This window comes from Ranitomeya imitator, chromosome 8 (assembly GCF_032444005.1).
Source record: "Ranitomeya imitator isolate aRanImi1 chromosome 8, aRanImi1.pri, whole genome shotgun sequence".
NCBI classification, from domain to species: domain Eukaryota; kingdom Metazoa; phylum Chordata; class Amphibia; order Anura; family Dendrobatidae; genus Ranitomeya; species Ranitomeya imitator.
Genome location: NC_091289.1, coordinates 179,328,349 through 179,399,857, shown reverse-complemented (window position 1 = coordinate 179,399,857; position 71,509 = coordinate 179,328,349). Strand labels below are relative to the sequence as shown.

At 46.5% G+C, this 71,509-nt stretch overlaps 3 protein-coding genes across 6 annotated transcripts in view; 2 read left to right on the top strand and 1 right to left on the bottom strand.

The window, feature by feature from the left end:
- The window catches only part of TESK2 (testis associated actin remodelling kinase 2), a 52,707-nt gene extending 18,400 nt beyond the window's left edge, over nucleotides 1–34,307 (top strand). The window contains exons 3-11 of the mRNA XM_069738008.1: nucleotides 172–293; nucleotides 12,501–12,549; nucleotides 20,696–20,842; nucleotides 23,562–23,644; nucleotides 26,575–26,659; nucleotides 28,343–28,426; nucleotides 29,332–29,418; nucleotides 29,514–29,655; nucleotides 30,967–34,307. Of these exons, the coding sequence (XP_069594109.1) occupies nucleotides 172–293; nucleotides 12,501–12,549; nucleotides 20,696–20,842; nucleotides 23,562–23,644; nucleotides 26,575–26,659; nucleotides 28,343–28,426; nucleotides 29,332–29,418; nucleotides 29,514–29,655; nucleotides 30,967–31,889 (1,722 nt within the window). The 3' untranslated portion in view covers nucleotides 31,890–34,307. The remainder of the gene's footprint in view (nucleotides 1–171; nucleotides 294–12,500; nucleotides 12,550–20,695; nucleotides 20,843–23,561; nucleotides 23,645–26,574; nucleotides 26,660–28,342; nucleotides 28,427–29,331; nucleotides 29,419–29,513; nucleotides 29,656–30,966) is intronic.
- Nucleotides 34,308–41,864: 7,557 nt separating this feature from the next.
- On the bottom strand, nucleotides 41,865–56,609 carry TOE1 (target of EGR1, exonuclease). Of its 2 annotated transcripts, none has more exons than XM_069738006.1 (8): nucleotides 56,559–56,609; nucleotides 56,250–56,366; nucleotides 54,675–54,715; nucleotides 54,117–54,213; nucleotides 53,240–53,398; nucleotides 51,376–51,635; nucleotides 50,607–50,778; nucleotides 41,865–43,366 (listed from the first exon to the last, which is right to left on the bottom strand). In XM_069738006.1, exons 2-8 carry the CDS (start codon nucleotides 56,358–56,360, stop codon nucleotides 42,683–42,685), a joined length of 1,524 nt encoding a protein of 507 aa, XP_069594107.1. In that variant the 5' UTR covers nucleotides 56,361–56,366; nucleotides 56,559–56,609; the 3' UTR covers nucleotides 41,865–42,682. The 2 variants fall into 2 exon arrangements, with proteins under 2 accessions (XP_069594107.1, XP_069594108.1); XM_069738007.1 differs by having other exon boundaries at nucleotides 56,544–56,605.
- Nucleotides 56,610–56,746: 137 nt separating this feature from the next.
- MUTYH (mutY DNA glycosylase) lies at nucleotides 56,747–71,138 on the top strand. Of its 3 annotated transcripts, XR_011315096.1 has the most exons (17): nucleotides 56,747–56,884; nucleotides 57,300–57,370; nucleotides 57,446–57,564; nucleotides 60,348–60,387; nucleotides 60,785–60,858; nucleotides 60,946–60,987; nucleotides 61,389–61,460; nucleotides 61,552–61,665; nucleotides 61,760–61,857; nucleotides 62,069–62,213; nucleotides 62,794–62,884; nucleotides 68,332–68,517; nucleotides 68,586–68,731; nucleotides 68,872–69,024; nucleotides 69,804–69,845; nucleotides 70,059–70,109; nucleotides 70,218–70,303. XR_011315096.1 is itself a non-coding variant. In XM_069738005.1 (16 exons), exons 1-16 carry the CDS (start codon nucleotides 56,871–56,873, stop codon nucleotides 70,329–70,331), a joined length of 1,527 nt encoding a protein of 508 aa, XP_069594106.1. In that variant the 5' UTR covers nucleotides 56,747–56,870; the 3' UTR covers nucleotides 70,332–71,138. The 3 variants fall into 3 exon arrangements, 2 of the variants coding, with proteins under 2 accessions (XP_069594106.1, XP_069594105.1); XM_069738005.1 differs by lacking the exon at nucleotides 69,804–69,845 and having other exon boundaries at nucleotides 68,335–68,517; nucleotides 70,218–71,138; XM_069738004.1 differs by lacking the exon at nucleotides 69,804–69,845 and having other exon boundaries at nucleotides 70,218–71,138.
- The last annotated feature ends 371 nt before the right edge of the window (nucleotides 71,139–71,509 follow it).

Here is a 71,509-nt window from a genome sequence, read left to right as displayed (position 1 = left end):
TATCAGACCTTACATCTCCTAGGTAAAATATGTACACATTTAAAGGCCAGGTTGGATCTAGCGGTAATGTTAAAACAGCCGTTAGCCTGATGGGGTCGGTTAAGAGGGTCGGTTAACTTCTGTTATAAGCTCCGTCCTTCTCATTTGCCTTTCGTTTTTTTTATTTTGCAGGTTCGTCACCGAACGTCCGACCAAGTTATGGCGCTGAAGATGAACAAACTGAGTAGTAACCGAGCCAACATGCTGAAGGAAGTCCAGCTGATGAACCGCCTGTCGCACCCCAATATACTGAGGTACCGTCAGTCAGGGTCTGTGCTGATCGCTGCTCTAGTCCTCTTGCTGCATCCATGGATCTGTGACCACATGAGATCCTTTACCGTAGTGTGAGCAGATTGCAACCCTAAAAGCTCAGCGGACGCTCCATGATGTATTGTGTAGGTGCTAGAACTTATTTCTTTTTTTTTTTTTTGTATAGCTTTTGTAGCGTGTTTGTTGTAAAGGCTCCATCTTCCACAATGCAGCACATGATCCCTGCATAGGATGGGTGGCAGGATACCGGCATTTACAAGTGTATGGCCAGCCGTGCAGCATTGAAGCCCATGTCCCAGGGTTAGAAGTGAACGGGAGCCTGAGAGCCGCTATTCGAGGTCTTACTGCAACTGTTGTGAAAAATCGAATTTAAAAAGCCTAACTTACAGATCAGAGATGGAAAAAGATTCTATACAAGATTTCTGCTCAGAAAGCAAAACGTTCTGTATCCGAGCGCTAGTCTGTAATCGTGATGGTCTAGGCTGCAATCATAGAGGTGCTAATCCGGACTACTGATCAATGTGTGGTCAGTATATGTAGAGGTGCTAATCCGGACTACTGATCAATGTGTGGTCAGTACAGTCATGGCCAGAAGTTTTGAGAATGACACCAAAATTATATTTTCACATGATCTGCTGCCCTCTGGTTTTTATTAGTGTTTGTCTGATGTTTATATCACATACAGAAATATAATTGCAATCATATTATGAGTACCAATAGGTTATATTGACAGTTAGAATAAGTTAATGCAGCAAGTCAATATTTGCAGTGTTGACCCTTCTTCTTCAAGACCTCTGCAATTCTCCCTGGTATGCTCTCAATCAACTTCTGGACCAAATCCTGACTGATAGCCGTCCATTCTTGCATAATCAATGCTTGCATTTTGCCAGAATTTGTTGGTTTTTGTTTGTCCACCCGTCTCTTGATGATTGACCACAAGTTCTCAATGGGATTAAGATCTGGGGAGTTTCCAGGCCATGGACCCAAAATCTCTGTTTTGTTCCATAAACCATTTAGTTATCACCTTTGCTTTATGGCAAGGTGCTCCATCATGCTGGAAAAGACATTGTTGGGCGCCAAACTGCTCTTGGACGGTTGGGAGAAGTTGCTCTTGGAGGACATTCTGGTACCATTCTTTATTCATGGCTGTGGTTTTAGGCCGATTCCCTTGGCTGAGAAGCAACCCCACACATAAATGGTTTCAGGATTCTTTACAGTTGGCATGAGACAAGACTGGTGGTAGCGCTCACCTCTTCTTCTCCGAATAAGCTGTTTTCCAGATGTCCCAAACTATCGAAAAGGGGATTCATCAGAGAAAATGACTTTGCCCCAGTCCTCAGCAGTCCACTCCCTGTACCTTTTGCAGAATATCAGTCGGTCCCTGATGTTTTTTCTGGAGAGAAGTGGCTTCTTTGCTGCCCTCCTTGAAACCAGGCCTTGCTCAAAGAGTCTCCGCCTCACAGTGCGTGCAGAAGCACTCACACCAGCCTGCTGCCATTCCTGAGCAAGCTCGGCACTGCTGGTAGTCCGATCCCGCAGCTGAAACAGTTTTAAGATACGGTCCTGGCGCTTGCTGGTCTTTCTTGGGCGCCATGGAGCCTTTTTGACAACAATGGAATCTCTCTCCTTGAAGTTCTTGATGATGTGATAGATTGTTGACTGAGGTGCAATCTTTGTAGCTGCGATACTCTTCCCTGTTAGGCCATTTTTGTGTAGAGCAATGATGGCTGCACATGTTTCTTTAGAGATAACCATGGTTAACTGAAGAGAAACAATGATACCAAGCACCAGCCTCCTTTTAAAGTGTCCAGTGATGTCATTCTTACTTAATCATCACTGATTGATCGCCAGCCCTGTCCTCATCAACACCCACACCTGTGTTCATGGATCAATCACTAAAACGATGTTAGCTGCTCCTTTTAAGGCAGGACTGCAATGATGTTGAAATGTGTTTTGGGGGTTAAAGTTCATTTTCTGGGCAAATATTGACTTTGCAAGTACAGTAATTGCTGTTAAGCTGATCACTCTGACATTCAGGAGTATACGCAAGGTGCCATTAGAAAAAATGAAGCAGTAGACTTTGGAAAAATTAATATTTGTCTCATTCTCAAAACATTTGGCCATGACTGTATATGTAGAGGTGCTAATCCGGACTACTGATTAATGTGTGGTCAGCATATGTAGAGGTGCTAATCCGGACTACTGATAACTGTGTCAGTATATGTAGAGGTTCAAATCCGGACTACTGATCAATGTGTGGTCAGTATATGTAGAGGTTCAAATCCGGACTACTGATCAATGTGTGGTCAGTATATGTAGAGGTGCTAATCCGGACTACTGATCAATGTGTGGTCAGTATATGTAGAGGTTCAAATCCGGACTACTGATCAATGTGTGGTCAGTATATGTAGAGGTTCAAATCCGGACTACTGATCAATGTGTGGTCAGTATATGTAGAGGTGCTAATCCGGACTACTGATCAGTGTGTGGTCAGTATATGTAGAGGTTCAAATCCGGACTACTGATCAATGTGTGGTCAGTATATGTAGAGGTGCTAATCCGGACTACTGATCAATGTGTGGTCAGTATATGTAGAGGTTCAAATCCGGACTACTGATCAATGTGTGGTCAGTATATGTAGAGGTTCAAATCCGGACTACTGATCAATGTGTGGTCAGTATATGTAGAGGTGCTAATCCGGACTACTGATCAGTGTGTGGTCAGTATATGTAGAGGTGCTAATCCGGACTACTGATCAATGTGTGGTCAGTATATGTAGAGGTTCAAATCCGGACTACTGATCAATGTGTGGTCAGTATATGTAGAGGTGCTAATCCGGACTACTGATCAGTGTGTGGTCAGTATATGTAGAGGTGCTAATCCGGACTACTGATCAGTGTGTGGTCAGTATATGTAGAGGTGCTAATCCGGACTACTGATCAATGTGTGGTCAGTATATGTAGAGGTGCTAATCCGGACTACTGATCAATGTGTGGTCAGTATATGTAGATGTGATAATCCGGACTACTGATCAATGTGTGGTCAGTATATGTAGAGGTGCTAATCCGGACTACTGATCAGTGTGTGGTCAGTATATGTAGAGGTGCTAATCCGGACTACTGATCAATGTGTGGTCAGTATATGTAGAGGTGCTTATCCGGACTACTGATCAATGTGTGGTCAGTATATGGGGAGGTGCTAATCTGGACTACTGATCAATGTGTGGTCAGTATATGTAGAGGTGCTAATACTGACTACTGATCAATGTGTGGTCAGTATATGGGGAGGTGCTAATCTGGACTACTGATCAATGTGTGGTCAGTATATGTAGAGGTGCTAATACTGACTGCTGATCAATGTGTGGTCAGTATATGTAGAGGTGCTAATACTGACTGCTGATCAATGTGTGGTCAGTATATGTAGAGGTGCTAATCTGGACTACTGATCAATGTGTGGTCAGTATATGTAGAGGTGCTAATACTGACTGCTGATCAATGTGTGGTCAGTATATGTAGAGGTGCTAATACTGACTGCTGATCAATGTGTGGTCAGTATATGTAGAGGTGCTAATACTGACTGCTGATCAATGTGTGGTCAGTATATGTAGAGGTGCTAATACTGACTGCTGATCAATGTGTGGTCAGTATATGTAGATGTGATAATCCGGACTACTGATCAATGTGTGGTCAGTATATGTAGAGGTGCTAATACTGACTACTGATCAATGTGTGGTCAGTATATGTAGAGGTGCTAATACTGACTGCTGATCAATGTGTGGTCAGTATATGTAGAGGTGCTAATACTGACTGCTGATCAATGTGTGGTCAGTATATGTAGAGGTGCTAATACTGACTACTGATCAATGTGTGGTCAGTATATGGGGAGGTGCTAATCTGGACTACTGATCAATGTGTGGTCAGTATATGTAGAGGTGCTAATACTGACTGCTGATCAATGTGTGGTCAGTATATGTAGAGGTGCTAATACTGACTACTGATCAATGTGTGGTCAGTATATGTAGAGGTGCTAATACTGACTACTGATCAATGTGTGGTCAGTATATGGGGAGGTGCTAATACTGACTGCTGATCAATGTGTGGTCAGTATATGTAGAGGTGCTAATACTGACTACTGATCAATGTGTGGTCAGTATATGGGGAGGTGCTAATACTGACTACTGATCAATGTGTGGTCAGTATATGGGGAGGTGCTAATACTGACTACTGATCAATGTGTGGTCAGTATATGGGGAGGTGCTAATACTGACTACTGATCAATGTGTGGTCAGTATATGTAGAGGTGCTAATCTGGACTACTGATCAATGTGTGGTCAGTATATGGGGAGGTGCTAATACTGACTGCTGATCAATGTGTGGTCAGTATATGTAGAGGTGCTAATCCGGACTACTGATCAGTGTGTGGTCAGTATATGTAGATGTGATAATCCGGACTACTGATCAATGTGTGGTCAGTATATGTAGAGGTGCTAATACTGACTGCTGATCAATGTGTGGTCAGTATATGTAGAGGTGCTAATACTGACTACTGATCAATGTGTGGTCAGTATATGGGGAGGTGCTAATACTGACTACTGATCAATGTGTGGTCAGTATATGGGGAGGTGCTAATCTGGACTACTGATCAATGTGTGGTCAGTATATGTAGAGGTGCTAATACTGACTACTGATCAATGTGTGGTCAGTATATGTAGAGGTGCTAATACTGACTACTGATCAATGTGTGGTCAGTATATGTAGAGGTGCTAATCTGGACTACTGATCAATGTGTGGTCAGTATATGTAGAGGTGCTAATCTGGACTACTGATCAATGTGTGGTCAGTATATGTAGAGGTGCTAATACTGACTACTGATCAATGTGTGGTCAGTATATGTAGAGGTGCTAATACTGACTACTGATCAATGTGTGGTCAGTATATGGGGAGGTGCTAATCTGGACTACTGATCAATGTGTGGTCAGTATATGTAGAGGTGCTAATACTGACTGCTGATCAATGTGTGGTCAGTATATGTAGAGGTGCTAATCTGGACTACTGATCAATGTGTGGTCAGTATATGTAGAGGTGCTAATCTGGACTACTGATCAATGTGTGGTCAGTATATGTAGAGGTGCTAATCTGGACTACTGATCAATGTGTGGTCAGTATATGTAGAGGTGCTAATCTGGACTACTGATCAATGTGTGGTCTGGTTATAGAACAGACTGCTGGTCAATACATAGAGTGATTTTAGACCGGACTGCTCGCGATCACACACCGTGTGCAGAATTATTAGGCAATTTGTGGTTTTGATGATTAGTTGTATTATTGCAGCAGTGCTGTTGGTCAGTCCAAAAGGTTAATAAACCTGAATACTTAAAGTAAAATTGAGGTTCTGTCTTTCTTAGGAGGATATATCTGTATGCAGAATTATGCAACTGAGGGAAAAACAGAATTTTTTCCCCATCTCAATTGTTTATTTTCATCTGTTACAGTGAGAACGGGCGCCAAACCGCTCAGTGTACAAAATACATTTCTGACATTTTCATAATAAATCCCAGTGACCAATCTAGTATTATAGTCGTCCTTCTTTTCAATAACTGTCATAGACCCAAATCCATGGAGGCGCTCGGTTTCTTCATCTATAGATGATCGGCGGCACCAAGCACAGCCCCAGACACTGATCGGAGAGGCGACCGTTCTCCTTCACCGGAAATCTCCCATCTGAGAAGGGTCACAAAGTTCTCAGTAACGTTTAGGTCCGGTGAGGAAGGAGCCGGAATACAAGCTCCTAATAATAATGGAAAGGTTCTGTCTGTAAATCGAGGGCTTTTGGGCTGCCCGTCAGTAATGGAGGAGCTTGGGTGCCATTTTGGGGTTCACCTGTCGGGGCACATTGTCGGGGGCGCTGCTACTCTTGCACTTGAGACATTTCTCTTTCTCTTGGTGTAACTGGATCTTCTTGGGATGTAGCAGAATAAACAACACAAGGAAATCTGTTGGCTCAGTACAAACGAACAAAAGGCGCAAACCAATTTAGCAACTGTAACGGGCGAACTGCGGCCACAGGTGTGAGTCTGGGCGTGAGCCCGCCGGGGAGAAGCCTCTGTTAACCCCTTCCCGGCCATAGCCACAGGTATGATTCTGGGCATGAGCCCGCCGGGGAGAAGCCTGTTAACCCCTTCCCGGCCACAGGTGTGATTCTGGGCGTGAGCCAACCGGAGAGAAGCCTCTGTTAACCCCTTCCCGGCCATAGCCACAGGTATGATTCTGGGCATGAGCCCGCCGGGGAGAAACCTCTGTTAACCCCTTCCTGGCCATATGCACAGGTGTGATTCTGGGCGTGAGCCCGCCAGGGAGGAGCCTCTGTTAACCCCTTCCCGGCCATAGCCACAGGTATGATTCTGGGCATGAGCCCGCCGGGGAGAAGCCTGTTAACCCCTTCCCGGCCACAGGTGTGATTCTGGGCGTGAGCCAACCGGAGAGAAGCCTCTGTTAACCCCTTCCTGGCCATATGCACAGGTGTGATTCTGGGCGTGAGCCGGCCAGGGAGAAGCCTGTTAACCCCTTCCTGGCCACAGGTGTGATTCTGGGCGTGAGCCAACCGGAGAGAAGCCTCTGTTAACCCCTTCCTGGCCATATGCACAGGTATGATTCTGGTTGTGAGTCCGCTGGAGAGAAGCCTCTGTTAACCCCTTCCCAGCTGTGGCCACATGTGTGATTCTGGGCGTGAGCCCGCCGGGGAGAAATAATAAACCTACAAAGAGGGCACCGGAGGTAAATGCTCCGCCATAATACATATAATAGACACTCAAGCATGCCAAGATCACACCCATCCTCAAAAAGCCCTCCCTCGACCCATCCTCTGTGTCTAGCTATCGCCCAATATCTCTTCTCCCTTATGCCTCCAAATTGCTGGAGCAACATGTCCATCTTGAACTGTCCTCCCACTTCTCCTCCTGCTCCCTCTTTGATCGGTTACAATCAGGCTTCCGTTCCCATCACTCAACTGAAACTGCCCTAACTAAAGTCACCAATGACCTACTAACTGCCAGGAGCAAGCGACACTACTCTGTCCTCCTTCTCCTGGACTTGTCTTCTGCCTTTGACACTGTTGACCACTCCCTTTTGCTACAAATCCTCTCATCCCTTGGCATCACAGACTTGGCCCTTTCCTGGATCTCGTCATATCTGACAGACCGAACATTCAGTGTCTCCCTCCCCCACACCACCTCCTCACTTTGCCCCTTGTCAGTCGGTGTTCCTCAAGGCTCTGTTCTAGGACCTCTACTCTTCTCCATCTACACTTTCGGCCTGGGACAGCTCATAGAATCCCACGGTATGCAGTACCATCTCTACGCTGACGACACGCAGATCTACCTCTCCGGACCTGACCTCTCCTCCTTGCTTACCAAAATCCCGCACTGTCTGTCTGCCATTTCAGCCTTCTTTTCTGCTCGCTTTCTACAACTGAACATGGACAAAACAGAATTCATCATCTTTCCCCCATCTCACTCTACCCCTCCACCACATCTATCCATCAATGTCAATGGCTGCTCACTTTCCCCAGTCCCACACGCCCGGTGTCTCGGGGTGATCCTCGACTCTGCCCTCTCTTTCAAGCCACATATCCAAGCCCTTGCCTCCTCCTGTCGTCTCAAACTCAAAAATATTTCCCGGATCCGTGCTTTCCTTGACCGCAACACTGCAAAAACGCTAGTGCATGCCCTTATCTCCCGCCTCGACTACTGCAACCTCCTACTCTCTGGACTCCCCTCTAGCACTCTGGCACCACTCCAATCCATCCTACACTCTGCTGCCCGACTAATCCACCTGTCCCCCCGCTATTCCCCAGCCTCTCCCCTGTGTCAAGCCCTTCACTGGCTTCCTATCGCCCAGAGACTCCAGTTCAAAACCCTCACACTGACATACAAAGCCATCCACAACCTGTCTCCTCCAGACATCTGTGACATGGTCTCCCGGTACCTACCTACACGCGACCTCCGATCCTCCCAAGACCTCCTTCTCTACTCCCCTCTCATCTCTTCTTCCCATAACCGCATCCAAGACTTCTTCCGTGCTTCCCCCATACTCTGGAACTCTCTACCCCAACACATCAGACTTGCGCCTACCATTGAAACCTTCAAAAAGAACCTGAAGACTCATCTCTTCCGACAAGCCTACAGCCTGCAGTGATCCTCAACCTACTGAACAGCCGCACAGCCAGCTCTTCCCTCTCCTAGTGTATCCTCACCCACCCCCTGCAGACTGTGAGCCCTCGCGGGCAGGGTCCTCCCTCCTTATGTACTCGTGTGCCTTGTTATCTGCTCATGTTTAATGTATTTGTCTATATTTGCCCCGTATTCACATGTAAAGCGCCATGGAATAAATGGCGCTATAAAAATGTATAATAATAATAATAATAATAATAATAAAAAAGAGAAATGGACACTAGAGCTTAAAATTAAACAATTTTATTAAAGAACCATATGAAAAAATACAAATAATGCAAATAGAAACCAAGTAAAAAAATGCAATGAAAAAATGAAAAGGCGACACTAGTGCCACACACGGACGTGATGCTGCACTGAAGAGCAAAAACAGTCAATTGTACTAATACCACGAGTATAAATATGCACATGAGTAGCATACATCAGTCAATAGGGTAATACATAGTCCGTTGTGCAAACAATAAGAACCATACTGATGTATTATAAATGAATGGCCGAACAAGTGGTAACAATAGACAATAAATATATAATAAATGCTCACAGGTAAAGTACTAATGCAGGGAGATACAAAGTATACAGGAGAGTATCAAGTAAAGTGCCTGGTGCAATAATATGTATACTGAAAGGTACCAATAAAGTGCCTAGTGCAAACTTGATGTAGCAGGGTATACCATATAGCTTATGCTTGCCCCCCGAGGAAGCAGCATCTGCGAAACGCGCATCGGGGCTCCTCTCTCCACACACGGCTGCAGGTTGGTACTCCTTGTACGTGCCTTCTTATCAGTGGTATGCAGGCTTGTATTAGGTTCCACCTATTTAACTATATGGGACTTTCCCTTTAATGATTGATCCATGCCCATGGTCTTGGCAAGCATAAGCTATATGGTATACCCTGCTACATCAAGTTTGCACTAGGCACTTTATTGGTACCTTTCAGTATACATATTATTGCACCAGGCACTTTACTTGATACTCGCCTGTATACTTTGTATCTCCCTGCATTAGTACTTTACCTGTGAGCATTTATTATATATTTATTGTCTATTGTCACCACTTGTTCGGCCATTCATTTATAATACATCAGTATGGTTCCTATTGTTTGCACAACGCACTATGTATTACCCTATTGACTGATGAATGCTACTCATGTGCATATTTATACTCGTGGTATTAGTACAATTGACTGTTTTTGCTCTTCAGTGCAGCATCACGTCCGTGTGTGGCACTAGTGTCGCCTTTTCATTTTTTCATTGCGTTTTTTTACTTGGTTTCTACTTGCATTATTTCTATTTTTTCATATGGTTCTTTAATAAAATTGTTTAATTTTAAGCTCTAGTGTCCATTTCTCTTTTGGGTGTCTGCCGGAGAGAAGCCTCTGTTAACCCCTTCCTGGCCATGGCCACAGGTATGATTCTGGGCGTGAGCCCGCTGGAGAGAAGCCTCTGTTAACCCCTTCCTGGCTACAGGTGTGATTCTGGGCGTGAGCCTGCTGGAAAGAAGCCTCTGTTAACCCCTTCCTGGCTGTGGCCACAGGTATGGTTCTGGGCGTGAGCCTGCCGGAGAGAAGCCTCTGTTAACCCCTTCCTGGCCACAGGTGTGATTCTGGGCTTGAGCCCACCGGAGAGAAGCCTCTGTTAACCCCTCCCCAGCCGTGTCCACAGGTATGATTCTGGGCGTGAGCCCGCTGGAGAGAAGCCTCTGTTAACCCCTTCCCGGCCACAGGTATGATTCTGGGCGTGAGCCTGCCGGAGAGAAGCCTCTGTTAACCCCTTCCTGGCCATGGCCACAGGTATGATTCTGGGCGTGAGCCTGCTGGAGAGAAGCCTCTGTTAACCCCTTCCTGGCAACACGTGTGATTCTAGGCGTGAGCCTGCTGGAAAGAAGCCTCTGTTAACCTCTTCCTGGCCACAGGTATGATTCTGGGCGTAAGCCTGCCGGAGAGAAGCCTCTGTTAACCCCTTCCCAGCCACAGGTATGATTCTGGGCATGAGCCCACCGGAGAGAAGCCTCTGTTAACCCCTCCCCAGCCGTGTCCACAGGTATGATTCTGGGCGTGAGCCCGCCGGAGAGAAGCCTCTGTTAACCCCTTCCCGGCCACAGGTATGATTCTGGGCGTGAGCCCGCCGGAGAGAAGCCTCTGTTAACCCCTTCCTGGCCCTGCAAGACTCCGCTCAGGACGGGTTATTGGTGTTGGCGTCCTGCCCCTTTGGCTCGGTCACGTGAGTTTTTGGCAGCTTTCAGCCATTTCTATTTATGCTGCGAGATCTCCTCGTATTTGATGAGTCTCTCTCCGGCTTGTGTTGCAGTTTCGCCGTGCGGCTTTTTTACGAGGTATTTTTAGCAAGTAAAATGTTTGCCGAGTGAGCTCATACTCCAGAGATCGAACAGCGGCTCCTGCTCCGGTGGTGGTTTTATGCCAAAAAATAATAATTCTCATCAAAGCTCGATACTGTTACACGGTTGTTTCCATGTTCACTCAAAGTAACATTAAAACTGCAAATGGATCCTCGGAGTGTAAACGGTAATTGTGCAGCGTCCACGGTCGGCAGATTGGCCATTACTGGATATACAGGGTGATGGTTCTCCATCCGATGAGAAGGGTTTATTGACCGTAATATTGGATGCGGCAGCAGATTAATCGGTCTATTGACAAGTGCTGAAAGCAATTATGTAGATTTACGGCTTCATCTCCAGACACTTTAAGATGAGCTCCCTTCATCAGTGCATACGTGTTTCTGGAAACGCAGGATCGTATATATCTGGGGTGTAAAAAGTATGGGAATGCTGGGGGTGACAACCACATTGGCTACTTTTATAGCTGTCACCCAGTTTCCTCTACAATCCTGAGTGGCAAATCTGCGTATTTGCACCCACGGCTCCTTTGTGATGACTACTGTTTATTAACGTTTCCTTAGATCTGTGGGTGCTGGCATAGTCTTACTATATCCCCCAATCTCTGGGGGTCACATTCAGTCACCCGTCATGATATTAGGTTAATCGGGGCCTGACCCCGCCATCTGACACGGAGCGCTGCGCAGAGCGTAACATTAGAATGTCAGCCCTTTTAATGATTGGCAGCTGTCCAGCGGCGCAGCGCGGAGGATCCGGTTTCCGTTTAGTGCATTTGGAGATAAATGTTTGATTTCCCTGAAATCCTGATCATACAGATGATGGACTCCCTCCTTTTAACCACCCCTCATATATCAAATTTTAACCCTTCATTTCTCAGTGGCCTTTAGGACCTCGTTCATTGTGTGACTTTCAGACTGTGGTTGATGTAGCACATGAATAATAATAAAAATTGAAAAGTTTAGTAATTTTCTAATATACTTTAATGTCTTCACCAGTTTTACAAGGAACCTGTTGCATCCAAAAACGCTATTTACCTGCAGATATAGGGGGTGATATGCAGGTAAAAAGCATTTACATCTTGACTAGCTGCCTTACTGGACCAGCAGCTACAGGGAGAAAATGAATAAATATATCCTCCCTGCAACCGCTCGCTTCCTGTCATCGGCGGTAGAGGGAGCGGTTACAGTCACCGCTCACTATTACAGTATAATTAGCAGTGACTGTAATCACTCCCTGCACCATCCTGATGACTGGAAGCGAGCGGCTGCAGGGAGAATATATTTATTCATTTTCTTTCTGTAGCTGCTGCTCCAATAAACAAAGGTCGACCAACACTGACTTGCAAAAATGGACACGGATCATTAAAAATTGGTGCATTGACAAGTCTGAATACATGTTCCATCTATGAGGATTTGTTACAATGTATCAGAGCACACAATCCCATCCAATGCAACAAGCTGTCAGTTATATGACGCAGCTGATCTCTCGTCTGTAGCTGTTGCCGATAACATTAAAGGAAAGCGAATAACACAGTGATGGAGGATACAGTGTAGTGACGGTGGTCTCTGTGTCATCGCTGCTTTAATACTCTTCTTTTTATCTCTTCCTGCAGGTTTATGGGGGTCTGCGTCCACCAAGGGCAGTTACACGCACTGACGGAGGTAAGACTCGGGGGCATCTTTCACTTTATTTAAGGTAGAAAAAAATGTTGCAGTAATGTCAATCATTCCCGATACTGCAGTGACCTGTGAAATATACCAGGGTTACACTAAATAACACTCCTGCGATTAACCCCTTCAGAACTGTATTAATGGAACCTCCAGTATATTCTGATACAATGTGTTATGGGATTATTGTCCTGTCCCACCAAAATGTCAGCATGTCCTTGTCCTGTATACTCTCGAGTGTCAGTCTTGTTCTGTCCCGGTCAGCCATTGTCACCATCTCCTGGTCCTGTTCCTCCTCCCCAACTATCCAGTCTTGTGCTAAAATTCTACCGTCGTATGGTGGCGTCTCATGCTCCAGTCTACCCTCAAGTGGTGGCATCTCCTCCTCCAGTCCATCTTCAACTGGCAGCGTCTCGTGGTCCTGTCCACCCTCGACTGGTGGCATCTCGTGATCCTGTCCACCCTTGACTGGCAGCGTCTCGTGATCCTGTCCACCCTTGACTGGCAGCGTCTCGTGGTCCTGTCCACCCTCGACTGTTGGCGTCTCGTGATCCTGTCCACCCTCGACTGTTGGCGTCTCGTGATCCTGTCCACCCTCGACTGTTGGCGTCTCGTGATCCTGTCCACCCTCGACTGTTGGCGTCTCGTGATCCTGTCCACCCTCGACTGTTGGCGTCTCGTGATCCTGTCCACCCTCGACTGTTGGCGTCTCGTGATCCTGTCCACCCTCGACTGTTGGCGTCTCGTGATCCTGTCCACCCTCGACTGTTGGCGTCTCGTGATCCTGTCCACCCTCGACTGTTGGCGTCTCGTGGTCCTGTCGACCCTCGACTGTTGGCGTCTCGTGGTCCTGTCGACCCTCGACTGTTGGCGTCTCGTGGTCCTGTCCACCCTCGACTGTTGGCGTCTCGTGATCCTGTCCACCCTCGACTGTTGGCGTCTCGTGGTCCTGTCCACCCTTGACTGGCGGCGTCTTGTGGTCCTGTCCACCCTCGACTGTTGGCGTCTCGTGATCCTGTCCACCCTCGACTGTTGGCGTCTCGTGGTCCTGTCCACCCTCGACTGTTGGCGTCGCGTGGTCCTGTCCACCCTCGACTGTTGGCGTCTCGTGGTCCTGTCCACCATCGACTGTTGGCGTCTCGTGATCCTGTCCACCCTCGACTGTTGGCGTCTCGTGATCCTGTCCACCCTCGACTGTTGGCGTCTCGTGATCCTGTCCACCCTCGACTGTTGGCGTCTCGTGATCCTGTCCACCCTCGACTGTTGGCGTCTCGTGATCCTGTCCACCCTCGACTGTTGGCGTCTCGTGGTCCTGTCCACCCTCGACTGTTGGCGTCTCGTTGTTCATCTTGCTACTCTTCTGGTTTTCCCCTCTCTGAGTCCTCACACCTTTGTTGTGAATCAGCGTATGATTTATCCTGCACCCAGCCCCTTAGACTCTTGTGGCCCCATCCGTGCGGTTACTCTTGTTTTGCTCTGTGGTCTTGGCTGATAGCCAGGTTCAGTCTTGCATTATATCCGAACAGTTATTGATGCAATGAATTGTGAATTTGCAGCAATGTTATTGCAGAACACATCATGTCAGCCTTATCCGACCAGAGCCCGTGTCTGCTGCGTCCCTGCAATCACCAGCAGGGAGAGAGTTTTTGACTGTTGGTGTAAGACCCTCCTCCTCTGTCTGTGAAAGAAATCTGTCACCAAGTTTTTGCCACTTAATATGAGAGCAGCATAATGTAAAGACAGAGACACTGATTCCAGCAATGTCACTCACTGGGCTGCCTGCTGTTGTGTTTATAAAATCACTATTTTATCAGCAGGAGATTATCACTAGAGGACTAGTAAACCTGCTGCCATGTAGTCCAACCCCGCCCCTACCACTGATTGGCAGTTTTCTGCCTATGCACAGTGTGCACATAAAGCTGCCAATCGATGGTATGGGAGGGGGTCATACAAAGCTCAGCATTCAGAGAATTGTAAGGTTCTACAGCAGAAAAAAACTTTTTATGAAAACTGCAGTAAGCAGCCCAGTAAGTGATACATCGCTGGAATCGGGGTATCTGCCCCATTATTATGCTGCTTTAAGATGCGGTAACAAAAACCTGCTGACAGATTCCCTTTAAGTTACAGGGAATTATTCCGCCTGTCTGGATCTGAGGTGATGGGGCAGGGCAGATTGTTATTATCTGCCGCACCAGGAACATTCCTCTAGCGGATGATTGATTGTTGCGCTTCCTCCATCAGGTGCCCCCCACCTCTTCCTTTGTTGGGGTCAGGTGACTGCTCCGTGAAGCATTAATTTGTAAGACAAGACTCCTCTCATGAACAAAGGAGCCCATGGAGCGTCCTCTGCTCTATTATCATGAAATAATATCCGTCCACCGCCAGATTTCTACAATCTGCCGTCTTTGTATTCACTTGTTCCAGAACACTAGTGTTTATGGGTTGGTGTGGATGATGTCAGATACGTCATGTGTTATAGATGCTCCGCTCATCAGCGACGGTTACAATCTTACACTCGGCCAGTTTATTACATGGTGAACCTCTAATAAAAGTGATTGCTTGGCGGGCTGCACATTTGGCGGGCCGCATACTGGACAGGCCGCATGCTAAGCGGAATGCATGCCGGGCCGGCTGCACACTAGGCAGGATTCATGCTGGGCGAGATGCATGCAGGGCCGGCTTTACGCTGCTGGGCCGGCTTTACGCTGCTGGGCCAGCTTTACGCTGCTGGGCCAGCTTTACGCTGCTGGGCCGGCTTTACGCTGCTGGGCCAGCTTTCGCTGCTGGGCCGGCTTTCGCTGCTGGGCCAGCTTTCGCTGCTTGGCCGGCTTTCGCTGCTGGGCCGGCTTTCGCTTCTGGGCCGCCTTTCGTTATCTGGGCCGGCTTTACGCTGCTGGGCCGGCTGCACGCTGCTGGGCCGGCTGCACGCTGCTGGGCCGGCTGCACGCTGCTGGGCCGGCTGCACGCTGCTGGGCCGGCTGCACGCTGCTGGGCCGGTTGCACGCTGGGTGGGCTGCACACTTGTCTTGTATATGTATATAGAGGGTACACAGGGGTGGGACGTAGCATGTAAAGTCGTGCTGGTTGGCTGGAGAATCCACCCTCCATTGGTTTTAGTTGTTTGCTCCGTCGTATCGGTCGTATTGGCGTCTTCCCGTTCCCCAGGGCAGATGAATCCCTTGCACCTTAATTCACCACTAAAGACAACAGATGGGGCGGTAAATCTGTGGCTGGTGCGTCCTTCACAATCCGCCATTGTTCACGCTCGGTGTAGATTCTTCTATATACACAGGGAGCAGGTTTTTGTGCCAAATTAAACAGCCCTGATCTCATAAAAATTCCATTGTTGTGATTCGGGAAGCCTGGAGATGATATTCGTGTTTTATGTCAGGATGGAGCGTGCGATGGGGCACGGTGAGATCGCTCATCGGCCCCACAGCTTCCTGCATTTGTGAAGCCAGGCCGGCCTAATGTGTCCAGTGAGATTTCCAGGTACCTGGCCGGCACTCACCAGGCGGCCATTGTCCTTCTCATCCTGCAAAAAAATAGATCTATCTCATGAAGGTTTGAGCTCCGCAAAACCTCTGAAGATCATCATCCCTATCGAAGCTACCGCCTCACCAACACCGGAGCTACCGCCTCACCAACACTGGAGCTCCTGCAACCCTCAACCTACTGTCTCCTTCCCCATAATCCTGTAGAATGTAAGCCCGCAAGGGCAGGGTCCTCGCCCCTCTGTACCAGTCTGTCATTGTTAGTTTGTTTACTGTATGTGATATTTGTAACTTGTATGTAACCCCTTCTCATCCATGGAATCAATGGTGCTATATAAATAAATAATAATAATAATAATAATAAAAGATGTGCTGTGGAACTTGGCACTAAGAATTTAGCAGCAGATCCAATTTTTGCAGCAATCAGAGAGCATTATTCTGCCGAAAAAAGGCACTGCTTCATAAAGGAGTGCAGCCATGAAGGGGTTACTTGGTCTAAACCTGAATGCCAGATCAACGGTTTCCAGGAAAGCATTGCATGCAGCGGCACACTGCCTCCTGCCAGTAGAGCGGCACGCTGCCTCCGCCAGTAGAGCGGCACGCTGCCTCCGCCAGTAGAGCGGCACGCTGCCTCCGCCAGTAGAGCGGCACGCTGCCTCCGCCAGTAGAGCGGCACGCTGCCTCCGCCAGGAGAGCGGCACGCTGCCTCCGCCAGGAGAGCGGCACGCTGCCTCCGCCAGGAGAGCGGCACGCTGCCTCCGCCAGGAGAGCGGCACGCTGCCTCCGCCAGGAGAGCGGCACGCTGCCTCCGCCAGGAGAGCGGCACGCTGCCTCCGCCAGGAGAGCGGCACGCTGCCTCCGCCAGCAGAGCGGCACGCTGCCTCCGCCAGCAGAGCGGCACGCTGCCTCCGCCAGCAGAGCGGCACGCTGCCTCCGCCAGCAGAGCGGCACGCTGCCTCCGCCAGCAGAGCGGCACGCTGCCTCCGCCAGCAGAGCGGCACGCTGCCTCCGCCAGCAGAGCGGCACGCTGCCTCCGCCAGCAGAGCGGCACGCTGCCTCCGCCAGCAGAGCGGCACGCTGCCTCCGCCAGCAGAGCGGCACGCTGCCTCCGCCAGCAGAGCGGCACGCTGCCTCCGCCAGCAGAGCATTCTGGTGCCGTTCCTGCTCCTCACAGATGATGCTCACAGTCCGCCATTCACATGTGATTCATCATCAGGCCATCTTTGTCTTTGCTCAGTGGTTCAGGTTTGCTGATCATATTGGTAATCTTCGTGCTGCTCTGGAAACTGCTTATATATTCTATCTTTTGGCTTCCATAGCCCTGTCACCAGTTGTCGTTCCTTGAGGTATTAACCACGACATACCAGGGACATACCGTGTCTGATCCAGTCGTCTAGACATCCCACCCCATCACAAGCCCCAGTGTTAGTCACTTACCCTGTGGTTATAATGGTGTATATGTATAATATACCTGATATCTGGGGAGCGGCGATGTCTCCCCCTGTATAATATACCTGATATCTGGGGAGCGGCGATGTCTCCTCCTGTATAATATACCCGATATCTGGGGAGCGGCGATGTCTCCTCCTGTATAATATACCTGATATCTGGGGAGCGGCGATGTCTCCTCCTGTATAATATACCTGATATCTGGAGAGCGGCGATGTCTCCTCCTGTATAATATACCTGATATCTGGGGAGCGGCGATGTCTCCCCCTGTATAATATACCTGATATCTGGGGAGCGGCGATGTCTCCTCCTGTATAATATACCCGATATCTGGGGAGCGGCGATGTCTCCCCCTGTATAATATACCTGATATCTGGGGAGCGGCGATGTCTCCTCCTGTATAATATACCTGATATCTGGAGAGCGGCGATGTCTCCTCCTGTATAATATACCTGATATCTGGGGAGCGGCGATGTCTCCCCCTGTATAATATACCTGATATCTGGGGAGCGGCGATGTCTCCTCCTGTATAATATACCTGATATCTGGGGAGCGGCGATGTCTCCTCCTGTATAATATACCCGATATCTGGGGAGCGGCGATGTCTCCTCCTGTATAATATACCCGATATCTGGGGAGCGGCGATGTCTCCTCCTGTATAATATACCCGATATCTGGGGAGCGGCGATGTCTCCTCCTGTATAATATACCTGATATCGGGGGAGCGGCGATGTCTCCTCCTGTGTAATATACCCGATATCTGGGGAGCGGCGATGTCTCCTCCTGTGTAATATACCTGATATCTGGGGAGCGGCGATGTCTCCTCCTGTATAATATACCTGATATCTGGGGAGCGGCGATGTCTCCCCCTGTATAATATACCTGATATCTGGGGAGCGGCGATGTCTCCTCCTGTATAATATACCTGATATCTGGGGAGCGGCGATGTCTCCCCCTGTATAATATACCTGATATCTGGGGAGCGGCGATGTCTCCTCCTGTATAATATACCTGATATCTGGGGAGCGGCGATGTCTCCTCCTGTATAATATACCCGATATCTGGGGAGCGGCGATGTCTCCTCCTGTATAATATACCCGATATCTGGGGAGCGGCGATGTCTCCTCCTGTATAATATACCCGATATCTGGGGAGCGGCGATGTCTCCTCCTGTATAATATACCCGATATCTGGGGAGCGGCGATGTCCCCTCCTGTATAATATACCTGATATCTGGGGAGCGGCGATGTCCCCTCCTGTATAATATACCTGATATCTGGGGAGCGGCGATGTCTCCTCCTGTATAATATACCTGATATCTGGGGAGCGGCGATGTCTCCTCCTGTATAATATACCTGATATCTGGGGAGCGGCGATGTCTCCTCCTGTATAATATACCTGATATCTGGGGAGCGGCGATGTCCCCTCCTGTATAATATACCTGATATCTGGGGAGCGGCGATGTCCCCTCCTGTATAATATACCTGATATCTGGGGAGCGGCGATGTCTCCTCCTGTGTAATATACCTGATATCTGGGGAGCGGCGATGTCCCCTCCTGTGTAATATACCTGATATCTGGGGAGCGGCGATGTCTCCTTCTGTGTAATATACCTGATATCTGGGGAGCGGCGATGTCTCCTCCTGTATAATATACCTGATATCGGGGGAGCGGCGATGTCTCCTCCTGTATAATATACCTGATATCTGGGGAGCGGCGATGTCTCCTCCTGTATAATATACCTGATATCTGGGGAGCGGCGATGTCTCCTCCTGTATAATATACCTGATATCTGGGGAGCGGCGATGTCTCCTCCTGTATAATATACCTGATATCTGGGGAGCGGCGATGTCTCCTCCTGTATAATATACCTGATATCGGGGGAGCGGCGATGTCTCCTCCTGTATAATATACCTGATATCTGGGGAGCGCCGATGTCTCCCCCTATATAATATACCTGATATCTGGGGAGCGCCGATGTCTCCTTCTGTATAATATTCCTGATGTCCCCTTGTTATAAGTATATCCTATTGGTTACGCAGGTTCCTTCTTTTTCTTCTTCGTTCTGTAGGATCTCCATATAACCCGGCTACACAGCGGCGGCCGCACTTCATCAGCCGCTCCAGACATTACTGTGCACGGAGGAATGAATTGTGCCGCTTTTGCTCCTTCTTTTATGTGCAGTCCGGGGTTTTCTTTGGCAGCGTCGGTCGTGTTTTCTCAGCTGAGCGTCTGGCTCTGCACCTCCTGATCGCTGCCACCTGCCTCCGTGCAGCAATTGTCACCAGAGCCTCCTGCACATGTGTGAATTATTACATGGCGGTAACAGACTCCGTGCACATTGGGGGCCACCCCGGACAAAGCAACTGGAACTGACTACAGCTGATATCCAGGGCTTTGTTTTTTTTCATCCATCTTTGATTGATTGCACTTCTATCAGACTAAGTTCACACCATTGCATTTATTGCTGCTATTAAAGCTTCTTCTAGTTGCCCAAGTGCAGACGCCATAGACAGGGGTGCAACACTTACCATGGGACCAAAACTCGTATTAACCCCCACTCCATAATGTCCACCTTCAGGCTTGTCCTGACACTGGAGTAGATGTTTCTTTGTGATATAATGCATCTGATATAATGCATCTGATATAATGCATCTGATATAATACATCTGATATAATGCATCTAATATAATGCATCTGATATAATGCATCTGATTATAATGTATCTGATATAATGCATCTGATATAATGCATCTGATATAATGCATCTGATATAATGCATCTGATATAATGCATCTGATATAATGCATCTGATATAATGCATCTGATATAATGCATCTGATATAATGCATCTGATATAATGCATCTGATATAATGCATCTGATATAATGCATCTGATTATAATGTATCTGATATAATGCATCTCATATAATGTATCTGATATAATGCATCTGATATAATGCATCTGATATAATGCATCTGATATAATGCATCTGATATAATGCATCTGATATAATGCATCTGATATAATGCATCTGATTATAATGTATCTGATATAATGCATCTGATATAATGTATCTGATATAATGCATCTGATATAATGCATCTGATATAATGCATCTGATATAATGCATCTGATATAATGCATCTGATATAATGCATCTGATATAATGTATCCGTCGCGCCTTGTTTTGCAGTATATTAACAGCGGGAATCTGGAGCAGCTTCTGGACAGTAACCAGCACTTATCATGGACGGTACGGGTGAAGCTGGCGCTGGATGTCGCCCTGGGTTTGGCTTATCTGCACTCCAAGGGAATCTTCCATCGAGACCTCACATCCAAGGTAGGCGATCCTGGGGATCCTCAAGGACCTTATTCATGGTTGTGTATGGTGCTAAGGACCTGGATGTCACTGACTAGTCCTGACCTAACCCTCGGCATATGTAGGAAGCTTGCACCGATTCATTAAGCGCATCATGCTCCCGCTAATGTCACATTACGTGTGGCATGGAAATGTCAGTGTCAGTAATCCCCCCAGATTCTGGTGATGGGCCCCTGATGCTGCATGATAGTTGGAGATTTCCTTTCTGAGATCTGTAGTTCTACAGCTGCTCGAGTGCCACCATGTCCCATCTACTGATAATCCATCATGAACTGGCCCGGGGAGTTTTAGGAGTGATACACTGGGGGCTCCACTTGTGTTGGGGGGAGCCCGGCCCACTGACATTGCTGTTGTTTTTTTATTGTCAGCCATTAAACGGAATGTTTCACAATCGGGGCAATCACCAGGGAGAGGCCGGAGATGTGATTGTAGCTGTAAATGGACTGCAGATTGCAAAGCAAGATAGTGAAAGAACCTCGGGCTGTGATCACAGATCCTACGGAGCCAGCTCGCCCCTGCACCGGCCGTAAGAGAGGCGCTGCTGGACATAGGAAAGGGACAGTGCTCAATTCCTCACTGTCACAGATGCACATTGTAGGATAATCCGATCCATTGGAAGCCAAATGCTGCCCCGCAACTTCTGCTCTCCAGAGAGGATATTCAGGACGCGACAGCACCCCTCTCCAGATAGAATTGTACTGGGTCCACCTGGTAATGGAGAGAGCGATCTGTTACACCGAGCAGCAGACAGTGCTTCCTCTACACTCCGGACACTCTGGCGGTAGAGACTTTTGTACTTGTAGTCATGGGTCGCTGCTGCGGATGTTTGGCTTCAGTTCCTTCTTTTACTGTTTATTCCTGAGATGCAAACACTTCCTCATCCCTGACCACTAATTCTTCATTTGTCACGTTCCCCTTGTTCTAGAGACAATGTGATAATGTTACAGTATAATCCTTCAGCTACAGGGTGAGCATTGTAGCTACAGATATACATTTACATCCACACACGTGAGGACTATAGTCAGGTATTTTCCATTCACTGCACAGTGTACCTCCATTTTTATCTCTTAAATCTCTATTTCGTATTGATCCTGACTTATAGACTGCAGTACAGTGCAGAGCTGCACTCACTATTCTGCTGGTGCAGTCACTGTGTACATACATTACATTACTGATCCTGAGTTACATCCTGTATTATACTCCAGAGCTGCACTCACTATTCTGCTGGTGCAGTCACTTTGTACATACATTACATTACTGATCCGGAGTTACATCCTGTATTATACTCTGGAGCAGCACTCCGGATCAGTGCTGTATCAGTTCTGTATTGTCCGTTGCTGTGGCTCTCCCATGTGCCCCTGTCCTCACGGTTCGGGGGTGTCTCGCTCCCATTCAGTGTACTCAGCAGTTTAATAGCAGATGTTCCATACTTTGGCAGATTTGTGCGCTGTCTGGCGGTGAACGGCAGATGTTTTCAGGCCGTGTCCTATATAAGGGCCTCTGTGTTTCTGCGCTGAGCAGAACCTCACACTCTTCCGCGCCGCACAAAGAGCACATTAATCCCGGTTTATGTTTTACAGTTATTATTTTATCTGTGAATGGTTAGCCGCCATCTTTCTTTGTGAAGTGGATAAATAGCGCCACTCAGTGGTTGAATTGTCAGATCTGCAGCAATATCTGTGTGGGTGAGGAGACCCCAAGAAGACCTCAGGGGACCATCAGTAATGTCCTGCATTATTCGCCCGTAGAGGTCATCGCCTGCTTTCCTCAAACCCTGGAATTAGTAGAGATCGCCATGAATATGTGCTGGATTTTCCCCGCTCTCCTGCTGCATTTTCTCATTTTCAGACTGGATTGCAATTTTATTTCTGAATCAGGAGGCCCAGGATGAGCAGGAGGTTTCCGTATACAATGAGTGACATTGCTGGGCTGACTTCTAAGAGATCTGGGGATGGATCTGTACTAATAATACAAAGCTCCACATCCCCTGTGTTCCCTCTACGTGGCCAATCAGCTAGTAGACTGGCTTTGTTCTCGGGCGGTGGCTCCGCTGGATTCATCATACTATTGGGATCACTGGATCTACTGGCTGATCCGGCACGTAGAGAAACGCTGGATGCAATAAAGACGCTGACGAGTGAGAACAAGGCCAAATATGATAAAATCCTGGCTCCCTGCAGCCACCACTAGGGGGAGCCCACCGTATACAGAGTTGCACAGCTCTTCCTAATGGTGTCAGCACTAGCACAGTGTAACGAGCTCATCAGCAGCGAGCAGGAATGGCCTTGTGCAGCTTTTGAATGTAACAAATGATTAGTTTTATTCACTGACAGCAAACTGCACACTTTGTAAAAACACACAGTGCATCAGAAGTACAATCCAGGACCGGGGTCCTGCTCTGTCTCCCCAGAAGCCCCTGGATTTCCTGCTATGTGCGCACACTTGCTGTTAGTACTCTGATGTCTGTCCATTAAGGAGACCCCCGGGGTGGTGGGTGGTCCGTCTTGTGCTCGCATCCAGGGCAGATCCGTGGGTGTTGCAGCCTCAGCTTCTTTTCAGGGATTGTGCTCATTGCATTAGTTTAATGTTAAGCCGCAGGCAGCTCCGGCCTCGTTAACCCCGTGGTGGTCAGGCAGCGTCTCCGTATCTTTCATGGTTGTCTCCCATCTTCTCTTTACAGAACTGTCTCATCAAGAGTGACGAGGGCGGTTACTCGGCCGTGGTGGCCGATTTTGGCCTGGCAGAAAAGATTCCAGATTACAGGTAAAAGCGCCGCTGTGCCCGGATGAACCTGCCCCCATCTATAAACCTGGCAATCACTGTAATAACCAGGTCTTGAATGGAGGGGGATTAACATAGCGGAGCTTTCCTGCGCTCACATGACGTCTGGGCTGAACGGACGCTCTACACTTGAGCCACTTACTATAAGTCTCCATATAATGTTACATTACATAACCTCGTAGACTTCATTCTCTAGTCACATCCAGAGCTGCAGTCACAGCTCTGCTTGTTCCTTTTTTACATTATTAGAGCCAGCATTTCAGCAAATAACCTAGCAGAATTATGAATGCAGCTCTGGGTGTGTAGATATGGTAAAAAATAAGAAACAAACCTCAAGCATTTACTTCCAAGCTCCCATCATTCATTGTCGTTTTAGGATTAGAGCGCTAATCTCCGCTGATTGTCGTGTACTGGCGGATTATCAGCGTTTAGCGCTGTGTCTATGGCCGGATTACTATGTCAATCAGTGCGGCATAAAGCGGCGCCATTTCCAAGGTATTTTCCAATGGCGCTGGACCTCACTGGGTTATTTTTTTTAGAACCTTCAGTCTCATTCAGACTCATTAAAAAAAAAAATGCTTACACGAATACTTGGATATTGCACCTTTAGTTAAATTGGAGCCGCAGAAGGAAAGTAAAATGTTTTCCAAATGCGCAGAGGTTTTATGTCATTTCTTTATTCAGGGTAGTAGGGTTGTACTTCATTACACATATTGCCCATAGTCCACACATGCCCCCCAGCCCCCCATCAGTGTCCAGGAATCCAATCCCTGAACTGCACCAATGCATGCACCAAACTGACAACCGTGGATCATCTGACTATAACAGCAAAACCTCACCTGTAAAAATGAACGCTGAAATGGCAGATAACTGAGAGCAATAGATTATTCACTTGCAGAGTAAATGGAGAGTAGATGGGCTTCAGGGGTAGCGTCTCTTTTTAATGCAGTGTTATTAGTTTTAATTGACAGATTGTGGTTGACAGGAAGCTGTGGTTGATTGAGCAACATAACTGGAGATATCCGGAGTTTATAGTAGACGTTAGTCCGCAAAAGACATGAAGTCCGGCCTCACTGCAAAGAAACTCACTGCCCAATGTATGTCTACATGTACATACATTACTGCTCCTGTACTGATCCGGAGTTACATCCTGTATAGAGCTGCACTCACTATTCTGCTGGTGCAGTCACTGTGTACATACATTACATTACTGATCCTGAGTTACATCCTGTATTATACCCCAGAGCTGCACTCACTATTCTGCTGGTGCAGTCACTGTGTACATACATTACATTACTGATCCTGAGTTACATCCTGTATTATACCTCAGAGCTGCACTCACTATTCTGCTGGTGCAGGCACTGTGTACATACATTACATTACTGATCCTGAGTTACATCCTGTATTATTCCCCAGAGCTGCGCTCACTATTCTGCTGGTGCAGGCACTGTGTACATACATTACATTACTGATCCTGAGTTACATCCTGTATTATACCTCAGAGCTGCACTCACTATTCTGCTGGTGCAGACACTGTGTACATACATTACATTACTGATCCTGAGTTACATCCTGTATTATTCCCCAGAGCTGCGCTCACTATTCTGCTGGTGCAGGCACTGTGTACATACATTACATTACTGATCCTGAGTTACATCCTGTATTATACCTCAGAGCTGCACTCACTATTCTGCTGGTGCAGACACTGTGTACATACATTACATTACTGATCCTGAGTTACATCCTGTATTATTCCCCAGAGCTGCGCTCACTATTCTGCTGGTGCAGGCACTGTGTACATACATTACATTACTGATCCTGAGTTACATCCTGTATTATTCCCCAGAGCTGCACTCACTATTCTGCTGGTGCAGTCACTGTGTACATACATTACATTACTGATCCTGAGTTACATCCTGTATTATACCCAAGAGCTGCACTCACTATTCTGCTGGTGCAGTCACTGTGTACATACATTACATTACTGATCCTGAGTTACATCCTGTATTATTCTCCAGAGCTGCACTCACTATTCTGCTGGTGCAGTCACTGTGTACATACACTGCATTACTGATCCTGAGTTACATCCTGTATTATACTCCAGAGCTGCACTCACTATTCTGCTGGTGCAGTCACTGTGTACATACATTACATTACTGCTCCTGAGTTACATCCTGTATTATACTCCAGAGCTGCACTCACTATTTTGAAGCTTTAGAGCTGATCTCTCAGCATTTTCTTCTTCTTGAGTATCTACTGAGAACTTGTGAGAGAACGTAACTACTCACTTGTATTCTATTCTGACCACAATCTTGTTGACTGTTTCTGATAAGAACTAGTAAAGCAGTAAGGCTACTTTCACACTAGCGTTTTTTGCCAGACGTCGCAATGCCCCATAGATTAACATTAGCGACGCATTGCGACGCTTTGCCACACGTCGCAACCGTCGTGCGACGATTGCGCCATGTTGTGGCGGACCGCCGGGAGCAAAAAACGTTAAATGTAACGTTTTTTGCTCCTGACGGACCGCTTTTTCCGACCGCGCATGCGCGGCCGGAACTCCGCCCCCACCTCGCCGCACCTCACAATGGGGCAGCGGATGCGCCGGAGAAATGCATCCGCTGCCTCCGTTGTGCAGTACGTCAAATGCTAGCGTCGGAATCTCTGCCCGACGCATTGCGACGGGGAGATTCCGACGCTAGTGTGAAAGTAGCGTAAGTGCAGCTCTGGGGCTGCAGTAGTGGCCATCTTGTGGGCTATTCTATGCATAGTCACTCCCGCCCACATACGGACAGGGTAACTCTGTGTTGGAGTTTCCTGATATTGCCGTCTTTTCTTCTTTCTCATTCTTCTGAATAAAAGAGTAGCTGAGTGGTTCACTGCTAACCCCTTTATTTTTGTTTTCCTTGTAGCGGGGGTAGTGAGAAGCTGGCGGTCGTGGGTTCTCCATATTGGATGGCTCCGGAGGTTCTGCGTGATGAGCCGTACAATGAAAAGGTGAGTGAGTCGCACTGTTCTGCCATAGTGTCACGGAATTACTGTGACAGTGTGGAGCTAAAAGAACACCGCATCTGATTGCTCCGGCACTAAGAGAAGCAGTTTTCCTTCATTTTAATGATGTTTATTTCTTCTGGCAGAACGGGTTAATCGGCCATCTTGTTAATCTCTGTGCTCGCAGCTGAGCTCAGTTAGCCACTCCTTTCCCCTTCATAATCTGGGCTCTGTTACAAATCTTTGCCAGAGCTAGCATTTGCTGCATGGCTAATGGAGGGAGAGGAGTTCATATGAGGAGAGTTGGAGGAGTTATCTGTGACTGTTGCTTGGTTTGTGTGCGTGGTAATTCCCTATCTTTTTCTGTTTTGGTTTATTTCCTATCTTTCTCTGTTTTGGTTTATTCCCTACCTTCACACCCCGGTGCTTTCCTCTGTTACTTGTGAGTGAATATTTTGTATGGCTGGAGTTTTCTGTTAACCCTTTTTTGTGTTGCGGTGTTTTCCGGGTTGGTGTGTTACGGTGCACGGTAGCGCCCCTCTTCCTTCGGTGGGGAGGAGAACAGATGGAGGGCTAACTCAGGAGAGAAGGCAAAGGTGGAGGCCCCGGCATCTTCACCTTCAGAAGTATCCTGGGTAGCAGGGCGAGCTAGGACGCCCCCTAGTGTTAGGGACAGGGAAGGAGCCCCCGGGTCACTTAACAGCTGTGTCTTGACACATAGATCCGTGTGCACATCAGGTCATTGATCTGCGAGTACGATGCTACAAATAATATCTTGGATGTACCAAAAATGTCTTTCTCCATTCAGTGTAAGGAGCCCCCAGAGGGTAAATCTAATATATCTCACAGCTGAGGGTTTGTTTTAGTGCATCAGTGAAGGGATGAATAGCTAGAATGTCACACGTAGTTGTAAGCTGATGGGCGAGGACAGAGTCTCCCCAATTTATAGGATCACCCTCGTCCGCCCAGTCTCCAGGTCATTCGGTTACCTACCTCTCACCTACATAGGATGTGCGACCAGTGGAAACGTACACAGAAGTCGCCATGGTAACTGGGATTGATCCAAAGTGTCAATATTTCTCAGCGCTGTCAGAGAAATACATGGAATTCCTCCAGGGGAGAATAAACCTGCGCCCTGATCCGGACGCCCCGTCACCGGTGGTAGAAGATTAACCAGCTTCTTATCTCCTGACTCGTACAAAGAGGAGCAACTTCTCTCTGCAAATATCGCCCGCTGCACGCCCCGTTATCGGCTCCAAGATCAATCCCAGTGATCAGAAGACGCAGCCGGTCACGTCACACTGACACCGCCGTGCCTCCTTACAAGACACAGTGTAACAAGGCACACAATTCTTTCTTGCTTTTCCTCCCATGTGACGATCATGAAGTTACTTATTCTTGCTTCATTAAGTTTGTTTGTTTGTTTTTATTGTGATTGTTACACTGTTGTCAAGAAATGTCACCGGTTTCCATCTACGGGGGTCCTGGTGTGAGAATCCCACCATTCTTTAAAATGAGGGAACAGAAGCAAACGCCGCTCGGTGACGACGCTTAGACTTTCTTTTGAGGCTTCAGTTCATTTCTTTTAGCGATTAGTTGGGGTCTCGGTATCCGGACCCTCATTGATTAAAAACCATTATTATGATATTTTGAAAGTTACACTGTAAAATGAATTACTCCTTCTCCCAGGCTGATGTCTTCTCCTATGGGATCATCCTGTGCGAGATCATCGCCCGGATACAGGCGGACCCGGATTACCTGCCCCGCACAGAGGTAAATGATGCAGTGCGGTCTCACATCCACCTGCTCCGCCATGTTTATTACCGCATTGGTACGGTTATATTTGTACCGTCCCATTACACCGGATGTTTGTAGTTTGTGCCAAGTACAGATCTGTAAAATTGTCCAAATCCGGAACCCCCAATGTATCAGTAGCTGCCGCTCACCAGCCCCCGTCCCCCGAATGCTAAGAGGGGGTTATCATCAGGAGATAGAAGCGTAGAGTCGCTCGGCTCCAGCCGGGTTCACACTGTGCCTATTTGTGTTTATAGCCGCCCAATAAATGTGACGAATGTTCAGAATCGTTATCATGATATGCATGGTAATAAAATACTGATCAATAGGGACTTTCAGGAATTATTACCAGTGCAAAGACTGAAGAGATGCCAATAAATACCTGAACCATGGTGGAAAGCAATATTAAAGGGATAGTGCATATATATGCTTTATACCAGAGTGCCACCTACAGGGCGCAAGTGGAACTAATGGAAGCAGAGATCTGGGATATGACCACTTTTTTTCACCTGGACCATTAGCAGTGACCACTAGGATGCTAATATAGAAATGTTGTTTTCCCCGATTCACCCCACAAAAGGGAATGTTCCTTTTCCAATGTCTGCTGTCCACAGCCATATTCTCTCCTCCACCCATCCACAGAATTCAAGTTCTCTGAAATGGCTCACAATTGCCCACATTGCTCCTGCATGTACCGGAAGCAATGCGAGTAATAGACGAGCAGTAGGGAACTGAGCACAGTGCACCAGTTAACCCGCGCAGAAGAGGATTTGTCATTATTGGCCCTGTCGCGTTGGATCCTGGTGGGCCGGTGATGTTGAGTTTTGCCGCTGTGATATCATGTGACACCAGGTGAACCCGTCCTGTTTCTTTCTCATGTCTAGAACTTCGGTTTGGACTATGATGGTTTCCAGCACATGGTGGGTGACTGCCCCCAGGACTTCCTCCAGCTGACCTTCAACTGCTGCAACGTGAGTGCCCCACATAATAGCCAGACCCCCACTCAGCAGCGCCAACATTTTGTCCTTTAAAGTTCCTGATCTTTTGTTTTTTGCCTTTTTGGCAGATGGATCCGAAGCTCCGTCCTTCCTTCACGGACATCGTCAAGCAGTTGGAGGAAATGTTACTTCGTTTAAGAAAAGAAGAGGCTGAAAATGAGCGACGGTCCAATAACCCCGAGATCAACGAGACAAAACCTCTCACTAAGGGTAAGAGTCCTCATATCTGCTGCCACAGTGGTCCTCACCATGCACTTGCTGTATAGTGAGTAGTTATTATTATTATTATTTATTGTTATAGCGCCATTTATTCCATGGCGCTTTACATGTGAGAAGGGGTATACATAATGAAAACAAGTACAATAATTTTAAACAATACAAGTCATAACTGGTACAGTAGGAGAGAGGACCCTGCCCGCGAGGGCTCACAATCTACAAGGGATGGGTGAGAATACAGTAGGTGAGGGTAGAGATGGTCATGCAGCGGTTTGGTCGATCGGTGGTAGCTGCAGGTTGTAGGCTTGTCTGAAGAGGTAGGTCTTCAGGTTCTTTTTGAAGGTTTCGATGGTAGGCGAGAGTCTGATGTGTTGTGGTAGAGGGTTCCAGAGTAGGGGTGATACGCGAGAGAAATCTTGTATACAATTGTGGGAAGAGGAGATAAGAGGGGAGTAGAGAAGGAGATCTTGTGAGGATCGGAGGTTGCGGGTAGGTAAGTACCGGGAGACGAGGTCACAGATGTATGGAGGAGACAGGTTGTGGATGGCTTTGTACGTCATGGTTAGGGTTTTGTAGTGGAGTCTCTGGGTAATGGGGAGCCAGTGAAGGGATTGACAGAGGGGAGAGGCCGGGGAATAGCGGGGGGACAGGTGGATTAGTCGGGCAGCAGTAGTTCTGCTACTTTGTCAATTACTTCCCATTTTTAAGATCTCTGCTGGCTGCAAGTCAACAAACATGTCGCCACTCACTGGCAGACAATCCTGTTGCATAAATCCCTTTCCAGTCCTGATAGATTGATGCAGCACTACACCTCTACTGAGCTTCAGACTGCTCAGCTCAGAGCAAAGGGAGCTCTTATAAATGGTCAGTGCTGTCCCCTGACCACGGCGGCTCGGTGCTGTCCCCCTGCCTTGGCGGCTCAGTGCAGTCCCCACGCCCACGGCGGCTCGGTGCTGTCCCCCTGCCTTGGTGCTGTTCCCACGCCCACGGCAGCTCGGGGCTGTCCCCCCGCCCGTGGCGGCTCGGTGCTGTCCCCACGGCAGCTCGGTGCTGTTCCCCCGCCCGTGGTGGCTCGGTGCTGTTCCCCTGCCTTGGCGGCTCGGTGCTGTCCCCTGCCCGTGGCGGCTCCGTGCTGTCACCCGCCCGTGGCGGCTCGGTGCTGTCCCCTGCCCGTGGCGGCTAGGTGCTGTCCCCTGCCTGTGGAGGCTTGGATGCATCTTACCAGGATTTATTTTCTTTATTGTGTGTTTGATTGGAAACGTGGCATTGATGTTGAGAACTTTTTTGGTTTTTCTCTCTCCCCAGCATCCAGTGAGAAAAGTCAAGGGGTGAAGCGTCTCATCACAATCCCACAAGATGACAAAATCCCACAGAAGTCACCACGTCCCCGGCGGAACATCACTCTCTCCCGGAGTCAGTCTGATGTTTTTGCCCGGAAACCTCAGCGCAAGATAAATGTACAGGACCCTTTCTATACCCCCAGCAAGGGGCTGCTGCGCAAGGTTAACCCCTTCAATGCCAGAGAGGACTTAAAGGGAGGGAAAATTAAGTTCTTCGACATGCCCAGCAAATCTGTCATTTCCCATGTCTTTGACCTCCATTCCCCCAAAATAGATGGGAGTCAGACCTCAGGTCTGGTGCGGCAGCCATACAGCCAGGACACTGTGGACTATTGCTACATACCCAAGAGGCGCTGCAGGTCTCTGCCTGTCTCTCCTGAGCTTGTGAAAAAAGACTGCACCCCTTTGCCGGCCCTGTCCTCCACCGTGGGGAGGTGTGACCCCGCGCAGCTCAGCAATGATGTAAGGGCGAAGCTCCTCTGTAATATCAAATACGGTGTATCAGAAATCCCCCCCTACAAACTCAGGTCCGTGTTCCCTGACGGCGCACAGACCGAGGACATGGACTGTACTGATGGGATTGGAGTGATGGAAGGAAGCCGGGAGAACCAGGATGAGTACTGTAACCGGCTGCTGGTCAGCAATAGGAAACCCGCTCGGTGTTCCCAGCCCCCCACCCACTGCCCCCCTGAGGACGAGCTCTCACAGGGCTTCAGCTCCGAGGCCATGGAAATAGAGGACGAACTGAACGACAACCAGCTGAGCTGCAGCCCCCCGGAGCATTGTGGAGGGCTGTCCTTACTGCCAGTGGACAATCCGGAGAGCAGGGACTGCCTGTGTGACTCTGTGTCCGGCTGCCGCATCCGCCAGGGAGTGGTGAAAATGTGATGTGTGTAGGGTTTACATGACCTCAGATCCTAGGATGGGAGATTCCTGACCAGCCGGATTATCCCGTGGCTTCTTCCGTCAGTGATCCGACCTGTCCATATTGTCTGGGCTCTGCCGCGATTCGCTGCTGACCATGGATCACACTGTGAGCGCCGCTCCGGGGTCCTAACGATGCACATAGGAAAGTGTCTGCTGGGGGAGGGAAGCAATGAAAAAAAAAAAAAGTTGACAATGCAAACAAGCGTCTGTGTTCCGGTGCGTTCCCCACGCGACTTCACCTTGTTTAGTAGCATGTGACCAAGAGTAACCCCATATTAACCCCTTCACCGGTCATAGTCTGTGATGACAACTTATTGGGAGCTTCTTGTCAATGGAAGATGCCTTAACCCACTCAGTGCCACCGCGACAGCGTTTATACCTTTGCGAGGCATCCGATCATCCGGCACTACGTGATCAATATCCAGGCTCACGTGAAGCGTGCGACAGGCCCCCTGCATACCCGTGTGCGATCCTGGGGGCCGCATGCAAGTTTTAATGTGACTTTTAGCTCCAGGTCCGGTTCCTGGGTTGGTGTGGATTTTTTTTTTTTCTTTTGCCCCTGCCCGACCTTATGTTGTCTGCAGGTGCTGTGAGCATGACTGTAGACTATCTGTTTATCAAGTGCAGGTGATATCAGAAGCCCAAGAATTAGCTTCACAGATTTTTTTTTTTTTTTTTCATTCCCCTTTTCAAAACTTACTGACCTGGTGTTTATGCACAGTGTGGATTGTCCACCTCTCTCAGATTAGACTGCATTAATAACCTGTCTGACGCAGGCGCCAGCTGTGACCTCCATTCATTGGAAAATATTGGGGTGATTGATGTAGTATTGAGGCTGCCCTCTAGTGGTGGACTGCACTTACAACGCCTCTGATAAGTTTCGTTAATCATTTAAACTTTTTTTAGTTTTTGTTGATCGTTCTGCTGTTGTATTGGGCAGCGACATTTTTGTTGCTCGCAGCACCAGTCCTTACCAGTGGTACAAAAAAGCTGAGTAGCGCCCCTTCTGGCCAAAATATCTATCACACAGCAATGAGTTTGATATATAACTATAGACTACATCATTTACCAGAAATGTCTGACTTTTTTTTTAATTCCATGGGAACAATGGGTCTGACAGTGGTCTGAACAGTTTTTGAAAATAAGTTCACCAACATCATCAGGTCTAAAATCTCTTTTAAAGAGGATTTATCACCAGATTTTTACCATACCAGCTGCAAATATTATTAATCACAGGAGTCTTAGCTTCTTAAAGAAATTTTTTTTTTCTTCTTCTTCCTCCTCCTTCCATGTCACTACTGATCGACGTGTTTAAATATAGTAGGAATCTCCAAAGCAAGCAGGGTCCATGTGTAAATGCAATGCATGGCTTCTCCTGCGTTACACCCTTCATTATACTCCAGAGCTGTACTCACTGTTCTGCTCGTCCAGTATATATACACATTAGGCTGCTCTTGTGCCTTCCCCAGCAACATGGTAAATGCAGCACTGGAGTATAATGCAAGATAAGCAATGTATGTACGCACTGACTGCCCCAGCAGAATAGTGAGTGCAGCTCTGAAGTAGAATACAGAATATACCTCCGGACTCTGCTGTATGTGTAGATCCATCCTATATATAGTGTCCATAGTTTTCCCCCAGTTGTCTGATTTGTACATTATAATGGATTTGTAGCTGATTATTCGCTTTGCTGAGCCCCATTCACCCAGAGCACAACCTGATTTGCGAAAGTGGTAAAAAACAAAACTTGAATGATCAATTGATAAGATTTTCGTACATTTTCTCTTTTGAACTGTAGAAAATTATTATTTTTTTGCTTCATTAAACACTATAACGACCTGCAGCTGTTGCAAAACTACAATTCCCAGCATGCCCTGACAGCCTGCAGCCTCTGGAGCTCTTTGCTTTTAGCCTGACTCTTCCTGGTCTTTGGCCGCCATTGCTGCAGTCGCCCTTTTGGCATAAGCTATATGGACTGGTGTCCGGTGGGGCCGTCCCGGGCGGAGGAGATTCTCCCACACAAGATGGTTTTATAGACACTTGAATCCTGTTTTATTTTTTGTTTTTTTGCACTTAAGATGATATTTTGCTGTCGATACATTTCTATGCAATCGTTGTTTTCCCTGCTCCGGTTTCTGTTCCTATTTATGAAGGTGTTTTATTAAAGTCTTATGTTGGCGCTCATGACACTGCCGCCGCCGGAGGCGAGGTTTCCTCCATGTGTAATTTATACGCCGTGGTTCTGCCGTCAGTGCGCTCTGTATATACGATGTCTGTAACGAGGAACCAAAGAGGAAAAGAAATTAATCCATTGACGTTTTATTTGTTTTGTAGATGTAATTTTCTCATTTATCTTCAGATTAAACCATCTGTAGCAGCCGTGTGCGAGTCTGTGCGGCGTCATTTACAGCGCTGAGAAGTGCGCTGTAGCTTTCAATGGGTGGCGAGGTCCACTGTTGGGGACTTTAAGCATGTTTTTTGTTTTTTTTACTAAATTCATGGATCTGAGGCTAAAAGTCACTTTTATAATTGGATTTCATTAAAAATGTTGCTCTGTTTGACTTTTACAAGCATTTGGTTTCTCAAATGTGGTTTATTGTCGTAAATCAGCTGAGAAGAGCTCAGTAAAGGATATAAGAAATACAGTCTCCCTGCCAGAGGTCACAGCAAACTCACTGATGGATTCTCAGTTAACTCATTCTGCAATCACCAATAGACAATGCAACACGGAGGCTATAGAAAGCAAACGGTGCAAAATGTTTAACGGAACCCAATGGCAAAAATGATTTTTAGCCCAAATTACAGGCATATAAGTTTTAAAAAATAAATTGTCCTAAAAAGGTGGACAAGCTGTTGCTTGAGCTACTTGCTTAAGAAACCGACCACCTCTGATAAGACTGCAGAGGTAATTAATAACATATGCAGCGAGCAGTAAATTTAGGCTATGTGCACACGTAGAATGGACCACTGCGGATTTTTCCGCAGCAGATTTGATAAATCCGCAGTGGAAAACCGTTGCCGTTTTTACTACGGAGTTATTGCGGATTCCGCTGCGGTTTTCCATCTGCAGTTTTCTATTGGAGCAGATGGAAAACTGCTGCGGATTCCGCACAAAGAATTGACATGCTGCGGAAAATAATCCGCTGCGTTTCCGCACGGCTTTTTCTGCAGCATGGGCACAGCGTTTTTGGTTTCCCATAGGTTTATATTGTACTGTAAACTCATGGGAAACTGCTGCGGATCTGCAGCAAAATCCGCATCGTGTGCACATAGCCTTAAAGTACCGTATTTTCTCTGTCACCTCTCATTGGGGGACACAGGAACCATGGGTGTATGCTGCTGCCACTAGGAGGCTGACACTATGCACAGAAAGTTAGCTCCTCCTCGGCAGTGTACACCCCACTGACTGGCATTATACTCTTCAGTTTAGCTTCATGTCAGTAGGAGGTGGACACGGGTCTTTTATTAGACCCTTATCTACCTCAATGTGCGTCGTTTTTCTTTTAGGTTCTCCAGAGGGATACAGGATGAACAGTCACACCTGTAGTCCCACAAGGTGGACTATGAGTACGGCGTGTACTGCCACCCCGTATCCTCATAGATCCCTCAGCAGGACCATGATCCTAGCACACAAGCGTGCTCAGAAGTCCGGTCCTGGCTCCGTCCCCCACCCACTCGCCCACCAGAGCCTGTCGGTTGGAGGAGACGAGGACGTCCATCAGCCCCTGGACGTCTCATTCCCCTCAGGTTGGTAACTGCGTGGGATGTTTAGGTGAGTATTTTCCCCTCCCATTTCCAGATCACGCGCAGTGTGGGGGAGTAGGGTCTCTTAGGAAATGCACGAATTTTACCTCATTTTTTATTAGGGATCCCTAGGGCAGCCACACGGGCAGAATCTTCGTGCGGCGGCCTTTCAGGCCGCGCTCCATCCTAGCTGTGGAAGTCTGGAGGGATGCTGGATCTGCCCCCTTCTTCGGCAGCCGCACTGCTCGGCGGCCGCGGCGTCTTCACTTACATCGTGACAGGCTGCCGCGCCGCTTCCCCCTGCAGCCGCACTGCTCGGCAGCCGCAATGCGTCCTGTGTCTGTGCGGCGGCCTTTGCCGCTTAGTACCTGCAGCGCACTGTTCACAGGTCAGTCCTCTCCACTCTGTCAGGCCTGCAGCAACCCGATTGTTCCCACCGCCAGGATCCCCCGGTCGATCCACCCGAGAGTGATACCCCCACCCCAGGCTGGGCTTCCGCTCTGTCACAATCGGTGGCCGATCTAACACGGGTGTCTCAAACCCTGGTGTCCGTGCTGGTTCATTTACCTCTGCAGACCTCCGCAGTAGCCAGTGGGTCGCAGGAGCCAGTGGGTCGCAGGAGCCTCCGTCCGAGCCCTCCATTATAAGCCACAAAAGGTCCAGACAGGAACGCCGGTCTGAGTCCTCTTCCCGCTCCATCTTGCCACACGGTCCTTCCCTGCGGGCGGCTTCCTCCCGGTCCTCCTCCCGAGTCAGGCGAGGCGTTCTCTGATACGCCCTCGGAGAATATGGTTCAGAATCTCATTGAAGCGATAAATCAGACCTGTGGCATCAAGGATACCTCTACGGAACCCGCAGATCAGGCGGTTTAGTTTAGATGGTCTAAACCACCTGCCAAGTTTTTCGCTCCACATCCTGAATTCGAGGAGATAATGACCAGAGAAAGAGAGAACCCGACCAGACGTTTTCAGGGAGGAAAGCGCCTTGGTGTTTTATATACTTTTTCTCCAGATCTTACCGCAAATTGGACTGTCTCTCCCTCGGTGGTTCCTCCAGTCTCTAGGCTGTCCACCAACACGGTCCTCCCACTGTCCCATTCTAACGATAGGGTTATAGAATCCTTCGAAATCAGCCTTTGAAGCGGCTGCAGCTACTCTATGCCCAGCTTTTGCCTCCACTTGGGTTTCAAAATCCATATCCAAATGGTTCAAACAGCTCCGTCGGGGCATCCTGGAAGGGCTCCTCCCGGACAGCTGGCGCAGCTTGCCGACCAGATTTCTCATGGGAGTGAATACCTGGCCTCCGCCTCCCTGGACGCCGTGTCTCAGGCGTTCAGCAATGCTGTTGCCATCCGTTGGACCGTCTGGCTCAAGGCCTGGCAGGCGGATTTTTCTTCTAAAAAGTCCCTTACCAGCCTGCCTTTTCAGGATTCACGACTTATTGGTTCTAAGCTATACCAAATCATTAAGGACGCCACCGGGGGCACAAGTTCTCTTCTTCCCCAGTCCAAACCTCGTCGCCCCCCTCCTAGACGACAATTTCGGTCCTTTCGACCTTTTCGTCGCTTTGCGGCGTCCAACTCCTTTTACCAACAGCAACAGAAGCCACAGGCACGTCAGGAGAAGTCTGTGTCCTTTAGACCCATTCCTTCCTGGCGTCCCCGCTACTCCTAGGGTAGATCTTCCAGGACCGGAAGATCCACCTCCACATGACTCGCGACAAGACCCCAGTCCTCTACCCAGGCTGGGCATCCGTCTCCTCTTTTTCATGGATGTTTGGATCTCCTCAGTAGAGAACGCGTGGGTCAGGGAAGTCGTATCCTCGGGATACAAAATAGAGTTTGTTTCATGACCTTGGGATCATTTCTTCGAATCCCGACCTCCAAGAGATCCCGCTCTAATTCCCGGTTTCTTCACAGCCATAGCTTCTCTCCTCAAAGCCGGGGTGATCGTTCCCATCCCAGAAAAAGAATGAGTCACAGGCTTCTATTCAAACCTTTTTGTTGTGCCGAAAAAAGATGGCAAGGTTCGTCCCATTCTGGATCTCAAATTGCTGAACAGGAGAGTTCGTCTGAATCACTTCAGGATGAAATCCCTTCGTTTAGTAATTGCTTCCATGGAGGCTCAGGAATTTCTGTGTTCCATAGATATTCAGGACGCCTACCTCCATGTTCCGATATTCCCGGTACATCACTGATTCCTGCGCTTTGCGGTGCTCCAGGAACACGTTCAGTTTGTCGCCCTGCCGTTCGGTCTCGCAACTGCTCCCAGGGTTTTCACGAAGATCATGGTGGCACTGATAGCCATCTTGAGAGTCAGAGGCCTGGTCCTGTTTCCGTACCTCGACAACATCCTCATCAGAGCTCAGTCCTTTTCTCAGGCTCACGAAAGTCTGTCCATCATCCTCGACACCCTAGCCCGTTTCGGGTGGCTGGTCAACTGGAAGAAGTCCTGCCTTATTCCTTCCCAGCTCCTCATTTTTCTGGGCATGCTCTTCAACACTCGTCAGACCAAAGTCTTCCTTCCCGAAGACAAGAGATCCATCCTTCGTTGGGACATACGCTTGCTCCAGGGTCCTCGGCCTTCCGATCGGCCATGAAGGTTCTGGGGAGGATGGTAACAACATTGGAAGTGATTCCCTTCGTCGAATTTCATTTTCGACCTTTTCAGCAAGCCAATCTGTCTCAGTGGGACAGGTCTGTCTTCTCCCTGAATCGTCCAATCCGACTCTCTCTCTCCAGGTCAAACAGTCTCTCAACTGGTGGAGGTCCTTCCTTCCAGTTCACTGGCAAGTAGTGACGACTGACGCAAGCCTGCTCGGCTGGGGTGCGGTGTTTCGCCACCTGACTGTTCAGGGTCGTTGGTCGGCGCAGGAGTCAACTCTGCCGATCAATGTTCTCGAGATTCGGGCCATTTTCCTGTCCCTTCGTCACTGGGAAAGGATTCTCAGGGGCCTTCCAATCTGAATCCAGACGGACAATGCCACGGCTGTGGCTTATGTCAACCATCAGGGCTGGACTCAGAGTTCCCTGGCCCTGGCCGAGGTATCCAAGGTTCTCCTCTGGGCAGAGGCAACGGTTCCAGTGATAGCCGCGTTGCATATCCCCGGCGTGGACAATTGAACCACCAACTTCCTCAGCCACGAGGGTCTCGCGGCAGGGGAATGGTCCTTGCAGCGGGAGGTCTTCCATCAGATTTGCCTTCGATGGGGGACTCCGGATGTGGACCTCATGGCATCCCGAATGAACAGGAAGGTTCCTCGGTTCGTCTCCAGATCATGCGACCCTCTCGCAGTGGGCGTCGACGCTCTGGCCATTCCTTGGTCGCAGTTTGTACTGCCCTATCTGTTCCCACCTCTTCCCTTGCTTCCCAAGCTGTTGAAAAAGATCAAAGCGGAAGGGGTGCCGGTCATTCTGATCGCCCCGGATTGGCCCAGGAGAGCTTGGTTTGCGGACATTGTCAACCTTCTCGCGGACGCCCCCTGGCGCCTTCCAGACAGGCTCGACCTGCTGTCTCAGGGTCCGATCTGCCACCCGAATTCTCGGTCGCTCAGTTTAACGGCGTGGCTGTTGAGACCGCAGTTCTAAGAGCGTCCGGCCTTTCGGACCGGGTGATTCACACCATGATCCAGGCTCGGAAGCCTTCGTCTTCCAGGATCTACTATCATACCTGGAAGGCTTACTTCTGTTGGTGTGAGTCCAACCGTGTCTCACCCATGTCTTTTTCCCTGCCTTCCTTTAGGCAGGGCTGGATTCGGGTCTCGCTCTCAGTTCCCTAAAGGGCCAGGTTTCTGCGCTCTCTGTCCTTTTTCAGAAGACGATATCTTCTCGGCCACAGGTTAAGACTTTTCTTCAAGTAGTTCACGCTGTCCCTCCGTACAGGGCCCCGGTGGATTCATGGGATTTAAATCTTGTGCTGGACATTGAGGGGTGCTCCCTTTGAACCTCTCAGGGAGGTTTCCCTGTCACTTCTTTTTTGGAAGGTGGCTTTTCTTGTGGCCATCACTTCTATCCGCCACGTCTCCGAGTTGGCGGCCCTTTCTTGCCGACCTGCTTTCTTGGTCATCCACCAGGACAAGGTGGTCTTTAGGCCTCCGCCTTCCTTCCTAAGGTGGTTTCCACCTTAACGAGGACATCGTTCTACCTTCCTTTTCCCCAGCTCCGACTCATCCTCTGGGGCGATCGTTGAACAGGCTGGACCTCGTCAGGGCAGTGAGGATCCACCTGGATAGAACGGCTGCTTTCCAGAAGACGGATTCTCTTTTCGTCATTGCTGATGGCACGAGTAGAGGCCTGCTTGCTTCCAAGGCGACTATTGCTCGCTGGATCAGAACGGCAATTTTGGAGGCTTACCGGGTTAAGAACAGAGTGCCCCCTCCTGGGATCAAGGCCCACTCTACCCGGGCAGTCGGCGCCTCCTGGGCGGTACACCACAGGGCTTCCGCCCTACAGCTTTGCAAAGCGGCAACTTGGTCTTCCATCCACACGTTCGCCAAGTTTTACAAGGTCCATACCTACGCTTCGGCAGACGCCAGTCTAGGCAGAAGGATCTTGCAGGTGGCAGTGGTGAGTCCTCTGACCTGACGGAAGTCTGTTTTTCCCACCCCAGGGACTCCTTTTGGACGTCCCATGGTTCCTGTGTCCCCCAATGGAAGGCGATAAAGAAAACAGGATTTTGGTTGCTTACCGTAAAATCTGTTTCTCGGAGCCTCCATTGGGGGACACAGCTCCCTCCCATGTTAGTTTTCGCTGTTCTGTGACGGTTCTCATGTTTACAGTTCTCATGTTTATGGTTATGTTTCAACTTTACTGTTTTTCTCCTACTGCTTTCTCACTAACTGAAGAGTGTAATGCCAGTTGGTGGGGTGTACACTGCAGAGGAGGAGCTAACTTTTTTTGTGCATAGTGGCAGCAGCATACACCCATGGTTCCTGTGTCCCCCAATGGAGGCTCCGAGAAACAGATTTTACGGTAAGCAACCAAAAATCCATTTTTTTTTTAATAAGGTAAATTACAAAGTTCCCGAGTTTTTGCTATGTTAATCCTTTAACTAGTTCAGACTACCTATTTAAAACTCTGCTTGCCATCGGTGAATGAAAAGTATTAAAAACCTGTGGAATTTTTAAAAATACAATGCAAATGATGATGCGATCTGTTTAATATCTTCTAAAAAAAAAAAAAAAGTGATTGCTGAAACCTAAGTATTAGATCATTGCATTTATGATCACTGCAGAATGTGTGTCCTCTCATAAATACCTGACCGTAAAACATCTGGTCCCTTTAAATCAGAGGTCCCCAACCTTTCTGACCTTGAAAGCCACATTCAGCTCAGAGAGGGTCGCGAGCCACAACCAGTTCCTTCCCCACTCACAGTAGTGACACAGAGAGCCTCCATTACTGGTATAATGACAACCAAAGCTTTTCCACTGAAATCACACCAAGGCAGTATGTCAAGCCTCCATTCAGATCTACTCTTCTGTACAGGGCTACACACAAAAGTCACCATTTAGAGATCTGCTCTTAACAGTTATTTACAACTGGTGCTAATGCACCAAACTGGCAAGCAGCCGCGAGCCACACATCACGGGCCTGCGAGCCACATGTGGCTCCAGAACTACAGGTTGGGGATCTCTGCTTTAAATCATAGTGTGAAAGTAGTATTGAAGCATCGCAATACTGCAATCTATAAAGGAATATTTCAGATATTTCACATTTCAATATTTACAGGTTTTATTTTTTTAATAAAATAAATGACTTTACAAATCCATTTGAAATGCCAAATGAGAACCGCAGCTGCAGGCAGCCGTGTTGTCTGAGCCAAAATAAAGACCCTAAGGGCGCAGACAGACGGCCCTGTATCTTGTGCGAGGATCACATCGTAGTGCTCGGACTGGCCGGCACCTCCTAACCTGAGCCTGACGGCTGCATAGAAATACATCTGTCACTGAGGTCAGGAGAGGTGCAGGGCCAGTCCGTGCACTGCGATGCCATCCTGCGTCTGTCTGCGCCCTTATACGTTACCTCCATAGAGAGAAGACGCTCATCAGGTGATACATAGCAGCTTTTCACCTTTAAGTCAACACATAAAACTAAAAAACAAAAAGCCAGTGATCTTAAGTTTCATGGTCAAAGTTGCAGTGTAGCCCTAACCTTCAAGAGAGTGAGTGAAGGCTGAGTGATGCCAGTGACATCACTTAAGGAACACTAACGTTTATTTAAAAAAAAAAAAAAAAAAAATCCTAATTATATACTTTGTCTCTATTCTGCATCCTGCAGTGTAAAGAATGGAAGTTTATCTGTATATGCAAATCCACGTTCTCCAATCTATACTAGCTATATTTATATAACTACATCATAGACAGTTTATCAAAGTAATATATTATGTTAAAAAAAAAAAAAAATCCGGGAAACACATGCTTGACATACAGTGGCATGTAAAAGTTTGTGCACCCCTAGTCAAAATTACTGTTATCGTGAACAGTTAAGGAAGTTGCAGATGAAATGATCTCTAAAAGGGCTAAAGCTACAGATAACACATTTCCTTTGTATTTTAGGCAAAGAAGTGTGTGTGTGTGTACATATGTATGCTTAACTGTTCACAATAACTGGAATTATGACCAGGGGTGCCACATTTTTACAAGCCAATGTATCCATGATAGAAAATAAAATCTCAATTCTTTACTCTGAAAGCTTTATCCAGAAACCTGGAATGTGTTGCAAAATCTAAACAATTTATCTTACAAATCGTCAGCTTCTGCAGTTTCCTGCACTGTAGATGCAAGTGCGACACCTTTACGTCTGCCAGTCAGGAGCCTTATAAAGTGGGATGATGAGCTCCTCCGAGTTCTGATGGTCGAGCTTGTAATTGGGCAACTGGTAAATCTAATCTCTGCGAGAAGAAATGGTGACCAGTGACGTTTGCTGGATCACCCCTACACGGGTACAATGGCTCTAATGTTAGGGTTGTGTCTGCCCATCCCTTCTGCATATGTGTGACCCCCTGATCTATAACTCAGGAGTCTCCGCTTGAGATCAGCCTCATCTTCTGCACGTGAGCTCGGGATGACTTGGAGAAGACGCTCTTGACGATCTGCAGGGGAACGTTTTTCCCACTTAGATAAATTTTATTAAGACAGTTTGGGAGAGAACAGGAAGCCGAGGAGTCCGAGCCCTTCTCCTTCTTCAGCATCCACACATAGGCCATGATGTAACCAGTCATGAAAGCATCAAACCCGGCTCTGTGAGTTCCTGACTCAGATGATGGCAGCTGCAACTTGGTGACGGCTCCATGGTTGTTGGTGGAGTCCTGCAATAATGGGGCAGCCTCGTCTCCCAGAGGTTGTGTGGTCTTCTCAGGACCTTCTGGCTGTTGGCACAAGTCTGAGGGCACACTCGCCTGGATGATCTTGGCACCATCTTGGTCTTCATCCATTTGACCATCCACATTATTAGTCACGGTAGATTCTGAAGCCCCCATCTCCCCCTGCTCTGTATCACTGGCTTTATGAAAGACCTCTGGACTTTGCTTACTGGGGGGCTCACTTTCCATCTCCATAGGTGCCACCACTGCAGCCGCTTTCTTTCTCTTACGTCGTCTTCTCTTTTTTTCCTCTTTACATTTCTCATCCTCCTCGATGATCAGGTCGATATTGTGGGACTGTGGGCACTTTATCCCATTGGGACACCAGCCGTACGCCTTGGGGAAAAAAAAATAAATCAATCAGACATGGCATTGTAGTGGCAGGAGCAGTGCACCCCCAAAAAATATATATAAACCCTCTAGTGGTGTTCCTAATGCCAAACTTGTGGGCATCCTAAAGTCCACTAAAACGTGGACAGTTAGATGAATACAATTTACACTTGTCTTCTGGGGTCCTGGGTGCTAACCCCACCAAGGATAACGCCTGCAAGGAGTCTATGTTCTCGTGGGTTTCCTCCGGTTTCTCCGGTTTCCTCCCACTCCCCAAAGACAAACTGATAGGGAATGTAGATTGTGAGCCCCAATGGGAACAGTGATGATAAAGCGCTGTGGAATATGTTGGCGCTATATAAGTGAGTAAATTAATTCAAGAGTGTAAAGAATTAGCAGATTGGTTCACAGAAAAGACTCCTGACATGGCTGAAGACCAGGGATAAAGGCACCTTCAGATGTGGCACATTAGAGGAAGGTCTATAATTGCGTTTTGCTAGCTGTCGTACTGCAGGAGATGCCGGCCCCTCTGGCTCTACTGGCAAAACCAAACAAGAGCTTAAGAGGAAGGTGGTGAACCGGATCGGTGACGTTATCAATGCACGCGATCCCCATCTCCAGGCATGTCAGGGAGAAACATGGGGGTAGTTTGGAGGGTTCTGAAGTAGTTGCACCATCAGTGAGAGGTGGTTGGGACTGGAAGATTCTACAAAAAGCAGCAAAATGGATTTATAGGATGAATAGTGTCACACCAATGGGTTTATTTAACTACCAACATGAATTTGGGCGCTTTCTATGACCGTCATTCTGCTGCACCCCTACATTTTTGCAACCCCTCTGCCGCTCCCTTCCAACATGACAGTTTTCCTACAATCCTTCTCTCCTTTAGGATCTGTGCAGTCATCTATCCACTGCTTAGTACTGGTCTTATTTGATCTGTCCATCAATGATCCCACTGACCCGGATGGCTGATGGCAAACGTGGCAACTTGTGCTTTATCATTATCTAAACCATCATGGGGTGCATTAAAAGAGGTCTGGATACACATGATGAGAGCATTATACTGCCTCTGTACAAATCCCTAGTTAGACCGCACATGGAGTACTGTGTCCAGTTTTGGGCACCGGTGCTCAGGAAGGATATAATGGAACTAGAGAGAGTACAAAGGAGGGCAACAAAATTAATAAAGGGGATGGGAGAACTACAATACCCAGATAGATTAGCGAAATTAGGATTATTTAGTCTAGAAAAAAGATGACTGAGGGGCGATCTAATAACCATGTATAAGTATATAAGGGGACAATACAAATATCTCGCTGAGGATCTGTTTATACCAAGGAAGGTGACGGGCACAAGGGGGCATTCTTTGCGTCTGGAGGAGAGAAGGTTTTTCCACCAACATAGAAGAGGATTCTTTACTGTTAGGGCAGTGAGAATCTGGAATTGCTTGTCTGAGGAGGTGGTGATGGCGAACTCAGTCGAGGGGTTCAAGAGAGGCCTGGATGTCTTCCTGGAGCAGAACAATATTGTATCATACAATTAGGTTCTGTAGAAGGACGTAGATCTGGGGATTTATTATGATGGAATATAGGCTGAACTGGATGGACAAATGTCTTTTTTCGGCCTTACTAACTATGTTAAAATAAGTATCTGATACACTGCCGATTTTGCAAGGTCCCACCTACAAAGAATGGAGAGGTCTGTAATTTTTATCATAGGTACACTTCACCTGTGAGAGACAGAATCTAAAAATAAGAACTAGAAAATCACATTGTATGATTGTTACTTTATTTCATGCAATTTAATTTTGTATTTGATCACCTACCAACCAGCAAGAATTCAGGCTCTCATAGACCTGTTAGTATTTCTTTAAGAAGCCTTCTCCTCTGCACTCATTACCTGTAGTAATTGCTCCTGTTTCAACTAGTTACCTGTATAAAAGGCACCTGTCCACACACAATCACACTGCAACCTCTCCACCATGGCCAACACCAAAGAGCTGTCTAAGGACACCAGGGACAAAATTGTAGACCTGCACAAAGCTGGGATGGTCTACAGGACAATAGGCAAGCAGCTTGGTGAGAAGGCAACAACTGTTGGAGCAATTATTAGAAAATGGAAGAAACACAAGATGACTGTCAATCTTCCTCGGACTGGGACTCCATGCAAGATCTCGCTTCGTGAGGTAAGGATGATTCTGAGAAAGGTCAGGAATTAGCCCAGAACTACACTGGAGAACCTGGTCAATGACCTGAAGGGAGCTGGGACCATAGTCTCAAACATTACTGTTAGTAACACAATACGCCGTCATGGATTAAAATCCCGCAAGACACGCAAGGTCCCCCTGTTCACACCAGAACATGTCCAGGTCAGGTTGACGTGTGCCAATTGCCATCCAGAGGAGGTGTGGGAGAAGGTCATGTTGTCAGATGAGACCAAAACAGAACTTTTTGGCATCAACCCCACTTGTGTTTAGAGGAAGAAGAAGGATAAAGTACCACCTCAAGAACACAATCCCAACTGTGAAGCATGGAGGGGGAAATACCATACTTTTGGGGTGCTTTTCTGCAAAGGGGACAGGATGATTGCACCATATTGAAGGGAGGATGGATGAGTCATGTATCGTGAGATTTTGCCAACAACCGTCAGAGCATTGAAGATGGGTTGTAGCTGGGTCTGCCAGCATGACAATGACCAGAAACACACAGCGCAGCTAAGTAGTGACTCACTAAGAAACATTTCACAGTCCTGGAGTGGCCTAGCCAGTCTCCAGACCTGAACCCTGCAGAAAATCTTTGGAGGGAGCCAAAACCTAAAAGATCTATATAAGATCTGTATGGAGGAGTGGGCCAAAATCCCTGCTGCAGTGTGTGCAAATCTGGTCAAGAGCTACAGGAAACGTCTGACCTCTGTAATTGGAAACAAAGGTTTCTGCACCAAATATTAAGTTCTGTTTTGCTACTGTATCAAACACTTATTTCATCTAATAAAATGCTAATTATGTAAAAAAAAATCATACAATGTGATTTTCTGGATTTTTTTTTTCTCTCACAGGTGAAGTGTTCCTATGATAAAAATTACAGATCTCTCCATTCTTTGTATGTGGGAAAACTTGCAAAAATCAACAAATACTTATTTTCCCCACTGTATATCAGCATGCTCCAGCATACTGTTCATACCGGCTCACATGGGAGCGCCGTGTTTTCAGCTCTGGCAAATTGTATAGATTATATTATACTAGAGTATTATATTTAGACTGGAAGGAAGGTCTTTCTCATCGACTGTGCATGCGCCACTGGCTGGAGCACATATGCGCTCCACGGGCCAGTGCCAAACTCCAGCCACGCAGAATTACATCACTGTAGATGAATGTGCAGGACAGTTGGAACGCAAGTGAGTCCCAACATCACGTCTGGCCAGCGTCATTTCACAAGAGAGTGGCGCAACATTTCCTACATAATTCACCTGGAGAGCAAACGCATTGCAGCAGCAAGTCACTACCACTCCTGCACCAATGCTGCATGGCGGGCACTATCCTGACATACAGTACAGACCAAAAGTTTGGACACCTTCTCATTTATAGATTTTTCTGTATTTTCATGACTATGAAAATTGTACATTCACACTGAAGGCATCAAAACTATGAATTAACACATGTGGAATTATATGCTTAACAAAAAAGTATGAAACAACTGAAAATATGTCTTATATTCTAGGTTCTTCAAAGTAGCCACCTTTTGCTTTGATGACTGCTTTGCACACTCTTGGCATTCTCTTGATGAGCTTCAAGATGTAGTCACCGGGCATGGTCTTCCAACAATCTTGAAGCAGTTCCCAGAGATGCTTAGCACTTGTTGGCCCTTTTGCCTTCACTCTGCGGTCCAGCTCACCCCAAACCATCTCGATTGGGTTCAGGTCTGGTGACTGTGGAGGCCAGGTCATCTGACGTAGCACCCCATCACTTTCCTTCTTGGTCAAATAGCCCTTACACAGCCTGGAGGTGTGTTTGGGGTCATTGTCATGTTGAAAATAAATGATGGTCCAACTAAACGCAAACCGGATGGAATAGCATGCCACTGCAAGATGCTGTGGTAGCCTTGCTGGTTCAGTATGCCTTCAATTTTGAATAAATCCCCAACAGTGTCAGCAGCAAAGCCCCCCCAGAACATCACACCTCCTCCTCCATGCTTCACGGTGGGAACCAGGCATGTAGAGTCCATCCGTTCACCTTTTCTGCGTCGCACAAAGATACGGTGGTTGGAACCAAAGATCTCAAATTTGGACTCATCAGACCAAAGCACAGATTTCCACTGGTCTAATGAACACAAGGAATGGACTTGAGCCCAAACAAGTCTCTTCTGCTTGTTGCCTGTCCTTAGCAGTGGTTTCCTAGCAGCTATTTTACCATGAAGGCCTGCTGCACAAAGTCTCCTCTTAACAGTTGTTGTAGAGATGTGTCTGCTGCTAGAACTCTGTGGCATTGACCTGGTCTCTAATCTGAGCTGCTGTTAACCTGCGATTTCTGAGGCTGGTGACTCGGAAAAACTTATCCTCAGAAGCAGAGGTGACTCTTGGTCTTCCTTTCCTGGGGCGGTCCTCATGTGAGCCAGTTTCTTTGTAGCGCTTGATGGTTTTTACAACTGCACTTGGGGACACTTTCAAAGTTTTCCCAATTTTTTGGACTGACTGACCTTAATTTCTTAATGTAATGATGGCCACTCGTTTTTCTTTACTTAGCTGCTTTTTTCTTGCCATAATACAAATTCTAACAGTCTATTCAGTAGGACTATCAGCTGTGTATCCACCAGACTTCTGCACAACACAACTGATGGTCCCAACACCATTTATAAGGCAAGAAATCCCACTTATTAAACCTGACAGGGCACACCTGTGAAGTGAAAACCATTCCTGATGACTACCTCTTCAAGCACATCAAGAGAATGCCAAGAGTGTGCAAAGCAGTCATCAAAGCAAAAGGTGGCTACTTTGAAGAACCCAGAATATAAGACATAATTTCAGTTGTTTCACACTTTTTTGTTAAGTATATAATTCCACATGTGTTAATTCATAGTTTTGATGCCTTCAGTGTGAATTTACAATTTTCATAGTCATGAAAATACAGAAAAATCTTTAAATGAGGAGGTGTGTCCAAACTTTTGGTCTGTACTGTATGTAGCCTGACGCCATATTCACCTCTAGTGACCTTCTGGACACCATGTCCGCACATACACTGGAGCACCTCATCACTGTATAGGAGCAGCCATGATCACATCTAAAAGCGAAGATTCCGTATTTAGTGTTATAGGATACTGCTCAGAATGATGGCAAACTGAATATTATCGGGTCTGTAATGAGACACTTCCGGCCTAGGAGTAAAAGCTTTTATGTGGCACCCTGCATATGTGGGCAATTTTTTGGTCCACTTTATTGCTGCACCTGGAGCCTTCAATAGGGTGGTTTTTGGCCCATACAGTGGCACGTAATAGATTGGGCACCCCTGGTCAATATTACTGTTATTGTGAACTGTTAAGCAAGTTGAAGATTAAATTATCTCTATAAGGCCTTAAGTTAAAGATGACATTTCCTTTGCGTTTTAGGCAAAAATAATAAAATATATTTATATTACTTCATATTTTACATTTTAAAAGGCAAATGGACTGATGCAAAACTTTGGGCACCCTGCGTGGTTAGTACCTAGTAGCACCTCCTGTTGCAACTATCACCGCTTGTCAACGTTTTTTGTAGCAAGACAAGAGTCTTTCATTTCTTGTTTGATGGATTTTCATCCATTCTTCCTTGTAAAATGCTTCCAATTCTGTGAGATTCCTGGGTCGTCTTGCATCCTCTGCTATTTTGAGGTCTAGCCACAGATTTGCAATGATGTTCAGATCAGGGGACTGTGAGGGCCATTGTAAAACCTGCAGCTTGCGCCTTTTGAGGTCGTCTATTGTAGATTTTGTCCTCTGTTTAGAATGATTATCCATTTGATAAGCCATTAACCTTTCAGCTTTTTACAGACGGTGTTATGTTTCCTTGAAGAATGTGATGAAATTTTATTGAATCCATTCTTCCCTCTACCCGTGAAATGTTCTCTGTGCCATAGGCTGCAACACAACCGCAAAGCATGATTAATCCACCCCCATGCCTAATGGTTGGTGAGATGTTCTGTTCCTGAAATTCTTTTTTCTCCACACATACCTTTGATTATTGTGGCCAAAGAGTTGTAGTTTATCCTCATCGGTCCACAGAACTTGTTTCCAAAATGCATGAGGCTTATTTAAATGTTCTTTTGCACACTAAATAATTTTGACTAGGGGTGCCCAAACTTTTACATGCAAGTGTATATAGCAATTTGTGCATTGAGCAATGGTATATTATCTGTAGTAACTAGTGGTTATCGATTGCATATATATATATATATATATATATATATATATATATATATATATATATATATATATATATATATTTTTTTTTTTTTATTTTTTTTTTCATATAGGGCGAGTCTACGTTGAGCAGAGGCGCCATTTGCACTTTGCAGGGTCCCAACAAGCAGCAGTATTTTTCACTCTACCAGGTATTTTTCACCAATTTGAGCACCAATCAACTATATTATTTCTACTATTTTTTCTTCTATTTTTCTAGTTTAGTAATGTTTTATGTAGTGTAATAAGCGCATAAACTACATAAACTGTCGGCAGAACCAGTCAATATCGGCAGATTTCACCAGTCATTTTGGCTCCTAGCCTAAAATGACTGATAAATAAAATCCATGACAACAAACAATGGAGCATGTACAAAAGATAACTTCATAAATGAGCAGTGGCGTTGTACTTGTAAATATAAGTAATTTTGCAATTTACGGCTTATTACAATTTTCAGGTTTTATTGAGATAAACATTATTTTGTTTACAGCTTGTAGCCTTGGAGACCGACCACTGCTGCTAAACAGTAGAAACTGCACAGTTCTCACGAGCTCTGCTGTTTTGAGCTTGTAAAGAACTGGTTTTGAAGCTGGCCACTGGAATACGCCTAACCCCGGACAGTTTCACAAGCTAGACAGCAGTGGTAGTCGGTCTCCTAGACGAGACATTAACAGTTTTCTTTTGTTTACAACTCAAGAACGGCTGCTACTTTTAGTAAGCAGTAAATTGTAAAAGTGCTTGTTTTTACAAGGATAACCTGACGACATCCATTTAGGAAGACTAAAATGGCTCTTTAGGTTCGCTGCTATTAATGCACTTACGGAAAACCTATCACAGACGTGAGGAGTGTCGATGCCAGAATCTGACGCTACTGGATCCGGGAGGGAGCACACACGGTAATCTACATACGAAGACATGGCATCCGAGTAGTGACAGAACTCTACGTCCAAGTGTCCGCTGCTGGCGTCCATCAGTCTGCCATTCTCACGTTTACTGGAAGGGAAACGAACACTGAATGACTTCATTCACAGGACATGTAAGAAGCCGTATAGGACTCGCTGCGCTGCCCCAGAGGGGCGACTATCAGCCCAGCGGGTGTATGGAAAGCGTAATCGCGCCAGACCCCAAAAACTTCAAGAATGGATTGATGTGGTTCTCTGCAAAGTGGCAAAAAATAGTCATCACTCTAACATGGTCCTAGACCTGCTCTTGCTGCTGAGGGTTTTGTAACAATGTATCAGTGTAAACGATCCTGTCGGCTAAAACACAGCTGGACTTCAGCTTTTACCTGCACTGATACATTGTAACAAACCCTCATATCAGTGAGCAGACCATCAGAACAGGCTATCAGCACCAGTTTATTCATTCATCAATGTTTCAATTCACTGACCGCAAGTAGGAACCTTGAAACTAGAGTAACTGACTGTTACTAACATTATATTCTATTTATAAAATATTACTAAAATCAGAAACAGAAAGACACATATATATCTTCTAAAAATAAATTATTATAGCGTTAAAATTCCCTGTTAGCCGACAGAACATCCGGACCATCAGAATTCTGGATTACATGATTAACCCTGCACTCACCATTTTTTATAAGCGTATTCCAGATAAGAAGCCGTAAAGCGAGTCTCAAACTCCGAGGCGTATTTGGTGTCATAGACTCCGGCCGGGAACATTTCCGACAGGTCTGCGATAAAGTTCATCATTTTGTCGGGGAGATGAGCGTAGAAGCACTGATACAGGAAAGCCAAGTCTATGAGGCCGTTGTGCAGGACGAGCGGCTTCCGAGCCTGGAGAAGCTCAAGGAAAAGAGTGCGGACGCTTTGGAGATGATAATCATCATCCTAACAGAGAGGAAACGACTCAAAATGTTTATATACATCACATGGATGACGACATTGGAAAGCAAGTACCCTGTTATCAATGTTTTTATACATATATAGTGCGCTAAAGTCACCTACATCTTATCTGTAAATCCATAATTCTATATGCCAGCACAATATATCATTCTATCTTGTAGCTCTGTCTGCCTCTAGCGACCACTAAGGGGGAGCTCCCTGTATACAGCAATACATAAGATCCTGTCTGCAGCCACCACTAGGGGGAGCTCCCTGTATACAGCGACACATGATAAGATCCTGTCTGCAGCCACCACTAGGGGGAGCTCCCTGTATACAGCGACACATGATAAGATCCTGTCTGCAGCCACCACTAGGGGGAGCTCCCTGTATACAGAGATACATGATAAGATCCTGTCTGCAGTCACCACTAGGGGGAGCTCCCTGTGTACAGAGATACATGATAAGATCCTGTCTGCAGCCACCACTAGGGGGAGCTCCCTGTATACAAAGATACATGATAAGATCCTGTCTGCAGTCACCACTAGGGGGAGCTCCCTGTATACAGAGATACATGATAAGATCCTGTCTGCAGCCACCACTAGGGGGAGATCCCTGTATACAGCGACACATGATAAGATCCTGTCTGCAGCCACCACTAGGGGGAGCTCCCTGTATACAGCGACACATGATAAGATCCTGTCTGCAGCCACCACTAGGGGGAGCTCCCTGTATACAGCGACACATGATAAGATCCTGTCTGCAGCCACCACTAGGGGGAGCTCCCTGTATACAGCGACACATGATAAGATCCTGTCTGCAGCCACCACTAGGGGGAGCTCCCTGTATACAGCGACACATGATAAGATCCTGTCTGCAGCCACCACTAGGGGGAGATCCCTGTATACAGAGATACATGATAAGATCCTGTCTGCAGTCACCACTAGGGGGAGCTCCCTGTATACAGAGATACATGAGAAGATCCTGTCTGCAGACACCACTAGGGGGAGATCCCTGTATACAGAGATACATGATAAGATCCTGTCTGCAGCCACCACTAGGGGGAGCTCCCTGTATACAGCGACACATGATAAGATTCTGTCTGCAGCCACCACTAGGGGGAGCTCCCTGTATACAGAGATACATGATAAGATCCTGTCTGCAGACACCACTAGGGGGAGTTCCCTGTATACAGCGACACATGATAAGATCCTGTCTGCAGCCACCACTAGAGGGAGATCCCTGTATACAGAGATACATGATAAGATTCTGCCTGTATCCATCACTAGGAGGCGCTCCCTATATATACAGATTTACATACTTCCTATTGAACTCAATCTGACTGTACCACGTAGCTCCTTCTAGTGATGGCTACAGACAGAATCTAATGTAGCTCTGTATACAGGGAGCTCCCCCTAGAGGTGGCTGCAGGGTATATTATGTTACACCTGTCTATTCAGGGCATTTGAAGTTCTGTATCGAAAAATATAAACTCCAATTCCTATGAAGATTAAATTTATCAGCACAGAAATGTTAGAATAACTTTAAAAAAAAGCGACCCATCTGTAGTCTGTATTCTAATGTAGAAGGACAATGATATGAAGTGTTACCCTGTCGTTGCCCTTGTAGTAAGGGATCCCCTGGGAGTATTGCTTATTGAAGTCAAAGCCGTGCTGGACAAGGAACTGGACAGACTGAGGTTCTATCGTGTAATCCTCCATACACAGCAGGGTCAGGTTGTAGGTCTGAGACAGGTAGGTGTTCTCCCCCTGTATAGTACAGAAATGGTGTCAACATGCAGAACAACAACTGCACCACAATCTTACATAATAGCTGAAATCCTCTGTGCTGCTTCCTCTTCCACTAAGTGACTTTCAGTCGGTGACTGCTCAGAAGCTCACAACACTTCTCTTTAGAAATACTTTGTGCTACTGGGCATTCACATCCCTATATTATACAAATTAAGACCCAATAATTAAAGAGTAACTTTCGACCAGTCCCCTCGGTAGACTGTTAGGCCACATTGAGTATGTGGTCAGTATTTGACATCAGTATTTGTAGCCAAAACCAGGAGTGGAACAATTAGAGGAAAAGTATAACAGAAACATATGCACCACTTCTGCATTTATCACCCACTCCTGGTTTTGGCTTACAAATACTGATGTAAAATACTGACCAAATACTGATAGTGTGAATGTGACCTTAAGCTGTAATTCAGGCCCCAAAATATAAACTGTGGTGCACTTCATGATCTTCAGTGCTCATTTATATGAAATGGTAAAACATCAGCACACTGCTCTCCTAAAATACTCTGTGCTGCTGGTGATCCTGTTCTTAGTTTTTTCCTCAGCCTGTAAACTGCCACAAGATCAGCATACTTCTTCCCTGAAACTCTCTGTGCTGCAGAGAACCCTGCTCCTTCCACTAACTCTCACAAGACCTGCCCACTCCTCTCCTATAAACCTCTGTCCTGCTGGGAGGATTTACCTTTTCTGGGAGAATTTTGAAGCAGGCAATCCCCAGGGACAGTATCGATCGTGTTCGTGCTGCCAGGCATATTGCTTTGTATCGCTCCTCCACACATCTACAAGAAATCAACACCAAGTTATGTTTGTCAGATGTGAGATTATATATATATATATATATATATATATATATATATATATATATATATGTGTGTGTGTATGTATGTATGTATGTATGTATGTATGTATGTATGTATGTATGTATGTATGTATATATATATATATATATATATATATACATACATACATACATACACACATACATATACATATATATATATATACACATACATATATACACATACACACACATATATATACACTGTACATCTATATATACATAAGAGTTTATTTAGCCGCAGGGACTAGTCTTGCACAGAGGTATCAACAATTTGAAGGCTGGATAAAGAGAACAATCCCTTACATCTAATATGGAGCAGTCTGATATTTACTGGAGATTTTTCTGCATTTTAGAGAACATCACCTCTCATAGGCTAAATGTCCAAGACACGTCACTTACTGGTTCAGTAAACTTCTCCGGGATCCCAGGCCACTCAGTTCCTGCAAGAAAGGAAGACAAACACATTGGTGCATACCAGGAAAATTTGAGTTTCAATTTTATTTTATTTTTAGGAACTCTGCTTGCTGTTAGTAAATAAGAACATTCTGGTTTCCTTCCAAAATATGACAATGTGCCTTGATCTAAAGCTCTTCAGCTGGGCATACAGTAATCATATCCCCCACTTGGAAAGATAGGAAACAACAAGAATTGAGGCATTTTTTCTTACCCTAAGCCATTGCCCTAACAGCAAGCAGTTCTTCATATGTATCTACACAAGAATACTGTTTTTTTACTAAAGACCCTTGGTGTTCCCACATAAGCACACTATGGTGCCACCGCTCTCATACTGGTTCCGTCTCCAATATCTGGACTCCTGATATCTGGGTATATTTATCCTTTGATTCTGGCATGCTTTTTTTTTTGCCGTCTCCATCTGCTTTCCTATCGTTCATTGTGCATTGCATTTTCCTTGCAAGGGTGTTATTTAACATCTTTTTGCACCCATACGATACTGTGACATTGGTTTAGGCAATTGGTTTATATATTTTCCATCTGCACATTGTGTCTGGATATACAGTATGCATATTGAGACCTGTATGGTTCATTATTTAGGAGCCAGTCTTTGTATTTTCCACATATTTTGCATGTTTGCATTTTTTGCATAGTTTTTTGTGTGAAAAATAAGCGGGGGAAGGGAACTCTAGTTGCTAGTCATCATTGCCCCTATACTAGGATAAGGTTTCTTGTATAGGTATCTGTTTGTATTTTAGTGTTTTTAAACTGTTGTTTGTGCTCTGTATTCCTACCAATTAAGTTTTTTTTTACTTTTATATAATCTGAGGTGTTACCAATATATGGGCATGATCTTTTTCCTATGTGTTGCCACCGCTCTCATATGCCATACACCCAGCACAATGATAACTCGTCAGTAAATCCACCCTCACAAGCTCCATTTTGCCCTTCGCCTTCTCAGCTGTGGTTCTCTGCTGGAACTTAGTTACCCATGGTTAGGACCACTGATGTAGTGACAGTTAATTAGCTAGTTGTCGTAACCATGGATACCTAAGGCCCTGCAATGCCTGCACATGAGGAAAGAGACAGAGTGAATCAGATAGACTATACTACATTTATAATTGGAGATATTTGCGATTATTACAATTACAACATATTGGGATAGGACTTTGGAGATGCGAATACCCCTTTAATCATGCTTGTTTGTTACAGCCAGATTTCTAGAGCGACTGCAGACTTGTTGTTTTCGACAGAGCAAACCCTTTAACCGTGTACTGTGTGTCTGGGAAAGCATCGGGCTGCTGGAATGTGTCCGATTCTATAGTTCTCCGTTGAGATAATGTCTGGCAGCTGCTCCCTCTCCTCTCCCTATTCAGGGAACACGCACGCTCATCTGCGCGGCTCGTGCACGCGTCATCGGTGGCTTTCTGTGCATTCAGACGACTTTATCCTCAGCCACAGCCTAATTTCACCACCGTAACTATAACGACGGTGCTGCCTGTGGGCGGACGCGTCACTTACGGTGTCCACCGCGATAAACGTGGACGTCTTCAGCGCCAGTAACAAGGACGGCCAGAGCTCGCCAAAATTATCATTGTGAACGTCGATCACCGGGATCTTCAGAGTCGTCATCTTCACCTGAGAAATACAGAAAATCAGTACAAGTAATCACAGAGTCCGCGCACTGCTGCCACCCAGAGACCTACACACAGGGGGCGGAATAGTGAGGTCTGGGCGGCAGAGCGACTCACAGCTGCGCGTTTGTATGCAAAATATATTCATAAAGTCATAATCAATGTCTGGAGGAAAACACACCACCATAAAACCCACATGAAACTGCAGCTTCCCGACCGCTACAGCTTCACTTCCGGCGCATGCTAATGACGTAGGATCACGTGCTTCGTGATGGTAGACCAAAGGCGTCTTGTTATTGGCTGGGTAAACACATCAGTCATAACTAAGCTCCGCCCTCTGTCTTGGCTAGAGCCAATCAAAGATAAAGGAATGGCAGAAAGGGCGTGTCCTGTCGTTCCGGGCAGCGCGGAGATCACAGAGCAGTGAGAACGCCTTTATTACAGTGACCACTGTGGGTTATGGCGCCTTCTGATGACGTAGATATGGTATTATTTTAAAGCGATCCTGATGCTGCGCTGCAGGTAGGAGTCACGTGGTCATCGGTGGTCGCATGTGGCCCGTCACGTGGTGGTCACGTGGTCTGTTGTGCTGTGTTTACTAACGATAAAGTTGATTGGATTGTTTATCACCTTTTGTAAATCGGTGAACGGCAGCTCGTTACAATGCGGCTTCCTTCCACGGGCAGTCATGGCGGCGCTCGGCAGCTTGTTTCCCTTCTGTTTAAAGTCAACTCAAACAGTCCCAGGCGTCCATGTTAGAAATGGACGTGAGCATCCGGAATAATTGCTAATCCAGCGCCTGTGACATCGATGGAATTTCACTCTAAATATTAATTAGCAGTCACAGCGTCTATGTAGAGTCAGTGTGGCATGCTGGGGGTTGTAGTGCACCGTCTAGAATAATTACCGGTATAACCAGTCGTTCCCATCCTCCTAGAATGGGGCGCTCAGCCACAAAACGGGCCCCGAAGAAGGAGCCGCCGTCCCCGAGCAAACAGAAGACCAGAGGTGAGAAGGCGGAGGTGCAAGAGAGGGGGCCACCATGTTATCTGGGCAGGGATTCATACTGTGTTCTCACTGCAGACCCCACCGCCCATCATTCTCCATACCATATATTTACATCCGAGGAGACGGTCACCCTCAGGAAGGAACTCCTCGCCTGGTACGACCGAAGCAAACGAGACCTGCCATGGCGGAGACTGGTACGAGATTAAAGTGCTTTAGTATCCGGACCAGAGCTGCACTCACTATTCTGCTGGTGCAGTCACTGTGTACATACATTACATTACTGATCCTGAGTTACGTCCTGTATTATACTCCAGAGCTGCACTCACTATTCTGCTGGTGCAGTCACTGTGTACATACATTACATTACTGATCCTGAGTTACGTCCTGTATTATACTCCAGAGCTGCACTCACTATTCTGCTGGTGCAGTCACTGTGTACATACATTACATTACTGATCCTGAGTTACATCCTGTATTATACTCCAGAGCTGCATTCACTATTCTGCTGATGGAGTCACTGTGTACATACATTACATTACTGATCCTGAGTTACATCCTGTATTATAATCCAGAGCTGCACTCACTATTCTGCTGGTGCAGTCACTGTGTACATACATTACATTACTGATCCTGAGTTACATCCTGTATTATACTCCAGAGCTGCACTCACTATTCTGCTGGTGCAGTCACTGTGTACATACATTACATTACTGATCCTGAGTTACATCCTGTATTATACTCCAGAGCTGCATTCACTATTCTGCTGATGGAGTCACTGTGTACATACATTACTAATCCTGAGTTACATCCTGTATTATACCCCAGAGCTGCACTCACTATTCTGCTGGTGCATTCACTGTGTACATACATTACATTACTAATCCTGAGTTACATCCTGTATTATACTCCAGAGCTGCACTCACTATTCTGCTGGTGCAGTCACTGTGTACATACATTACATTACTGATCCTGAGTTACATCCTGTATTATACTCCAGAGCTGCACTCACTATTCTGCTGGTGCATTCACTGTGTACATACATTACATTACTGATCCTGAGTTACATCCTGTATTATACTCCAGAGCTGCATTCACTATTCTGCTGATGGAGTCACTGTGTACATACATTACATTACTGATCCTGAGTTACATCCTGTATTATACCCCAGAGGTGCACTCACTATTCTGCTGGTGCAGTCACTGTGTACATACATTACATTACTGATCCTGAGTTACATCCTGTATTATACTCCAGAGCTGCATTCACTATTCTGCTGATGGAGTCACTGTGTACATACATTACATTACTGATCCTGAGTTACATCCTGTATTATAATCCAGAGCTGCACTCACTATTCTGCTGGTGCAGTCACTGTGTACATACATTACATTACTGATCCTGAGTTACATCCTGTATTATACTCCAGAGCTGCACTCACTATTCTGCTGGTGCAGTCACTGTGTACATACATTACATTACTGATCCTGAGTTACATCCTGTATTATACTCCAGAGCTGCATTCACTATTCTGCTGACGGAGTCACTGTGTACATACATTACTAATCCTGAGTTACATCCTGTATTATACCCCAGAGCTGCACTCACTATTCTGCTGGTGCATTCACTGTGTACATACATTACATTACTAATCCTGAGTTACATCCTGTATTATACTCCAGAGCTGCACTCACTATTCTGCTGGTGCAGTCACTGTGTACATACATTACATTACTGATCCTGAGTTACATCCTGTATTATACTCCAGAGCTGCACTCACTATTCTGCTGGTGCATTCACTGTGTACATACATTACATTACTGATCCTGAGTTACATCCTGTATTATACTCCAGAGCTGCATTCACTATTCTGCTGATGGAGTCACTGTGTACATACATTACATTACTAATCCTGAGTTACATCCTGTATTATAATCCCGAGCTGCACTCACTATTCTGCTGGTGCAGTCACTGTGTACATACATTACATTACTGATCCTGAGTTACATCCTGTATTATAATCCAGAGCTGCACTCACTATTCTGCTGGTGCAGTCACTGTGTACATACATTACATTACTGATCCTGAGTTACATCCTGTATTATACTCCAGAGCTGCATTCACTATTCTGCTGATGGAGTCACTGTGTACATACATTACTAATCCTGAGTTACATCCTGTATTATACCCCAGAGCTGCACTCACTATTCTGCTGGTGCATTCACTGTGTACATACATTACATTACTAATCCTGAGTTACATCCTGTATTATACCCCAGAGCTGCACTCACTATTCTGCTGGTGCATTCACTGTGTACATACATTACATTACTAATCCTGAGTTACATCCTGTATTATCCTCCAGAGCTGCACTCACTATTCTGCTGGTGCATTCACTGTGTACATACATTACATTACTGATCTTGGGTTACATCCTGTATTATCCTCCAGAGCTGCACTCACTATTCTGCTGGTGCAGTCACTGTGTACATACATTACATTACTGATCCCGAGTTACATCCTGTATTATACTCCAGAGCTGCACTCACTATTCTGCTGGTGCAGTCACTGTGTACATACATTACATTACTGATCCTGAGTTACATCCTGTATTATCCTCCAGAGCTGCACTCACTATTCTGCTGGTGCAGTCACTGTGTACATACATTACATTACTGATCCTGAGTTACATCCTGTATTATACTCCAGAGCTGCACTCACTATTCTGCTGGTGCAGTCACTGTGTACATACATTACATTACTGATCCTGAGTTACATTCTGTATTACACTCCAGAGCTGCACTCACTATTCTGCTGGTGCAGTCACTGTGTACATACATTACATTACTGATCCTGAGTTACATTCTGTATTACACTCCAGAGCTGCACTCACTATTTTGCTGCTTGAGATTTTCTTTGTAGATATGTCTGGATGACCATAATACATTTCCTATAACAGCGTCGTCCTCTTTGTTCTAGGCCGGTGCAGAAATGGATTTGAACATCAGAGCATATTCAGGTGATTTCTTGAGATCTATTGTTCTCTGTTATCAGCTCTTTTAGCCCATAAGGCAGGTAAACACATTCTATTGCTCACTGTTATCAGCCATTGCTGACTGTAGGACAAGTAAATGTATATTATAACCTCTATTTTATCAGCAATTATTAACTGGGGAAAAATTAACTTTAGGACAAGTGCATGTAATCTATTGCTCTCTGTTATCAGCCATTGTGTACTGAGGAACCACTGGCTGGACGCTGCTTGGACATTTGCATCATACGTAGCTGATATCAGCTGCTCGTGTTATAACGCTCTGACACTATATAATCTCCTGCCCTGGGCTGGTCCCGGACCCTTAGACCACGGTCAGCCGTCCTATTTCCTTGGGGTAACTCCATGTCCCCCCTCTCCTCAGTTTGGGTGTCGGAGGTCATGCTGCAGCAGACGCAGGTGTCCACAGTCATCGACTACTACACCCGGTGGATGAAGGTGACAGAGAACTCGGGGGAGGGGATTATGTAAACATTTCCAGTAAAAGTATCTCATCCACTAACATTTCTGGGTTTTGTCCTGCAGAGGTGGCCGGCGGTTCAGGATCTGGCGATGGCGTCACTGGAGGTGGGTGACCAGGACCATCTGTGTGTTACATTGTGTCAGGGCATTGTGAAGGTTCCGCGTTACCAGGTGCGATGCTCTGCAGGATCCCACATCCAATCATTTCACAGCCCAATGCAACATATAAAAGATTTACCCCTATCATTGGGAAAGGAGAATTATAAAAAGTACAATCTGCAATTCTATGCAGCCGTTCCTCATTCTGCACAGGTCGTCACCCAACTTTCCTCGGCTGCTGAAGGGCAGGACTAGAATGTGTGCTGCAGTTCAGATCTGCTATTCAGGACTCCAGGAAAGCAGGATGAGGACACTTGACAGAGGACGACGACTTCTATTAACTGAAGATTTTACGGTAATGGGAAATGCTCTTTAACTACTCACTTAACCCCTCCCTGCCCTTCTAGGAGGTGAATGAGAAGTGGTCGGGTCTGGGGTATTACTCCCGAGGACGGCGGCTGCATGAAGGAGCTCAGAAGGTTTGTGGAAGGCGTCCATATTACTTAACCTTTCAGTGAGTGGAATGGTTTGGTCCATGTTCGATCACGCCTTGGCTTCTCCGGTCTCCAGGTTGTGCGGGAGTTTGGGGGTCAGATGCCTCGCACTGCAGAAGACTTACAGAAACTGCTGCCAGGGGTGGGCAGGTACACAGCCGGGGCGGTGGCTTCTATCTCCTATGGCCAGGTGAGCCCTCCATCACCATGCTGAGGACCCAGGCTCATGCGCTATGGCCTCCCCAGAACATCCAGTCTATTCTTTGTATTTTATCTTTCGCCAGGTTACGGGCGTCGTAGATGGCAACGTCATCAGAGTTCTCTGCCGCCTACGATGCATTGGAGCGGATTTTACCTCCCCGGCCGTCACTGACGCCCTTTGGTGAGTTCTGTAGCATTAAACAGGGGTAAACAAACTTCTGCGACTTTCTAATATTCCAACTTCATCATTATTTTCAAGACCTCTGCTTGCTGTCAGTAGACAGAATAATCCTTTGATCACACTGGAATCCAAAGTCTTTTAGAAGTTTTCTTTGGTTGGGGCCAATAATATAGATGGAGAATAACACTCATCAATGTTGTATATTCTGAAGGAATTTGGCAAATGGTCTCGTTGACGCCGATCGTCCGGGAGATTTTAACCAGGCGATGATGGAGCTGGGAGCGATGGTCTGCACGCCAAAAAAAGCATTGTGCAGTGAATGTCCACTGCAGAGCCTATGCAGGGCGTACAAGAAGGTGAGGTGGATCGTCTTCCCTGGTCTTCAGTCACTGCCCCTGCTTCCCTTGTTCATCAGTTTAATAACTCCATTGGAGGGGCGCTCTGCCCCCAGCAATCACGTTTTTGTTAGAATGGTCCTTTGCAATAAGCAAATCCCATCCTGCTAATGAGACTCCAAATGAGCTGTGATAATCTGTAGAGATCTTGGTGAAAAGTGCTCAGTTTTTCTGCAGTGCCCCCACAGGGTTATTGCGGCATTACACAATTCCCAAAAACTCAATGGGCTGTGTGTGTGTAGTGGAGCAGTATGTCTCCCAGAGGGACGAGACTCTCGCGGCCACAATGTCTTGAACAGTTTGTGAATTGTATAATAGAACATTCCATTAATGTCCAACATCAGAGGTGTCAAACTGCATTCCTCGAGGGCTGCAAACATGTCATGTTTTCAGGATTTCTTTGTGTTGCACAAGTGATTTAATCACCTGCACAGGATGATTCCATCACCTGTGCAATACTAAGGAAATCCTGAAAACATGACCTGTTTGCAGCCCTCGAGGAATGCAGTTTGACACCTCTGTCCAACATTATGTGCTGTAGGTGGAGCTGGATTCTGCATCCTCCCTCAATAATCTTGTGAACGGAAGAGCAAACACACAAACCAGTCTCATCTCTGACGTCGAGGAATGTGGTGAGTGAGGAGAAATGACCCGTTCTTCTCATACTTTGCCTTATGTCATGGTCCTACATGTGGCATCTGATGGAGCAAGATGGGAATTTTTACTTTATGCAGTTTAACCCCTTTACCCCCAAGGGTGGTTTGCACGTTAATGACCAGGCCAATTTTTACAATTCTGACCACTGTCCCTTTATGAGGTTATAACTCCGAAACGCTTCAACGGATCCTGGTGATTCTGACATTGTTTTCTCGTGACATATTGTACTTCATGATAGTGGTAAAATTTCTTTGATAGTACCTGCGTTTATTTGTGAAAAAAACGGAAATTTGGCGAAAATTTTGAAAATTTCGCAATTTTCAAACTTTGAATTTTTATGCAATTAAATCACAGAGATATGTCACACAAAATACTTAATAAGTAACATTTCCCACATGTCTCCTTTACATCAGCATAATTTTGGAACCAATTTTTTTTTTTGTTAGGGAGTTATAAGGGTTAAAAGTTGACCAGCAATTTCTCATTTTTACAACACCATTTTTTTTTAGGGACCACGTCTCATTTGAAGTCATTTTGAGGGGTCTATATGATAGAAAATGCCCAAGTGTGACACCATTCTAAAAACTGCACCCCTCAAGGTGCTCAAAACCACATTCAAGAAGTTTATTAACCCTTCAGGTGTTTAATAGGAATTTTTGGAATGTTTAAATAAAAATGAACATTTAACTTTTTTACACAAAAAATTTACTTCAGCTCCAATTTGTTTTATTTTACCAAGGGTAACAGGAGAAATTGGACCCAAAAAGTTGTTGTCCAATTTGTCCTGAGTACGCTGATACCCCATATGTGGCAGTAAACCACTGTTTGGGCGCATGGGAGAGCTCGGAAGGGAAGGAGCGCTATTTGACTTTTCAATGCAAACTTGACAGGAATTGAGATGGGACGCCATGTTGCGTTTGGAGAGCCACTGATGTGCCTAAACATTGAAACCCCCCACAAGTGACACCATTTTGGAAAGTAGACCCCCTAAGGAACTTATCTGGATGTGTGGTGAGCACTTTGACCCACCAAGTGCTTCACAGAAGTTTATAATGCAGAACCGTAAAAATAAAAAATCATATTTTTTCACAAAAATTATATTTTTGCCCCCAATTTTTTATTTTTCCAAGGGTAAGAGAAGAAATTGGACCTCAAAAGTTGTTGTCCAATTTGTCCTGAGTACGCTGATACCCCATATGTGGCAGTAAACCACTGTTTGGGCGCATGGGAGAGCTCGGAAGGGAAGGAGCGCAGTTTGACTTTTCAATGCAAAATTGACAGAAATTGAGATGGGACGCCATGTTGCGTTTGGAGAGCCACTGATGTGCCTAAACATTGAAACCCCCCACAAGTGACACCATTTTGGAAAGTAGACCCCCTAAGGAACTTATCTAGAGGTGTGGTGAGCACTTTGACCCACCAAGTGCTTCACAGAAGTTTATAATGCAGAACCGTAAAAATAAAAAATCATATTTTTTCACAAAAATTATATTTTTGCCCCCAATTTTTTATTTTTCCAAGGGTAAGAGAAGAAATTGGACCTCAAAAGTTGTTGTCCAATTTGTCCCGAGTACGCTGATACCCCATATGTGGCAGTAAACCACTGTTTGGGCGCATGGGAGAGCTCGGAAGGGAAGGAGCGCCGTTTGACTTTTCAATGCAAAATTGACAGGAATTGAGATGGGACGCCATGTTGCGTTTGGAGAGCCACTGATGTGCCTAAACATTGAAACCCCCCACAAGTGACACCATTTTGGAAAGTAGACCCCCTAAGGAACTTATCTGGATGTGTGGTGAGCACTTTGACCCACCAAGGGCTTCACAGAAGTTTATAATGCAGAGCCATAAAAATAAAACAAAATTTTTTTCCCACAAAAATTATTTTTTAGCCCCCAGTTTTGTATTTTCCCTAGGGTAAGAGGAGAAATTGGACCACAAAAGTTGTTGTCCAATTTGTCCTGAGTACGCTGATACCCCATATGTGGGGGGGAACCACCGTTTGGGCGCATGGGAGGGTTCGGAAGGGAAGGAGCGCCATTTGGAATGCAGACTTAGATGGAATGGTCTGCAGGCGTCACATTGCGTTTGCAGAGCCCCTAATGTACCTAAACAGTAGAAACCCCCCACAAGTGACACCATTTTGGAAAGTAGACCCCCTAAGGAACTCATCTTGATGTGTTGTGAGAGCTTTGAACCCCCAAGTATTTCACTACAGTTTATAACGCAGAGCCATGCAAATAAAAAATATTTTTTTTTCCACAAAAATTATATTTTAGCCCCCAGTTTTGTATTTTTCCAAGGTTAGCAGGAGAAATTGGACCCTAAATGTTGTTGTCCAATTTGTCCTGAGTACGCTGATACCCGATATGTGGGGGGGAACCACCGTTTGGGCGCATGGGAGGGCTCGGAAGGGAAGGAGCATCATTTGGAATGCAGACTTAGATGGATTGGTCTGCAGGCGTCACATTGCGTTTGCAGAGCCCCTAATGTACCTAAACAGTAGAAACCCCCCACAAGTGACCCCATATTGGAAACTAGACCCCTCAATGAACTTATCTAGATGTGTTGTGAGAACTTTGAACCCCCAAGTGTTTCACTACAGTTTATAACGCAGAGCCGTGAAAATAAAAAATCTTTTTGTTTTCCCACAAAAATTATTTTTTAGCCCCCAGTTTTGTATTTTCCCAAGGGTAACAGGAGAAATTGGTCCACAAAAGTTGTTGTCCAATTTGTCCTGAGTACGCTGATACCCGATATGTGGGGGGGAACCACCGTTTGGGCGCATGGGAGGGCTCGGAAGGGAAGGAGCATCATTTGGAATGCAGACTTAGATGGATTGGTCTGCAGGCGTCACATTGCGTTTGCAGAGCCCCTAATGTACCTAAACAGTAGAAACCCCCCACAAGTGACCCCATATTGGAAACTAGACCCCTCAATGAACTTATCTAGATGTGTTGTGAGAACTTTGAACCCCCAAGTGTTTCACTACAGTTTATAACGCAGAGCCGTGAAAATAAAAAATCTTTTTGTTTTCCCACAAAAATTATTTTTTAGCCCCCAGTTTTGTATTTTCCCAAGGGTAACAGGAGAAATTGGTCCACAAAAGTTGTTGTCCAATTTGTCCTGAGTACGCTGATACCCCATATGTTGGGGTAAACCCCTGTTTGGGCACACAGGAGAGCTCGGAAGGGAAGGAGCACTGTTTTACTTTTTCAACGCAGAATTGGCTGGAATTGAGATCGGACGCCATGTCGTGTTTGGAGAGCCCCTGATGTGCCGAAACAGTGGAAACCCCCCAATTATAACTGAAACCCTAATCTAAACACACCCCTAACCCTAATTCCAACGGTAACCCTAACCACACCTCTAACCCTGACACACCCCTAACCCTAATCCCAACCCTATTCCCAACTGTAAATGTAATCTAAACCCTAACCCTAACTTTAGCCCCAACCCTAACTGTAGCCCCAACCCTAACCCTAATCCTAGCCCTAACCCTAGCCCTAACCCTAACCCTAGCCCTAACCCTAGCCCTAACCCTAGCCCTAACCCTAGCCCTAGCCCTAACCCTAGCCCTAACCCTAGCCCTAACCCTAGCCCTAACCCTAGCCCTAACCCTAACCCTAGCCCTAACCCTAGCCCTAACCCTAGCCCTAGCCCTAGCCCTAACCCTAGCCCTAACCCTAGCCCTAATGGGAAAATGGAAATAAATACATTTTTTTTTATTTTTCCCTAACTAAGGGGGTGATGAAGGGGGGTTTGATTTACTTTTATAGCGAGTTTTTTAGCGGATTTTTATGATTGGCAGCCGTCACACACTGAAAGACCCTTTTTATTGCAAAAAATATTTTTTGCAATACCACATTTTGAGAGCTATAATTTTTCCATATTTTGGTCCACAGAGTCATGTGAGGTCTTGTTTTTTGCGGGACGAGTTGACGTTTTTATTGAAAACATTTTTGGGCACGTGACATTTTTTTATCGCTTTTTATTCCGATTTTTGTGAGGAAGAATGACCAAAAGCCAGCTATTCATGAATTTCTATTGGGGGAGGCGTTTATACCGTTCCGCGTTTGGTAAAATTGATAAATCAGTTTTATTCTTCGGGTCAGTACGATTACAGCGATACCTCATTTATATCATTTTTTTATGGTTTGGTGCTTTTATACGATAAAAACTATTTTACAGAAAAAATAATTATTTTTGCATCGCTTTATTCTCAGGACTATAACTTTTTTATTTTTTTGCTGATGATGCTGTATGGCGGCTCTTTTTTTGCGGGACAATATGACGCTTTCAGCGGTACCATGGTTATTTATATCTGTCCTTTTGATCGCGTGTTATTCCACTTTTTGTTCGGCGGTATGATAATAAAGCGTTGTTTTTTGCCTCGTTTTTTTTTTTTTTTTCTTACGGTGTTTACTGAAGGGGTTAACTAGTGGGCCAGTTTTATAGGTCGGGCCGTTACGGACGCGGCGATACTAAATATGTGTACTTTTATTGGTTTTTTTTTTTTATTTAGATGAAGAAATGTATTTATGGGAATAATATTTTTTTTTTTTTTTCATTATTTTGGAATATTTTTTTTTATTTTTTTTACACATTTGGAAATTTTTTTTTTTACTTTTTTACTTTGTCCCAGGGGGGGACATCACAGATCAGTGATCTGACAGTTTGCACAGCACTCTGTCAGATCACTGATCTGATAGGAGTGCAGGCTGCTTCACAGTGCCTGCTCTGAGCAGGCTCTGTGAAGCCACCTCCCTCCCTGCAGGACCCGGATCCGCGGCCATCTTGGATCCGGGGCTCGAGCAGGGAGGGAGGTGAGGAGACCCTCGCAGCAACGCGATCACATCGCGTTGCTGCGGGGGGCTCAGGGAAGCCCGCAGGGAGCCCCCTCCCTGCGCGGTGCTTCCCTGTACCGCCGGCACATCGCGATCATCTTTGATCGCGGTGTGCCAGGGGTTAATGTGCCGGGGGCGGTCCGTGACCGCTCCTGGCACATAGTGCCGGATGTCAGCTGCGATAAGCAGCTGACACCCGGCCGCGATCGGCCGCGCTCCCCCCGTGAGCGCGGCCGATCGGCTATGACGTACTATCCCGTCCAGGGTCAGATAAGCCCAGGGCACCTCGACGGGATAGTACGTCTAAGGTCACAGAGGGGTTAAAAAAAAAACTGCCCCCATAGGAGTGCATATAACCACGAGGCAGGGCATGGTCCTGTGCTTCAGTTGTTGGATAAGTGCCTGTACCTTATACAGTGGTCTCCAAACTGTGGCTCGTCAGCGGCTTCAAAACCAGGATACTGGGAGTTGTAGTTTTACAATTGCTGTAGAGCCACAGGATGGAGTCACCGACTCATGATAATTAATGGTCTATATGTCTGTGACTGACACATTGTAACAGATCTGTTCCTCCGCAGCAGTCACCTCCTGCTCTCTCTGTATCCAGCCCAGTGATCAGTGGGACCGCAGCCTCGGAGTGGCCAACTACCCCCGCAAATCTGCAAAGAAGCCATCAAGAGAAGAGCAAACTGTCCTGTGTGTGTGGGAGCGACCCGGAGAACTGGGGGTCTCGGAATATTTACTGGTTCAGAGACCCCAGAAAGGTGATGTATTGTGACGCTCTGCTTAACCAGTATATCAGCCCTTGTACTGACCGCCGTGTCCTGGGCAGGGCTCCTGGCTGGGATGTGGGAGTTCCCCAGCATGCTGTCAGAGAAGACGCTCGCTGAGAAGGAACGGGAGGACATTCTGCGATGCCGCCTCCAGGCGCTGAGCGGCTCTGACGTTTCCATAAAGGATCTACAGTATGTCGGGGAGGTAAGAAGTCCATTAACCATGAGGCTGCTGCTCAATGCAGAAACATTACTATTGGAAAAAATAAAAAATAAAATATATATATATATCAGTCTGATCAGAAGAGGACTGTAATAGCCGGCCATGGCTTCTTCTCCCGGCAGGTCGTCCACATCTTCTCCCATATAAACCAGACGTACCTGGTCTACTTCCTACACTGCGCTTCTGCAAAGGTGGAGGACGCGGAGCACCCAGCAATGCGTTGGGTCACCAGGACACAATTTATGGAGTCCGCCGTCCCTACCGCCATGAAAAAGGTAAATGTCTGGAAAGTTCCACCATTAACTCGCGGCTCTTCTCCGTTCATATCTAGTTCAGCTTTGTATTGTGGTCTCCTGCGATCTGAGGGTAGATCTGGGGGTCACATAGCCCCTGCACTGAGCTAAGCCCCAAGATCGCAGCACTGACAATGGTGCAACTAAAACAGCAGGACTTTCAAAGTAGCCAGATGTGTAAATGGAGAAAAAAAATAATTAAAACTGCAAAAAAACAGTAATGAAATATCTAAAGATCTGTAATGTATTTAAAGGGATATTTCCATCATAGCAAATGATGGCTGATTACTAGGTTATGCCATCACATAATGAATGCTCTGGGACCCCACCGATCCTCAGATAGAAGGGGCCGCAGCGCTGCTTCAATGCTATACTTTTTCATAACTTCTTCATGTACAATAGCACCCCGGCCACCCGGAGCAGAAACTGAGAGGAGGACTTATCAATGAGTCCATTTTGCAGCCCATTATCGGGTTTGCCAGAGGACAGACCCCAATAACCAAAGCAATTGTTACCATCCACCTCTCGTGTCTCCCCTCTTCCCTATAGATTGTAAGCTTGCGAGCAGCAGGGCCCTCACTCCTCCTGGTATCTGTTTTGATCTGTGATTATTGTTATGCTGTAATGTCTATTGTCTGTACAAGTCCCCTCTATAATGTAATGCGCTTCGGAATATGTTGGTGCTATATAAATAAAATAATAATTATTATTAATGACATATCCTGGCTAAGGCGCCCCCGTAACGTTTGCATCTCTGGCAGTGTCGCCCAACAGTTTAAAGATGCGCCAAATGTATAGAAGAGGCAAGTTCTTAATGAGTTTGACGCACCTGTCTCCAGCACTGCCTTTATTAAGATTGATGCCGAGTCGAGGCCAGAATTCTGCTGCGGCTGCTTTATTGTATTCACTACCCCCTAACCCCCCCCGTTCAGCTTCTAAAATGGCTGATAACATGGAGCAATAGATTGTATCGCCTGCTCCATAATTAAAGATTATGTCACTGTTGACCTTTCCAGATCCTGAAGTTCTGCGAGAGTCGGAGGTTCCTGAGCGGCGGAGCGGAGGCGGTGAGTGCATGATTATTATTATTATTATTATTTATTGTTATAGATGCACACCTTGTCTTACCGCAGCCTTTGTTTTTTGCTAACGAACCTTTATTCTTAATCTTTCAGTCCAGAAAAAGGAAAAAGGACATAAGCGATATCCAGCTGCCCGCCGGTAAAGCCAAGGTGGACAGCAAGCAGAGGTCTATACAGAGCTTCTTCAAAGCTGCTGTGAAGAAATGAGCCCGGATGGATGTGACAAGTCTGCAACTTTCTAATAGCCCATGGCCCCCATTAACTGCCAGAAGATCCCGACCATATCGGGTTCCACCAAGCTTTTTCTAATACCCGTGCGTTGCTTGCTGTCTGTGAACTGACTTATTGTTTAAATTAAGAGGCGGCACATCGGTCCTGTCCTTGTGCCTCTCACTTGGGAGAACCGCACTCACCTCCTGGTTCATTACACTAGGTCAATGGGAGAGAAGGTTATTCGTCTGACATCTGAGTCATTACCCTTTCTGAGGATTGTGCACACTGGGTACAGTTCTAGGGAATGTTCGGGGTAAGGAGGACAGGATACTTAGAATGTTACCGTTTACTGACTGCAAAGAATTGAAATACGGTGTATTGTAAAGGCGCAGATCAATGATGAAGCCTTTTTATAGGAGGCCGGACCATGGCGATTGTCCAATGTGTTCTCCTGATGCAGAATCAAAGACATTCTTGTTTTATAGATGCTACACGATTAGGGGAAGGGGCACGGAGATTTGTGCTGTGAGCTACGTAAGCCCCCCAGGTCCCACGATTAAAGCATGAAGCGACCATGAATCCTCCAATAGTTCTGATGCGCTGACCTCTACCGACGTTATTGTGCACATTGGAGCCGGCGGCGGCCGGACCCTGAACCCCTGCGGAGGCCGAATGAAGCGATGTGTCGGCTTTATATGTCATACAGCTTATTTTATATTATTCTAAATCAGTAATCTGGACCCAGTCTACAGAACATGTTTTTTATACATTTTATAAGGAATAAAACTTTTTATATTCTTACGTTGCCTGATTTTCTGCCTGATGATAAAGTCAATTTAGGTAAAGGTCATGTTTTTATCATAACTTTGATGAATTTTGATCATGTTTATGTTTCATAAAGCCATGTTTAAAAAAAATACAGTATATAGAGGTGTTATCAGTCATTGTACAGGAGGAGGACGAGGTGAGCTGTGACATCACCTATTGTGAATGGTGGATCCTGTGTTATCTGCTTTATATAGAGGTGTTATCAGTCATTGTACAGGAGGAGGAGGTGAGCTGTGACATCACCTATTGTGTATGGTGGATCATGTGTTATCTACTGTATATGGAGGTGTTATCAGTCATTGTACAGGAGGAGGAGGTGAGCTGTGACATCACCTATTGTGAAT

Excerpts from the sequence above, each read along its gene's own strand:
- TOE1 (XM_069738007.1), bottom strand. Across the intron at positions 51,636-53,239 it reads ACTACAAGGGCAACGACAGG|GATGATGATTATCATCTCCA; the intron begins GTAACACTTCAT and ends CCTCTCTGTTAG. Across the intron at positions 50,779-51,375 it reads GAATACGCTTATAAAAAATG|TAAACGTGAGAATGGCAGAC; the intron begins GTGAGTGCAGGG and ends TTTCCCTTCCAG.
- MUTYH (XM_069738004.1), top strand. Across the intron at positions 61,858-62,068 it reads GCCGTCACTGACGCCCTTTG|GAATTTGGCAAATGGTCTCG; the intron begins GTGAGTTCTGTA and ends TATATTCTGAAG. Across the intron at positions 62,885-68,331 it reads CTCTGACGTCGAGGAATGTG|CAGTCACCTCCTGCTCTCTC; the intron begins GTGAGTGAGGAG and ends GTTCCTCCGCAG.